The sequence below is a fragment of the Quercus suber genome, unplaced genomic scaffold (genome assembly GCF_002906115.3).
Source record: "Quercus suber isolate HL8 unplaced genomic scaffold, Cork oak 2.0 scaffold_58, whole genome shotgun sequence".
Lineage (NCBI taxonomy): Eukaryota > Viridiplantae > Streptophyta > Magnoliopsida > Fagales > Fagaceae > Quercus > Quercus suber.
The window spans coordinates 1,818,407-1,871,454 of NW_027069523.1; the positions used below are offsets into that span (position 1 = coordinate 1,818,407).

General features: G+C 37.2%; 2 protein-coding genes across 2 annotated transcripts; one reads left to right on the plus strand and one right to left on the minus strand.

Moving 5' to 3' along the window:
* Nucleotides 1-4,786: 4,786 nt before the first annotated feature.
* On the plus strand, nucleotides 4,787-17,249 carry LOC112001752 (aspartic proteinase 36). The gene is given in 11 exon segments (XM_065772416.1): nucleotides 4,787-5,586; nucleotides 8,806-8,935; nucleotides 9,084-9,331; nucleotides 9,590-9,711; nucleotides 9,714-9,813; nucleotides 10,832-10,994; nucleotides 11,096-11,172; nucleotides 14,308-14,398; nucleotides 15,580-15,655; nucleotides 16,248-16,319; nucleotides 16,819-17,249. Coding segments are annotated over 11 exon segments (1,440 nt in total). The 5' UTR covers nucleotides 4,787-5,374; the 3' UTR covers nucleotides 16,968-17,249.
* Nucleotides 17,250-17,515: 266 nt separating this feature from the next.
* LOC112001754 (uncharacterized) lies at nucleotides 17,516-24,734 on the minus strand. The gene is made up of 5 exons (XM_024033930.2): nucleotides 24,352-24,734; nucleotides 22,940-23,166; nucleotides 22,594-22,674; nucleotides 20,515-20,865; nucleotides 17,516-17,744 (listed from the first exon to the last, which is right to left on the minus strand). Exons 1-5 carry the CDS (start codon nucleotides 24,500-24,502, stop codon nucleotides 17,643-17,645), a joined length of 912 nt encoding a protein of 303 aa, XP_023889698.1. The 5' UTR covers nucleotides 24,503-24,734; the 3' UTR covers nucleotides 17,516-17,642.
* Nucleotides 24,735-53,048: the final 28,314 nt, after the last annotated feature.

Here is a 53,048-nt window from a genome sequence, read left to right on the forward strand (position 1 = left end):
TGCGAAGCTCGCAAGATCACGTCATGTCCGGTGCCCGGGTGTTGCCGTTTCCAACGGCCAACAAATGTGGGTCTAGGAGAGAATCAAGGAACATCATGGGGAGGGGTTGTTAGGTGCCTATGCATCTGCTCCTCTCTTCTCGCCGGCACCATCCGCACAGGCCCGAGGGTCGTTGACAGCCTTAAAACAAGCCTGCCTCAGCCCCCTTCCCCGAAGTTAGTTTTAGAACAGGCCCGTCTAGGCCTCTGTTTGTAGCCTTAGCTTTAAAACACGCTTGTTTGAGCCTCTGTTTGTATTTTGTATTTGCTTTTTGATTAATAAAATGTTATTGTGTTTGTTTTCTTCTTCGAATTTCTTACTTTCTTGCAACGATCATATCTTATGCAAAAGCATTATTGTTGGTTGTTACTTTTTTTTTTTTTTTTTTTTTTTTTAAATCGAGGTATCTTACGTAAGCCCCTAACAGAGGAAATCGCTAGCCATTGCGCCTGCTAACGCCTTAGTCCTCCCCATAAACGGCGCCAATTGTAGGGACTCAATTGGGAAAAAACCTTTTGAAATCAAAAGGAAAAACAGTTCAACAAGCCCAAACAATAAATTTTTTAGAGAGTGGGTTCAAGGGCTAGGCCCTAACAAACGGACAACGCCCCAAAGTAGGATCTTCCCCCGTTGAAGGTTAGCACACTAATATTATTCACCAAGGCTCCTCCTCGGCATTCATCCGAGGATCCTCCTTTATCCAGGAGGTCCCTTACTTTTCTGTTTGGTCCCCCTTATATAGCCCTCTTCTCACCATCTCTTTCTTCCACCTGTTGATCATCTGTGCGCTTTCCTCTTGACCATTTGTCCCATCAGCTATATTATCAGTATTCATGTGATTTATAGTAGTCAAGGTTACCCTGTCCAGGAGTCACATCTCCATTAGGGCGATCAGGAGATTAGGTGAGCGCATTTATTGTGGAGATGACAACCTGTATTGGGCTCGTTCCCCCACTTTGTATTATCCTCGGTTTGCCGAGGACAGGGTCATCCTCAGCGAGGCCCTTACAGCCCAGGCCTCAACATAATGTCATCGGGCAATTCTCCATCCTCGGCATGGGCCTTGGGCCGGGTGTGAAATGAGACGATGCTACCAGACTTTCAGACCCCACAACTTTATTGTTATGATTTTCTTTTAAAAAACTATATTAAATTCATTAATTTATAACATTTGGCTTAATAATAGAAATGAATAATAAATCTTTTTTTATTAATTACTATATATATATAATGGTAAATCCCGAAACGGTACCCAAAATCGGCCGATACCGAAATATTCTGTTCTAATAGACAAACCAAAACGGCCACCGAAATGGTATTCATAACATTGAATCAAAGTAGGGAAGAATAAATTGCTTAAGGGTTAAGAGAATTTGATTTATTTTAAAGATAAAACTAGACTTTATTTGGGGTGGGGTGGCGGGGGAAAAGCAAACATCATCTAAATTAAATTAGAATGGGATCAAATATATATATATATATATATAAAAGATAGAAATTCTACTCTAATTTAATTTAAGTGTATACGTGTGAAACTTTCTCTTGAAGACTTAAACCTCAGCCTTTGCCCTTCATAGCTCACAAGCACTTATATTTGTGGAGTGACCATCGCATTAAGGGTATGCGGTGGGGATCAAATATTTTAAACTAGTCATGAGTATAGTCTTTTGGAGTTTACTGAACATGCTAGCTAGCCTAGGCTTAAAATCATACTTGTTATTCACACTAAACATTATTATTAATTAACATCTATCTAACGAATAAGATTCTCAAAAAAAAAGATAAATAAATAGATAAATAAAATAAAAATCTAACGAATAAATATCACAAGCCTCGTCGACTCTCTTACCATTCATTTATTTTTTATTATATTGAAATCTATAATAAAATATTAGTAAATTCATTTTCACTAAAGAAACTCATGAACCATACTATGTAGAAATGAGAGTAGATAATTTAGATATCTATGGTATTCTTCTAAACAAAAAAGAAAAAAAATACATTGTGACTTGGTTATATTTATAATCTTTCTTTCAAGTTGTTTAGGTGTTTGAGTCAAATTCCTCCTGAGCCAAAGATAACATAAAATAAGGGTCTGACTCAAAGTCAATATGAATGTGCAATATTTTCAAATAATTATGTCAATATTTTCTAATATATATTTTATATATATATATATATATATAAGTAGCTCTCAGGCAGGCAGTGGCCGGCCCTCTATAGTTAGAATTAAAAGAAGATAAAATACATATAGTATATCCAAAATTAGTTTAACTCAAGAACGGAGTCAAGATTTGAAATTAGGAGGCAGTTTTGCTCCTGACGGCTTATTGTGGCTCTAGCCTTTGGATCTGTTGATTAGTCATAGGTTTTTTTTATTTTTATTTTTTTAATTTTTTTTTCAGTGTCTTTGATGAGTAAAGTTGGGTAACGGCAAAATTAGTTTGTTAATTTTTTTTTAAAGTAAAATTGGTTGATTGGGCCTTTTTTTTGTTATTGATAATTTTTATCGCTGGGCTAATTTTTAAGGGTTTATATATTTTGTCTTAAATTTTAGATCTATAAATTTTTTATAGCCTTTAAAAATAGGAAAATATTAGAGTTATAATTGTTTTTCTAAATTGTTGAAGTGGTTAGTGGTTATTGTTATGTAAAAAGTGATGTAACTAGTAAGTCTACATGCAAACCAGTAAAAATTTGCTACTTTAAGAGTTTGTAAAAATATTGTAAAAAAGTTAATGACTATAGCATTACTTTCAAAAGAATTAATAATATTATTAAAGGGGAAAAATGTAATTTTATAAAACAAAATTACTCAAATTGTTACTTATATATATACAAATAATTTTTTTTATATAAAAATTAGGGGGGCCATTGCTCCCCCGTCCAAGAGTAGCTCTGTCACTACTTTAACATATCAGAAAATTTTTATTTTGACAAATACAACCTTTAAAATTCTTGTGAAGAGGATTTAAGGAATTATGAACATTTTCAATTTTCTTTTTCGTTTGTTTTTTTTATTTATTTATTTTTTCACGGGATCAGTCAGAGAAGAACATGTCTACATGATTTGGTTTTCTGAGACGGCAACAATACAAGGAGATTAACCAATAACTGTAACTCTCAGTCCTGCGTATCCTCCTGAAGTCCACGCAACGCAACACACATTCTTCCTTGTTCCTCTACAAAAAAAAATAATCTATTCGTGAAGCTAATTCTCTTTGTGCGACATTTTTTTTCAATGGTTAAATTATGTTAGTTTTATCACTCAAAAAATTAGGATAGTTCGATTGGTTTTTGTTTTTGTTTTTTTATTTTTATTTTTTTTGAGAGTTTCATATCCTATGATTTTCACTCTTGATAATTTTTTTTATTATGAGATCAAGATATCAATCGATTTTTGGTATAGAGGGAGATTGAATTCCAGATATTTTATTATAGAGTATACTAGTCGCTAACTCATGTTATGCATGGAAACCTACCTATTTGTGAGATAGACTAAAATAATTTTATAAAATCTTAAATTGATTAAGAAACTACACCATTGCATAATTTGCTCTTGTATAACTTCAATTTGTGTTACAATTTGATGAAGAAGTCATTACTTAAACATGCAATGGCTTATAAAAAAATTTGTCAGAAAGTTTCAAATACTGCAAAAAAAAAAAAATAACTCAAAAATTTAGATATTAAAACATCTAAAAGATCAAAAAATATTAAAGAATCAGATGATTCACTGCTTAGAAATTATTGAAAAATATATATATATATATATAACTAAATAATAGAGAAATATAAGAGAAAGACGAGTTACACTCAAAACAATAATTTCAATTATTGCATACTTTTTTATCTTGTAAGAAATAGCTAAAGAGAGTTTGGTGGTTCATGTAGGAAAATTACTTTTTAAAAAATACATGAAAAACCGTAATTATATACATACATATATATATATATATATTAATAAAGTAGAGGAGAAGAAAATAATACACGAAGAGCTTATACCTCTACTCGGGTTAAAAAAATTAGAGTTTACATTACTTTTATAGTGTTCATGATTAACTTCGTAAATTTGGAAATAAATTATTAACGTTTGAGTTTGAGTTTAAGTTTAAATTAGATTTGTTAGAGAGATAGAGTTTCACTCATTGTTAAGTTTGGATTAAATAAAAATAATTTTGTTAAAAAAAATGATAATAATGAGTTTGAGTTTAAATTGGACTTGTTAAGAAAGTTTTCGTACCACTTTCATAAAAATATATATATAAAAAAAAAGCATAAAAAAAGTCGTTTTATTTTTTATTTTCCTATATAAGAAGTCTTTAAAACTATTTATTAAATTAATGACTTTAGGGTATTGATTAATTTTTTCCTATTAATATATAGTTATATTAAACTCATTTTCACAAAGTTGTTTGTAAACGCGTTATGTTTGAGCTTAACCTGTTTTTTAGTCATATTTAGGGCCCGTTTGGTTTGTGTTTTCAAATAACATTTTTTAGTTTTTAAATAGCATTTCACGCATTTCAACACACTTTTTCACCCACACGTATTTCAAAAAACTACAAACAACAATTTTCAAACTATTCTACCAAACGCCCCCCTTAAACTTATACTCTATTTTTTATTTTTTGAGAAAGAGTTTAAGCTTAGACTTGAGATTGGGTTGTTTGTTAAACAATGGTAACATAAACTAAATTTTTTCAGAAGCTAAACCTGAGCCTTTTATAAACCGTCTAGTTCATTTACGCTTTTGGTTGAAGCTACTAATAATTTTCCAGAAAACAAAAAACAGATTGATAAAAGGAGCCAACAAAAAAGAAATGAAAAGAAGGAAAAAAAATAAAAAAAAGACTTGGAAAGAGAGAGACGTGAAAGGTGAAAGAAACTAAAGAGAGAAATGGGAAGAAAGGGACTCATCCCCATCCAAATATATATATATATATATATATTATCTGTGTACAGAGTACAGAGAGAAAAACGAAAAGTCGAAAACCAGAAAAAACCAATTTAACACCAAAACAGAAAAACCAAAGAGCCAACACCAACAAAAACACTTGCAAACACCTAAAACAAAGCAAACGTTATTTCCTCCTATGTATTGTCTCTAACTCTATCACACACACAAATAAATAGACGTGTCAAATTCTGTTCTTTCTGTTACAATTTTCTTATATATATCTGTTACCAATTTCTGTTTCTTCTTTGCCTCCCTCACCGACCTTAACTTTCTTTCATTTTGGGTTATTAATTTTTCTGGGGAGGCCAAGTTTGTGTTTCATTCATTTCAATCTGAATTGGGTTTTGGTTAAATAGTGTAAAGGTGTGAAATTTAATGGATCTCAGTTGGTTGGTCTTGTTGTTGTTTTTGGGTGATTCTTTGCTTGTGAATGTGAGTGGCAACATAGTGTTCCCTGTGCAACACAAGTTCAAAGGCACAGAAAGAAACTTGAGTGCATTGAAAGCCCATGATGTACGCCGCCATCGAAGGTTTCTCTTTGATATCGATCTTGAATTGGGTGGTAATGGTCAACCTTCTGAAACTGGGTTAGTTTTTCTCTTTCTTTTCCATTTTTCAAGTCTTTTATTTATTTATTTATTTTTTCTTTCTATATGAATTCTGGGTTTACTTTGTTTCTTTCTGTTTTGTTCTGTGTTGGTAATTTAGCTGGGATTGGCGTTTCTTGGAGCTTTGTTGGTTTTTTTTTGGTTGTTTCATTTTTGATGATAGTGTTGGTTTAATTTGTATGCAGATCGGTTAATGTGTGAACAATTCAATTGCATATATACAAATTTGGGCTTTGTTTCTTCTTTTCTTTAATGCCAATTCCTGTTGTAATTGGCGTCTTGGTGGGGGTAATTATGTACTTTTTTCCTTTTTAATTAAGATGTTATAATGATAGATAAGGCTATTGGTTTTGAGATCCAATCTCTATCTCTCTCTTCTTAGTTATTTGTTTTCTGGTTAATTTTTGTTCTCTAGATTTATTGGTTTTCAACTGGAATTGGTATTTTCTTAAAGCATCAATTGTAAATTTTTATTGTTAGTTAAGAGTAAAGCTAGTTCTTTTTTTTTTTTTTTTTTTTTTGGAATCTTTGCCATTGGGGAAGTGGTGAAGCCAAAAGTGAACACAACTCCGTTGGTACCAAATCAGTAAGTGCAATATTTCATTTATTTATTTGTCTGATATTTATGTTCACTGTGATTCATAGGCTGTTGGTACTTTATGATTATTATTTTATTAGACTTAATCAGCATTTCTTTGTATGATAATGTCACTGAGTTTGGAGTTCAGGTTTGCCTTTTCTATTTTGAATTTTTGATTTCCCTCTTACCTTTTCTTTTGCCATACATTCAGGATATAGATCATTCTTCTTTTGCTATGATTTAATGCTAGTGCCAACAATGATGTGAATTAAAGTCTGCAAAAGGTTAGAGGTGTATTAGGCTTTGTATCTGAATGAAGTCAAGGTCCTTACAAGATTGTCCACCATGAGGTGTCTTCTTATATACAGTCTATTTTTATTTGTCTGATATTTAGTAGGTGGTTTCCTATTTTTATTCTTGCCCCTTACTTCTCCATTTTAGGGGTTCTGAAGGAATATATTATGGAAAACATTTTTTTCACCTCAGTATTATTCTAATATTGGACAACCTGAAACAACCGAATGATTATGGACAAATCTTGCACAGACTTACTCTAGGTAATTGGTTTTAAATTAGAAGGCATTTTGCTGTCTTTGTTACCCTTAGACTAGAAGGAATCCCTTTCCTTAAGGAAGTACTATCAATTGCATTTGGCTCCATAATGAACATTGTGGGACTTCATTTTCACAGTTGCTATTCATGCTAAAATTGTGTGCGGGTATGATGAGAGGTCATATAGATTGCATTTTGGTTGAGAGAACATTACAACAAAGCAATCTTTGTTTAAATTGTTTGTCTTTAGAAGCTGTGTGGTGAAAGGGCTATTTGGAAGTTTCCACGATGCATTGAGAAGAGAAATTGTAGTATTGAACTAGGTGGTTGTTTATTTGGAAAAACCAAGGAAAGTAGGGATTGGTGGCAGTTTCAGTGGAACATAAAGAGGGACATGAACTTACGGAAGTGGTTGGGCACTGCCTAGGAGCCTTTGGACCTCATCCTTTGTCAAGGCCATAGGAATCATGTACTGTAGGTAATTTTAACTTGATTCTGTTCTCCTGGCAATCTCTCGGATCTGGATGGCTAGGGTATGATTTCCAGGCTGAGGTGAATGTCCTTCTAGTCCTTGGGAAATTGTCTACCATGGGAGTATCTTAATAGCTGATTGAAGACGCTTTTTAACAATCATTAGATGTCTAGCTTGAGCAATCCAAAATAATGTGTGAGACTTAATTGGTGTGAGAAATATTCCATCTCAATTCTATGATGAGGGTTGGGAGTATTTGGGTAGGTTTTCACCTCACAATATTTAAGGGAGGATCCTTTTGTAAGTGCCCAAGTAGGTGTCAGACAGTGGACAGGGTATTTGGTTATCTCACACACAATAGTTGATAGGGAGAAGTGGCCTCCAAGCAATAAGGTTTTTCTGCAGTGGGTGTTAGAATCATTGTCAGTTTTTATGGATTTGATTTATTCCATTCCAGTTAGAGTGAATGGGGAAGATAAGATCTATTGGAAGCCGCGGCTAAAGGGAGGGGTTTTGAAGTGGGAGGGTATTATACTATTATAGTTTTTTGGTGTCTAATATAGATGTACCTTTTCCATGGAAAATTATTTGGAGATTGAAGGTTTCACCTAGAGTTGCACTTTTTTCATGGACTGTCGCTCTTGGGTAAGATTCTTACTATTGATAATTTGCGGAGAAGACATTATTGTGATAGAATGGTGTTATATGTGCAAATATTTTTGGGGAGTCTCTGGATCACCTTTTGCTTCATTGCCCTGTAGCTACAAAGTTGTGGAATATGGTTTTAAATTTTTTTGGTGTTTAGTAGGTTATGCTGCTATGAGTTTTAGATTTTATTGATCATCATAATTTACAAGTATGATTATGGTGGTCTCTAGTTTGCCCCCAGTCTATATATATGGGCAAAACTTAGGAATAGCACTCAGGTATAGTACTTAGGTGCTGTTCCTTCCCCCTTTTAAAATTCAGTCATGTGGCTATTTAACTAAAAATACTCTTCCATCTTCTGAGAAAAAAGCAACATGACTGAAATTTAAGAGAGAAACCTAAGGAATAGCATCTAAGATACTGCATCTAAGTTTTGTCATATATATATATATATATATAAAGGGATTTCTGCATTAATTGGGTTNTTACTTACGAAAGTTGGTAGCATCTGGTCCTTTGTCTATGCACTGGTTCTTTTATAATTTTTATTGTTTGAATGTAATAGTCAATACATTCTTTTTCTTTTTAGTACCATCTATAACTCAGTTTATTTTTTTCCTTTATCTCCTACCCAAATAATTTGAAAGAATGATTATAAAAGAAATCTTTTGTTTGCTGCTGTATTGGTGGTGCAGAGAGAAATAGACAATTTGGCATGGTTGATCTGTGTAGTTGCTTAAGGCCTAACTGACTGAAAATCTTTGGTTTCTAATATTAAAATACTAGACTCTCTTTTAAAATTGTAAAATGTAATTTCTGTGTGTTCTGTCACACTATTTTACTAGCACAATGCAGACATATAATATCACCTAGCAGGAAAAGAAAAAAAAGACATATTCATCATTTTGTCTTTTGGATTCTTATATGGTTTACTTGATTATTGTAGGCTGTACTTTGCCAAACTTGGGCTTGGATCCCCTCCAAAAGACTATTATGTGCAGGTTGACACAGGAAGTGACATTCTATGGGTGAATTGTGTTGGCTGCAAGAGCTGTCCAAAGAAAAGTGGTCTTGGTGTATGTGCTTCTAACTTTGCATTTAAATTGAATTTCTCTGTTTCTCAATTGGAACCATTATCATGGTACACTGTTATATCATGTTTCCCAAATTATGTTTTGACCATCTATTGAAGAAACATTATTATTACAATTATTCCTATTACAGTTAGACTTGACACTATATGATCCAAAGAGTTCCTCAACTTCAAGTTTGGTTGCTTGTAATCAAGCTTTTTGCACTTCCACATACAATGGTCAACTTACTGGTTGTAAGCCTGACGTGCTTTGCCAATATGAAGTTGTTTATGGAGATGGAAGCTCAACTTCTGGTTACTTTGTGAATGATAATGTACAATTTGATCGAGTGACTGGAAACCTTCAGACAGCACCAGGAAATGGGAGTATAATATTCGGGTGGGTTGTATTTCTTTGGCAATTTAAAGGTCATGCACCGATAAGTACCTTATAATTAATACCTTTTGATTTTTCACGTCTTTTTCCTTTTAACTTGTTTTTAGTTCTCTCATAAATATATTTACATGTTTATACAAGTTTCAATTCAAGAGTTCTACTGAGGAATTTTATTTTTGTCTAATATGATTTCTTAATTTAGCACTATCCAACTGTGCAGTGCTGTCTATAGATATTATAATCTTGCCTCTTGTGCAATAGGTGTGGAGCTAAACAATCAGGGGAGCTTGGCACATCTTCAGAAGCACTTGATGGCATACTTGGTTTTGGACAAGCGAATTCATCTATGCTTTCACAACTAGCTTCAGCAGGAAAGGTGAAAAAATATTTGCACATTGCTTGGATAATGTAAATGGAGGTGGAATCTTTGCCATTGGGGAAGTGGTGAAGCCAAAAGTGAACACAACTCCGTTGGTACCAAATCAGTAAGTGCAATATTTCATTTATTTATTTGTCTGATATTTATGTTCACTGTGATTCATAGGCTGTTGGTACTTTATGATTATTATTTTATTAGACTTAATCAGCATTTCTTTGTATGATAATGTCACTGAGTTTGGAGTTCAGGTTTGCCTTTTCTATTTTGAATTTTTGATTTCCCTCTTACCTTTTCTTTTGCCATACATTCAGGATATAGATCATTCTTCTTTTGCTATGATTTAATGCTAGTGCCAACAATGATGTGAATTAAAGTCTGCAAAAGGTTAGAGGTGTATTAGGCTTTGTATCTGAATGAAGTCAAGGTCCTTACAAGATTGTCCACCATGAGGTGTCTTCTTATATACAGTCTATTTTTATTTGTCTGATATTTAGTAGGTGGTTTCCTATTTTTATTCTTGCCCCTTACTTCTCCATTTTAGGGGTTCTGAAGGCAATTAAAGGGATTTCTGCATTAATTGGGTTTTTTTTTTTTTTTTTTGTGTGAAGCACTCCTGTTTTTATTAATCTTGGGGTGTTTAACACCTTATAAGTAAGGCACATATTGTATTTATGGATGTGTAGAAAGGTGATATCTATAACAATTTATAAGATTTCTAGCTAGAGATAAAGCTTGATCTTTCAGGAAGAGATATAACGAAATTAAGATTAGAAGCAATGATTCTAAGTGCAAGTCATGGACCAATTTTTATATGGAAGGGCAACAATTGTGCTTGATGTGTGAAGTAATCGAGAACATTTACTTAGAACTGTTCACTATATATTACAGTCAAATATAGTGTTTTACATCAATTTCTTAGTATAAGTGCGTAGGAACCTAAGAATTAGGGGCTTAGTAAGATTTTTGAATTATTTATAGAATGTGTTGGATGTTTATTGTGTTTCTTTTTGGAATTTCATGCTTTCTTTAAATTCTTATTTAAGGCTTTTAGTCTTCTTTCCTTATCCAGTTCAGGTGTTTGTTTTTGAATTTTGTCATAATTGTACTTTTATCTATGACCTTAGGGCACATTACAATGTTGTATTGAAGGAAATTGAGGTGGGCGGTGATAATCTATCACTTCCTTCAGATGTATTTGACAATGGATTTCGGAAAGGAACCATAATTGACAGTGGTACAACATTGGCTTATCTTCCACAGGTCGTTTACGGAGAACTAATGTCTAAGGTAAATGATAGTCCCTAACTCGCAATAATTTGAGGGTTTCTTTTAGGTACTTACATATTTATTCTTACCTTTTATTTTCATTTTTTTTTTTTTGGATTTAGATCCTGGCTCAGCAGCCTGGCCTGAAATTGCGTACTGTTGAACAGCAGTTTTCTTGTTTCCAGTACAACAGTGGAAAGTAAGGCATCAACTGAATACTCCCCTGTAGTTTCTATTTTCAGAATGACAGATTGATCTTTTTCTCCCCTTCTGGTAGTATAGGGTTTGAAAGTACTGATTTCCTTATTAAATGTCATGCAATAATAAATTTATTGGATTATAATTGATCAGGCTGCACTGCATTTACACTGTATAGATGTGATTAATCTGACATAATAGACCTCATAATATAAATCCAGACAAAACATGTACTCAAAATAATAATATGCAGTAAAAATATAAATGATATATGTCTCAATTTGTAGTAACATTTTCTGATCTTTAATACCACTACTACTAGGATGGTGCACTTGAGCATGGAAGCAATTTTGTGAAGGAAAATTCTGTAAACTCAGAAGTCATTATTATTTAGATCACCATCCTTCTATCCAATTCATTGAAAATAGTAGAAAAAAGAGATAGTATTGCATCAACATTTATTTAATTTTATTATAATAAAGGATTTGCAAAAACTGGCACAGTTAACAAAGAATTCACAGAAGTTAGTATGTGTTGATATCACACTCACTGAAAATTTGAGATGATTTTCCTTGCAATCAGAATTGGAGGACAAGTTTGTAAGGACTATTTAATAATTATAAACTATAAAAGATTGGAGAAAGCTGTGATAGCATTGTGTGCAGTGGTAAGGGGGATCTATAGGGCTTGATATGGGGTCTGGGCTCTGCCAAAGTTGTAGACAGAAGGATAATTCTCTGACTCTTTTTATTTTTTTATATTACTTTTTAACTAGTACTTATGGCATGTTTAAAATGTCAAGCTATTATTTTCCTGACTTCTCCCGAATCTCCTCATTGGTTAATAACAATTGATTTCTAAACTTTGATAATGGCATTAATCATTCATTCTTTTTTCTTTAACTGTTTTTTGTTGTTGCATCTGTATGAAGTATCTATCTACTATAAAAGAAAAAGCAGCAGTTTATGAATCATCTTTCATGTAACGTTATGATTGATCTTGGTAGTTCATGCAGATTTCAAGCTAAAAGAATTTTATTATTGAACAGAGGATTTGTTTAATCAACTCCACAAATGTCTTTCTAGTTTGATTCACCGAGGCATTTTGATGTCGCGGAAGCCTGAAGAGAAGCACACACGATGCTCTCTTTGATGGACAGAAACTAAACTGTTAGTTTCTGGGTAGTAAACCTCGAATCCACGAAGGGTTCCTTGAATCCACAAGGTGATAGGTCTGGAATCCACTAGAGAACACAAAAGACACAAGTCTGAATTTTTATTGATAATAAACTATTACTGACTTGCCTTTGGAGGCTACAATGTGTTTAAATAGTAAAAACAAAACCTAGGGTAATTAGAAACCCTAAGGCGGCTATGAAAGCATATAAAACCCTAATTTGACTAAACAACATTAAAAACACCTAAAAACAAGGAAGTAAAGCCCTAAACCTAAAATAACGAAAATTACATAAAAATACCAAATATAAAAGATTACAGAAATTAATTAGAATATTTTGTCCTACATCAGACCCCTCCACTTGAAATAAACTCGTCCTCGAGTTCATTCTTGAAATCTGAAATCTTCCACTCCAAATAAACAAATACTTTGAATGTTTTAATAACTTGATCTGGTTCCGAAACTTGAATCTGTCATAAAGTGTAGTATAAAATTTCTTCTCATCTATCTTCAATTTATTTGCAACATCAATCAATAAAGGGTTGATAGTAAAATTAAAATTTTCTACTCCAAGAAAATCAACATATTGTGTAGTCGTCTTCAATAAATCAACCGGAATCTGGGTGTTGAGGGTGATGGACTCGTCCTTACCTTTGACCCCAAGTGGATCTTCCACAATATTCTCAATAATCATTATCTCTTGATTTCTGTGATCTTCCACAATCAACTCAATCTTCTTTTCAAGTTTCAATTCAACAACTTGTTGCAAGTCTTGACCTTTATTAACCACTTCAAAAGTTTCTCCAGAAATAGGCTGCTTCTTCTCAGCCCTCAAACTCTTTTCTTTACTTGATACATGGACTTGGCTGTGATAATTTTGGTTTTCACCTTTCATGTTGTGAACATATTGATTTTCATATGAATATACAAATTTATAATCAACACTTGTATAATCTAGTATATCATAATAGTCATTAGGAAACCATAAATCAATTGATACCTTCTTCATTCTTTGCCAAGAGCAGATTGGATGCTTACCTCGCCGCTTTCTATCGATTTGAATGTCTTCCCACCATTCCTCTGCTTCATTGTCTAATTTATTAGATGCAAGCCGCACCTTTTCTTCATCACAAATCTTCCAAAAATTAAAATACTCTTCTACATCAAGAAGCCAGTCAATAAAATCCATCTTACACATATCTCCATCAAAGAATGAAATTTTCTTGTAGCTAGGAGTGCGTCTTTGAATATATCGAACATTGTTGTTGCAAGATGATTTCCTAGCAAGAAGAGTAGCAATTTTTTGCTGGATTTCGCCTATAATTTTCTGACTCTTTTCACAAAATTGGTGATTCTCATCACGAAAATTAAGGAACTCAGCCCTAGTGAGGACTGGGTTGTTGACGTCGTCACCGCCGTCTTTGTTGTGGTGGTCACCGTCTCGTCGGTTAGCCATCAGACTAGGGTAAGTCAAGGCTCTGATACCAACTGATGTCGCGGAAGCCTGAAGAGAAGCACACACGATGCTCTCTTTGATGGACAGAAACTAAACTGTTAGTTTCTGGGTAGTAAACCTCGAATCCACGAGGGGTTCCTTGAATCCATAAGGTGATAGGTCTGGAATCCACCAGAGAACACAAAAGACACAAGTCTGAATTTTTATTGATAATAAACTATAACTGACTTGCCTTTAGAGGCTACAATGTGTTTAAATAGTAAAACAAAACCTAGGGTAATTAGAAACCCTAAGGCGGCTATGAAAGCATATAAAACCCTAATTTGACTAAACAACATTAAAAACACCTAAAAACAAGGAAGTAAATGCCCTAAACCTAAAATAACGAAAATTACATAAAAATACCAAATATAAAAGATTACAGAAATTAATTAGAATATTTTGTCCTACATCACATTTGAAAAGACCTATTTTATTTTCTAATATCATGTATTTCTCCTGCAGTGTTGATGATGGATTTCCAACTGTCAAGTTTTATTTTGAGGGTTCCCTTTCTTTAACAGTTTATCCTCATGAGTATCTGTTCCAGATTTCAGTAAGTAATAATGTGAGTTCCAGAATTTTATTTAAAATCCTTACATGTCAGGTCTCATTTCATAATCTGGTGACAGTTTTTTTTCACAGTTTTTGTTCTTCAATATTCCTCCAGATATTGAAATCATGCTCGCATTCCATTTCCCATCAACACTTTATCATATATGATCATGTTTATCCTTGATATTATTGAAATTAATGCTTGTATTCAATGTCTTTCAAATGGTATTTCATATATATGATCATTAATCTTGTGTGCAGATTGTGTGGCCTGAACTTTGTGATTCTATCATGTAGATATTTCATCTTAATTTCATTATCTATTACTCACTATGTTCATTGGTAAATCTAGTGATTTTACATCTTTATTAAGCTCAAAAGTTGCTGATGATTAAACAGATGTTGTAATCATTGCCCAAAATGTACTTTTACATAAATTCCAAGATCAGTCCCAAATAAAAAAATTTGAATTGTTATTTTGTAATCATTTAGTGGAAGAGAATTTTGTAACTCACTCCAATATTTTTGTTGCTTGGTTGAATAATTAAGACCTATAAAATCCAATCCTGATATGCTATTTGCAGTCAACTTTCAAGGTTTTCAAAATCAAAGTATTTTTTTGGCTATATATATTTATAACAAATCTCTATCTGTACACCATTTTAGCATGCACTTAGCTTTAAATTGATCAAATAAAGATCAGTGTGACTTGCTATGTTGTGTAATCATTTGAAGGATCCTGTGTACATCTCTCCTTGTACTTTGTCCTGTGTTTTTCTCAATAAATTTCCTGTTATGAAGAAAGGAGTTGCTATTTTGTTCTAAGACATTTTAGTTGCTCTTGGTAATCTTCTTCATTGTGATAATCTGATATTACTTTCATGGATAGTCAATGCTGTAACTGGAGTTATTTTTCCTTTTGATAGCTGCCAGTTTGGAGTAGATAGATGAAGTTATATCAAATTAAAAAAATAAAAAATAAAAAAAATTAATCTGGAGCACTGCTACCAATTATGCATATGGTTAAAGTGGGAATTTTCTCTCTTATATTTATTATTATTAATTTTTTCACTGAAAACACTATTGACATATTATTGGTCTAATTCTTCTCCAAGGCTCTTTACTATTTTATTTTATTTTATTTTTTAATTTTTTTAATTTTTATCTATGAAATTTTTGCAGGATAATGTGTGGTGCTTTGGTTGGCAGAATGGTGGGGATCAAACAAAAGATGGGAAGGACATAACTCTTCTAGGAGGTGCTGTCTATAATTCCATTTAAATATGAATTCAACTTTTGTTGCTGACACTAGAATATGCAACATGTCAAGTCAATCTCAGATTACGTTTTATGCATTTGTAGGTCTTTTTGGGCATGTCTATTCCTATTGAATTTGTGTTGATGCCAAGATAACATAAGATGTGCACTATGATGCTTTAGATCTCTGCATGAGTTATATATATAAAAATCTGCTTCTATAAAATAACTGAAGAACCAAAATGTCTTTGAAACTTCATTATATATAATAATTATGAGATAAGCTCCACAGCAGATGAGAATCTTTTCTGATTCCACTATATTTTATCAACTCAACAAATGCTTCTCTTAGTTTGGAATCAGCTGTGGTTCTGCACAAACCTCAATATCCACTCTTTAAAAACACTTAAATTTATTCTATAGAGTGTCATGGATAGATTACCTGATTAATGTTGTTTTTCATTTAATTAATCATAAAATGGAAAGTTTGTTGGTTTTACTAAAAAAGAAAATCATAAAATGGAAATTAAAATGACATATGCTGGGTTGTTAATTTTTTAGCCATTGACTTCTCCAGTTTTTTCCAATTGCAGATTTGGTGCTTTCAAATAAGCTAGTTTTGTATGATCTTGAACAACAGACGATTGGATGGACTGAATACAATTGTGAGTACTCTGTAGTGACTTATTCGAATTTTTGTGTTTTGATTTTGTTTGAGTTTCTCCCAAATTCTTTTGTGTTATATTATTTTCCTGCACAAATGTTTCACCCTATTTTTTTTATTTTTATTTTTTATGCTGAATCCTCGAAATGTCACTGATTGTTTAAGTAGAATATATTTATTAGGGAAGTATTTTAGACAAAATAAATAAGTGTCTCGCTCAGACTAGTCGATGAGAATCCATAAAAATGAAATCCAATTTAATTGGAATTTAAGCATAATAATGGATTCCCCAATTATCACATTAATTACCTTGAATTTCTCTCCTAATTGAGTAATAACAATTTAAAATATAATAATCTGTCACTAATTTCATCATAAAAATGGAAATACCCGTTGGTTCATACACATCATTGAATGTGTCATGGCATGTGCACTTGGCGGTTTGATTCTATAGCAAGAAATATATGGCCCTTCTCATGTATGGTTGTTTTAACTTTTAGGCTCTTCAAGCATTAAGGTGAAGGATAGCTCTGGAGTGGCGTATTCCGTTGGCGCCCACAATCTTTCATCAGCTTCCACTCTGATTATTGGGAGAAAATTAACATTTTTGTTGTTAGTGATTGCTACGCTGCTCAGCTTTATCAATTAAATAGTTGCTGCAAGAGGCATAGGGTTCATTAATTTTCTTGTACTATAATTTATTGAATGAAAATGCGTGCTTCAAATTAGTCATGTTTTATTGAACACCCTCCCCCCAAACTGTAGAATAAACAATAGTCCAATTAACTTCACCTTACTCATGAGGGGTCAAACCCATAACTTCTCTAGAAGATTTTTTTTTTTTCCCCTCATTTTGTGATTGTTGGGGGGTGGGGTGGTGACTACATTCTTTGCAACTGAGATAATAAAAAGAATATGGTGTTTACTTGAATGGTATGGGATGTCTGTGGTTTTGAATGCATGATTTGACTCTGGAAATGGAAATGAATAAAGTTAGAAAACCATTTTTTGGTATCAGTTGGTTTAGCGGATAAAAAAGTCTCTTGCTTGATTTTAAGTTTTAAGTTTTAACTATGCTCGGGCTAACTCTATTTTTAATAACTTCCATGTAAATACTCTCTTTCTTCCTCCGATGTGCAAATTTTCTCAGACATCTTTATGACTGCTATAGAATAGCTAAATGAAGTACAATGTAGCTGGGAGAATCAAGTTCATTCCCAAAACTGTGATTTATGATACTAGATTAATTTATACAACAATATACTGTTCAAATAATTATACTTATAGCCACAATTACAAAAGTAGATTGTAGCCGAAGTAGGTATTACAAGGTGGTCCTCAAAAACTGTACAACAAAATAGAAGACTGCTAGAAGTAGTGCAATTTGGTATGCATCTCTTTGGAAGCTGTCGTCCCTTTGAAAGAACTGAAGCAAAGCAAATTAAAAAAAAAAAAAAAAAAATCAGTCTTTTTGTTTTGTTTTTTTCTTTTTTCTAAATAATGGAATAAGTCAATTGATGATGAAAGAAAACAACCATTTTCATATTTGCTGCAATCCCCATTGAACTATTTTAGCTAATACTAAAAATTCAAAAATTAATGCAAAATTTTCCTCATACTTTCTGGATTTTAAACATGTAATGTAACTTTAAAAAGTGAAGAAGTAAAGCAAACACAATCATGGTACATGTTATACGTAAAGCATCGCAGAACAAGCACAATTAGCTATCATTATGCATCAATTTGCAAAAATGCCTATGGCCCTATAGACATTTGCCTCAGGGTATGATTATATCCGGTGTCTGTATCAAACTTGAACTGAATCTATATAAGAAGGGGTATGAGATACTTTTTCTGGGACTTGTGAACAAAATACCATCATATAAGATACCATCATCTCTTGAATGCGAATACACTATAAATGTCCCCTTAATGTACATGATCAATCCACGCCGATCTTTGCCGTGATCAGAGTTGCCATTGCCACCAAAACCCAACAAACCATCACCGATTTGTTTTCCATTTCACTCACTAGAGATATCTCACGATCCACGCCGATTTAGGCTCCATGCCGATCTGAGAGTGAGGACTATTTGGTTCTCCAAAAAAACAAAACTAAGTTCCGATTTGAGAATGAGGAAGGATAGAGAGACTGAGACATAGAGGGTGGGAAGAGAGTGAGGGTAGGAGGCTGAGATGAGATGACAAGGAAGTAAGTCAGAGAGAGGGAAAGAGAGAAAGAGTTAGATGCTTTTGCTTTGAGTGAATAAAAAATAATATTTATTTTTGCAAGTCAGTTACAATACCATCATAAATTTCCGATGATACTGTAATATAATTGTAAATTTTTTTACAATTACAAAACTGGGTAACAGGGTATTTTTGTACTTTGATGCTAAAATATAGCATATTATCCCATATACAATACCAGATACTAATGCTCTACACAAGCTTGTAGCACAAAGCCCCATAAAGCACCTAGGGTAATGGTAAGGGGAATACTTTCAAGCAACCCATATATGGGGCTTCATTGACTGCAAAGTTTTGGGAAAACAGTGAAAGAAACTAAAAAAACCAAAAAATAGAACCCTATATCCTGTATGTTGCGGAAGCAATATTAGTAATATATCCTATCCATGAACATCAATCGGAGAACCGGATACACGCATGAAAAAAAGTTTCCCTTAGAATTTTCTTTTTGACAATTGCATATGGAAAGGGTTTTCTGGGAGATGAATGTTTCTCTAATAAGAGAGTTTCTGAGTTTCAAGTCATTCAAAAATTATTTTCTTTATAAGAGTCAACATTGAAACCTCCTACTTGTATTAACTTGAGCCTCCATAAGTTTGATTAGTCTGGACTCTTAAGAGTACTATTTGGATCTTCTTTTTAAAGATATAAATATATCTTTTATAATAAACCATTGTAAGTATTGCTGACTAAATATATCTTTTAGTGTCATATCAATTAGTTACAATAAATGAAGTCTTGAAATATTTAGAAGATGCTAATTTCATAATCCAGATCCTTAGTAACTTACATCCCATATCCATGTAGAAACCATGAAATCAATTGAATATACCATGACAATTGAATATATATACCATTCAGTTTATCTAAATGACAGTGTGATGTGAACATAAACCAGCTTCCAAAATTGAAACTCTAATCCTTTCCTAATAACATAAAATGACACATGTTGGAAGATTCAGAACAAGGTTACCAATTTTTGAGAGAACTGAGATACAGGAAACAAAAAGCTGTTCCATTAATAAATGTTTCATCTGTCCCATCCCTAAGTAAATAATAGGTTTGAGTATTTGAAACAATGGGGATATTGGTCTTTGGTCCTTATTTTGCAGCGATATGTCCTTATTTTGAAACTATTTAGATCCATGTTTCCATTTTAGAAACTCAATTTTAGCAAAATCAGGTTCGGTGTAAAACTCGATATCTTCAAAATCGAGTTATATGTAAATTTTTAATTGAAACTCGACTTTAGCAAAGTCGAGTTTCACTTGAAATTTTTTTTAAAACTAAGTGACAAAATATGCATAGAATTCGATATTGCTAATATCGAGTTCTACTTATAACTCGATTTTTTTAAAATCGAGAGATATTGTGCTAGATTTTTTTACAAAATAAGGGCAAAAACCCAATACCCCTTGAAACAATTAATCTGACTTATTGCAAATGGACTAAAATGATTTCTTGTGTAACATTGAAAATTAAGAAGTATCGCAGGGAGCAGGTTTCCCCAGTAGGGAAAAAGTTTGTAAAAGTAAAACCATGTTTATTGCATTCATTTAAATCAAACCCCTTAACTTCTTTAGATATGGGCAGATTGAACAATTAGAGATTCATTATCTTTTTGAATAAAGTTTCCAGGGGTGATAAGCAGTATTTGTTGCAGCTCAACTATCAAATCCAGTTGATAATTTTCATTAATTTGTTGGGATATATAAGCATGTCAATTCTAGAAATTCCTACGGTTTGGAATGATATTCTTCAGTTGCTTTGTAGTTTTTCCCAAAAGAACCTGAGCTGAGCGCAGCCCATAATTTTTCTGAACTTTCTCATGCTGCTAAACAAATTACTGCATGCATATTAAGCAGAGTTCCTAACATTCATATAGTTGCATGAATTTCTATAAATTAATTATACATATTGGTGAGCAAGATACTAAAAGAACTCACCTTTGTTGGATCGCCTGAGGGGTCTGGATATATCTCCAAGTTTTCTTTCTCAGTTGAGAAACGGCTTGTTAAGTGCTTAACAACGTCAGCCAAATCTTTTCCAACCTCATTTGTAGCAAAAAGACGTCTTGATGTCCAGAAGAATGCTTGAGCAATAGCAGATGAAGATGATAAATCCCAGAACTCCTCATGCTCAATCACTTGGCCACTAATTTGGTTGAGAGTGAATTGAGAATTAACTCTAAGTATCAAATCTCCTCCTATACCAGCAAGAAAAGATTTAGGCTTCCCTTTAATTGTCCACTTGATGCTCAGGACACTGGTTGATAGCATCCCCATTTCCTGCACAGACTGTAACAACAAAATAGAAAGATAAATTAAAGGTCAAACTAACCAAAATATGCCACAGCTAAAAGGTTAAGATCCTACACTGCATAATTTCTTCTAGGCAAGCTATTGAAAGTAAAATGCAAGTCAGATTGAATGAACTAGTTTCAAATAAACCAAACCAAAGTGGTCAAAATTACAAACAAAGAGATTAGACTGCTGCCTTGAGAGCTCGCTACAACTTCATCTCTCGCACACTTTCACATCATTCATCTATTCCATTTTATAGGATGAAGTTACAAGAGCTGTCATTATAGTCATGACTTTTTATTTCATAAAAGAAAATTCTAGAATGTGGAAGACTTAAAAACACAAATGTTATAGAATGACAATAGAGACAAATAGTTATGAAAAAACAAAAGACACAAACAGTTATGAAAAACAAAAGACACAAATTGTTATGAAATATCAAGAGGCTTTTGGTTTACCACTTCCAACATATGGGAATGCACAATTGAGAGAGAGAGAGAGAGAGAGAGAGAGAGAGAGAGAGAGAGAGAGAGAGAGAGAGAGAGAGAGAGAGAGAGACTCTCTCTCTCTCTCTCTCTCTCTCTCTCTCTCTCTCTCTCTCTCTCTATAAGTTCACACTGCATACCACAAGATATCAACTATGAAACATGAAAAGTCAAACTAATTCTTAATGAAATGTGAGAATGTTGGCTCATAGGGATTCAGTTTCATATAATGAAAGTGTTAGGGACATTTTTCATATGTTGGCATATTCTTTGACAAAACACACTTTACTTGTAGTTGGATAGTTTTAAGTGGTTTCTAGAATATCATGAAGTATGTCTTAAGACTTAGACATGTGGTATTATTGAAGACATGAAGACTGCACCAAGAAACAAGTGAAGAAAAGCTGAAAAAGTGAATCACGACACTAGTCTCGACACTATCTCGACAGTAGTATCTATTGAGATTAAGTGAAGGACCTCGACATTAGCTTGACACTCTTGATCTATCATACTAAGTAGATCTAGAATTCTCAGATCAGATTTTCAACCCATGATGACTTGGATTGCTAGGGTTTCATTCACTAAACTCCTAGAGAAGCTTTATTTTAAAGTCATCAAAGATACAGAGACTCAAATTAGAGAACTCATACACTTTTGGAGAAGTTACTGCGTTTTTATGTGCCTTAAGGTTTTGTAACTAAGTGCTTTTAGATCTTCAACGTGTATTAAAGTGAAGAACTATGTATTCAACAACAAACATCAGTTGCTAGAAAGTTAGTCACGTATTGTGATCTATGCAAAGGAAGGAGTCTTTAAAAAATCAAGTCCAATTGGGGATTGGTATAAAAATTCAACTGTATGTTGGTATTTTAGGATAGTCTAAGGTAGTAGTAAGATTCCTTATACTTATAACTATTTGATTCTTGATTAGTAATTCTTGGGAGTGGTAAACTGAAAATCACCCAGTGGAGGGTTTTTGCCTTGTAAGAGATTTTCTCAATTAGTCATCAAATCACCGTGTCAAATTTAATTTTCGCTGCATTTTAATTTATTTAGCGATTTATGTGTGCTTCGACGATTTGCATGTAATTTGACATAATTAATTAACTTAAGTAATTGAATTAATTAACCAGAGTTAATCTATAACCCAACAAAAGGAAAATGGAGTTAAATAAGAGAGAATATTTATTGTTTAATGAACAAAAATATATAGACATAATTAAAATAAAAGTCCTACCACAGTGGGGTTGTCTAGTGCTCTGGTTGCCCATAGTGGTCTCTTGTATTTCTCACGACCAGCAAAACTTCTAACTGGATCCTGCAACAAGTATCATAACATAATGTGTTAAAATACCCAATTGTGAAAATAGTAATCTCACTCCACTGCAACCAAATTAATAAAAGAAACACCAATAAAAGTATTTAGACACATAAGGTTTCATGTCCCCCACTGCCACAAATCTAAAAAGTAATTAGGGAATCACTTATGAGAAGCAATCGCAATAAAAAGAATGAGACAATAGTACAGTGACAAACATGAACATAGGATTTCATAAAACAGAAAGCCAAAAGCTCATCAATACCCTGTATCTGACAGAAACTGCGTACGTTCCAAGGGCACGATTGCCTTCCCGAAGCTCTAGGATATCGCGAACAAGTTGTCTTGCTGTAGATTCCACTAGGGGGCTACTAATGCACTCAAACTCATTACAGAGCTCACCGAAGTCCATACCATCAACAATCTTATCAGCATCTGATTTTTCAATGGTAGGCTCAGGAGACAATTCTGTGCTTCTAGAATCATTTGAAACTGCAAGAAATATAGTCCAGTTTATATCTCAGTCTAGTTGCTAGCAAAACAGGTTGACCAGAAGGAATTGAAAGATTAAGAGTAGATGCTAGGAAAGCTAATTTTTGAATTCATTTATCATAAACGTCTTCATCTGTTCTCTCTCCTGACCTTGATTAAAGAATCTTTCTATTGCATCTTCACATAAAACTAAATACTAATACTAAAAGAGGCTTCGAGGCAACTATAATTTTTTAATGATGGCATAACATCAAATACTATACTCTAAAAGAATAAAACTAAGAAATTGATTATGGATGACCTCCACTTTTTATTTTCATTTTACAAAGTTAAGTTTTTGAATTTGTGCAAGAAGTTAACTTATCAAACTCAAAATTTTTTAACTAAGAGCATTTTAAAGCTAAGATGAGGAAGAAAGGCAAACTATCATTGTTGCTACATTTATATTCCTAAATTTTGTACTAAAATGAAACCGTGAGGTTTCCATTTAAAAGAGGCATTAATTCACACATGTCAAGCTTGTGTGCAACATGGGTTAACTTCTCTTAACTATATGCTATAGTATTTTCCAAATACCCTTGTTCCACAATTGAATTTTTATGAGGAGAGTTTGAGCATATGAATTTTTTTCAGAAGACCATTTGCTCAACAATACTTTAACTTTCTCTATGTTTAGACCTATTATGTGGTAAACTACTAAATTATCACTTTTCCTGTAAGTTTAAATTGATGAGGGAAAAAAATTTATTGAACCATTATTCTAATACAAACCTCAGTTTATTTCATCATTAAGGAATCAAAATTTTGAATTAGATTGGTAAAGAATGTTCCGCTAATATCCTTATATATACTGAATGTGCGTGCATGAATACGTACAAATAACATAGCATTTCCAATCATGAATATTCAACCACAATGAATATAGTGATTAATAAGAATGTCTTTTTAGCTAGTAAAGTTATTAAAGAAACCAAGATATATTAATTAGTCATCTAAATAAAAATGAACTCTAATATTATCAAATTTACTTCAGCAGATATATGATTAACATTTCGATCTTTATATTTCATTTTACAGCTTCCACAGCAACTGAACTGAACAACAGTAACTGGTCATCATATAAAGTTTGTAGTAATAGAAAAAGAAGAAGGAGATAATTAATTAGAGGAAGTGAAAAGTAGAAACCTCGAAGTGAAAAAGGTTGGTGGTAATGAAAGGACGCAGTAAAAGGCTTGCAAGTGAAAATGCATTTACTGCGGTGGTGGAGACCAGAAGCAAAGGCGGCAGTGGTGGCAATGGTAGCAGTGGTGAGAGCCGAAGAAGCTGTAGCACTCATCTTTCTCCATTCTAATGCATGTTGACCACGTTCTTGGATTAGAATTAGAGCTTCTTTTTCTTCTCTGATTTTTTTTTTTTGCTTCTCCACCTGTGGATAAGGTGTGGGCTATGTGTTGCTAAGTGCAACCACTAGTTCGTTTTGTGCAGTGGGATTTTATGCGAGGCCAAACTCCAATATTATTATTATTATTATTATTTCTGTAATGAATAAAATAGGGTAAGAGGACAAGTTGTCACAATTGTAACTAGTGTTATTTGATTTAAAACAGACTTATTTCATAATTTAAATTAAATTTTATAAATTTAAAGACGAGATTTTATTAGAAAATAAAATTTTGACCTTAAAATTGACAGAATGGAGATGACTTAAAATGTAAAAGATTGCATCTGTTTTTTTATCTGGTGAGAAACCAATGTGTGAGAATATTCATTTGACATCCCATTTTGAAACTACACTTTTTCAAAGTAAAGTTCATTTAAACCTCTTGTTTATTATTTTTTTTAGGCTCAATTTATTTTTATTATTATTATTTTTTTTTTAAAAGCTATTTTTCAAAAAATCTGAAAAAAGAAACTGTGCCAAACGGAGACTACAAAGACCGTAAACGTTTGCTAAAATCAAATGGATTGAGCCATGGCTTAACTTTTACTGTTCACGGACCCACAAATTTCACTTTTCAGCAACTTTTTCATTAAAAATGAATCCCACGATACTATTCACACATTTAAAAATGATTTTGCTACAGTTTTTTTCAGTTTTCAGTTTTCAGCTGTATCCAAATGAACCCTAAGTTAGGTCGCTCCCAAAACTATTATGGCCCAAATGTATGAAAAATACTCCAAAGCTAGTTCTATTAACTTATTTACCTTGGGCTTGGGCTTATCTTTACTCATTGGAGAGCTTGAAAATGCAACCACCCATGCTCCCATTTTAAACCAGGATGACTTTGAATACTAGGGAACAATATATATAGGGAAGACCACCTAAGTGCAAGAAATAAACAAACTTTGTGGTGCTTCTACATTGTCAAACAAGATTGAGGCCTCTCATGAGGTTGTTGAAAACATTATCTAGAAATTAATTCTTCAACAATCTACTACCATGAGAAGCATCCCATATGCATACAAGCCTTCCTAGAATGACAATTGAAGAGGAAAAAATACAGGCTGACGGGACTCCATGAAATAGGCCTGACAGTTTCTCATTCGTTTGCCGATGAAGGACAAATTCGTCACGTGCAAGACCTGTTATGGACGGGTCCTTCATGGACGGACGCAACATAAATGGATCAAGTATCCATGTGGTAGCCAGAGACCCTAAATGGGAAATACTTGTGACGCACACTTATTCACTATAGAATCCCAAGGCAAAGAGGATTCCAAAAGTTGCGCATGTTAATGAAGATCTTCTCTATAAGAAAAAGACTTATCCATCACGTTTAGGACTATTTAAAAGGATTTCTATAAGGAAAGGACTTCGACTCCAAGGAAAAGACGTTAATCTTCGACTACTATAAAAGCCCCAATACCCTCACAAATCAAGGTACGCATAATTAACCCATCTCTAGCATTCTAGAGTTGTGAGAAATTCTAACTTGACCTTCTGAGGGTATTTGGCCAACACCACACCGGTGCTTTCTGTGAGGTCTTCTCTTTTTGTTGCGCAGGTGTTATTTCGAGTGTGCAAGTATCGTGTGACTCACTGGTGACTTTCCCAGCATCATCAGTTGGCACCGTTTGTGGGAATTGGTAATTCAAGCTGTAAAGCCATGTATTATCACTCCCCGAACAAAGAGTTGCATGGTGCTCACTCACTCGATGGCAACTACCAACAACATCCAAGAGAAAGAACTGCCCATAACTGCCCTTGAGAGACAGTTCCAAACTCTCGCTGTGGCTATAGAACAACTCACCAAACAAAACCGCGACCTAGAAGAGCAGCTGTGACAGAAGAACGTAGCACCAACTAATCAAAGGAAGGCCCAAGAAGGTACCAGTGCCGTGCAAAGAGATCGAAAGGGGCCCGAAGGAAGCAATGCCCTGAGTAGACCTAAACGACAAAATGTGAGCCTCCCGTCCTTCATGGATACGGCTCCACCTCCTATTGTTCCAGAGATGCAAGTGATGAAGGAACAGATGGAGGTCATGATGAACACCCTCAAAGGACGAGTGTCCAGCGATTTTGATGACCTAGTCAACCGAACCGACTCTCCGTTCACTGCCCCTGTCAATTCCTTTCCCCTACCACATAAGTTTTGCATGCCACAGATAGAAAGTTTTGACAGAGTCAAGGACCCTCTAGATCACCTAGAGACCATGTGTAGGGTCTTCCCTACAACACTGAAGGGCCCCGCAAGGATATGGTTCAGTCGACCAACGCCGAACTCTATCAGCACTTTCAAGGAACTAAGCGCTCAGTTTACTGCACATTTTATTGGGAGACATAGGTACAAGAAGTCCACGGCATGCTTGATGAGCATCAGACAGCGAGAGGACGAGACACTGAGATCCTACATAACCCGCTTCCATAAGGAAGCACTTTTGATCGATGAAGCCGATGGCAAGATACTAGTAGCAGCTTTCACAAATGGTTTGCAGAAAGGAAAGTTCTTGTTCTCTTTATACAAAAACGACCCAAAGACCATGTCGGAAGTACTTTACAGGGCTACCAAGTACATGAATGCTGAGGACGCACTATTAGCCCGAGAGGAAAAACCTAGGAAAAGGGAACGATAGGAAGATGTACGGTAGGACCAAGGGCAAAATATGCCAAGAACAAGAGACCGACGGGATGAAAGACGCCCTAAGCCCCCGGGAAGAAGATTTACGAGTTTCACCCCATTAACTGCCCCGATAGACCAAAACCTAATGCAAATCAAGGACGAGGGGACTCTAACCTTTCCCCGAAAGCTGAAGGGAGACCCTAACAAGCGACCTAAAGACAAGTATTGCTGCTTCCACCGTGACCACAGTCATGACACGATCGATTGTTACGATTTGAAACAACAGATTGAGGCCCTTATCAGACAAAGGAAACTGCAGAAGTTCGTTAGTAAGGAGAAAGCGGATTCACCTCCTCAAGAGCAGCCAACTCGATGGGATAATGAGCATCCTAGACCCCCAATCGGAGACATAAGAATGATTGTAGGGAGGACAACGACCACTGGGTCGTCCAAAAAGGCCCAAAAGACTTACCTTAAGATGGTCCAGAACATCCAACTAACGGGCTCCGTACCAAAGATAGCACGGAAAGAGTGCCCCATCATTGAGTTCTTGGAGGAAGATGCATGACATCTTCACCACCCGCATGACGATGCACTTGTTGTCAGCATACGAGTGGGCGACTACAATGTTCACTAGGTGTTGGTCGACAATGGCAGCACGACGGATATCCTATACTACCCAGCGTTCCAGCAAATAGGGATTGACAGAGCACAGTTGACACCAACGAACACTCCGCTGGTCAGTTTTGGAGGAACAAGGATATTCCCATTAGGCGCGGTCACGGTCTCGATAACGGTGGGCGATTATCCTTAGTGGATCATGAAGGATGTGACATTCCTTGTGGTTGACTGCTCGTCCGCTTATAATGTTTTCTTCGGACGACCCACACTTAACTCATAGAAAGCAGCAACATCAACATACCACCTAATGATTAAGTTCCCTACAAATTATGGGATCAGTGAGTTGCGAGGAGACCAAGTGGCGCCACACGCGAATGCTACGTTGCCATGTTAGAGATGGAAATTCACTAGCAGACTATGTGTATAGAAGAGCAACGAACCATAGCGGAGCTGGTTGAAGAATTGGAAGAGGTAACCCTTGATGAGTCAAGGCCTGAATAAATGAGTAGGATGGGGACGTTGGCCAACCAGCCGATACGTCAAGCCCTCACAGCTTTCCTTAGGATGAATCAAGACATGTTTGCATGGAGCCATGAGGACATACCAGGGATTGATTCCTCTATTATAGTTCACAGGTTGAATGTGAACCCTGCATCCTCACCCGTCCGGCAAAAAAAGCGAGTGTTCGCTTAGGAGCGAGACAAAGTGATAGCGGAAGAAGTCAAGAAGCTCCTAGAAGTAAGTTTCATTCAAGAAGTATACTACCCTAACTGGTTGGCAAACGTAGTCATGGTCAAGAAGGCTAATGGGAAGTGATGAATGTGTGTTGATTTCACGAACCTTAATAGGGTGTGCCCGAAGGACAGCTACCCACTCCCTTGGATAGATACATTAGTAGACTCGACGACAAGACATCAGCTCTTGAGCTTCATGGATGCCTTTTCGGGCTATAATCAAATCAAGATGGAAGAGGCTGATCAAGAGAAAACCTCCTTTTCACCAGCCAAGGGCTCTTTTGCTACAAGGTGATGCCATTTGGGCTCAAGAACGCAGAGGCAACGTACTAGAGACTGATGAACAAAATGTTCGCACACCAAATCGGGAGGAACGTACAAGTTTATTTTGATGACATGTTAGTGAAGAGCCTGTGTGAGGATGATCACCTAGGTAAACTCCGGGAGACATTCGATACCCTCTGGACATATAACATGAAGCTAAATCCAAACAAGTGCGCATTCGGAGTGACGGCGAGAAAATTTTTGGGCTTTATGGTATCCCAAAGGGGTATAAAGGCTAACCCGGAGAAGATACAGGCTATAATGGAGTTAGAACCACCAAAGACGGTTAAGGAGGTGTAAAGCTTGAATGGCAAAATTGCAGCCCTAAACAAGTTCATCTCGAAAGCAACGGAAAAATGTCTACCTTTCTTCCACACTATGAGAAAGTCATTTGAGTGGACGAACGAGTGCCAGAAGGCATTTGAAGATTTGAAGAAATACCTTTCATCCCCACCATTGCTCAGCCCGTTTAAACCAGGAGAAGAACTCTACCTCTACTTAGCAGCAGTAAGCACGACCTTAGTAAGAGAGGAAGGTGGATCGCAAAGACCTATGTACTTTATAAACCGGGCGTTCTGAGGAGCAAAAGAGAGGTACCCCCAAATGGAGAAATTGGTCTTCACGCTAGTAAACTACGGCATGAAAGCTCAAGCCATACTTCCAAGCGTATACCATTATAGTCTTAACAGATCGACCCCTAAGAAAAGCGATAAGTAGCCCTAAAGCTGCCAGACGGATGGCTTTATGGGGAGTAGAGCTGAGTGAGTTTGATATATAATACCGCCCACGAACCATAATAAACGGGCAAGCTGTGATAGATTTCACCGCCGAATTTACTCAAGTGGAAGGTAAGGGGGTAGAGATCGTCGGGCAGTGGAGTATCCACACGAATGGATCTTCCAATAAACAAGCAGGAGGGGCTGGTATGGTAATCAAAACCCCGGAGGGGGATAAGATCGAGTGCATAATTCGACTAAACTTCCCTACAACCAACAATGAGGTCGAGTATGAAGCATTGGTGGTAGGGCTAGACCTCGCAAAAGCAGAAGGTGCTGAAAACGTGGTCATACATTGTGACTCCCAAGTGGTAACAAGTCAGATTAATGGCGACTACGAGTGCAAGAATGAAAGGATGAAGAGGTACTTAGAAGAGGTGAAGAATCGAATTAGCAGCCTTGAAGTCAGATTCATTCAAATCCCAAGGGAAGAAAATGAATGTGCCGACCGTCTAGCAAAGGCTGTCTTAGTAGAATTTGTGCTTGTTCCCAAACAGGTATTGTTGTTTGTTCAAATCTCCTCACTTATTGATGACGGAGCAAATGTGTAGGAAGTAGATTTTGAGAAAAATTGGACTACGCCATTAATAGTATACCCAAGATCTGGCACATTGCCAGATGGGAAAGATGCCACTAGGAAGCTGAAAGTCCAAACCTCACGATTTGTGCTGATTAAAGATGTCTTATACAAAAAAGGAATCTCTCAACCGTACCTGAGGTGTTTATGCCACGAGGAAACAAACTACGTGATGAGAGAAGTCCACGAGGGTATCTGTGGAAAGCACTCAGGGGCACGGTCATTAGCGCATAAGTTGATTTGAGCAGGGTATTATTGGCCTACAATATTAAACGATGCACAAGCTTATGTTAAGACTTGAGACAAGTGCCAAAAGATCAGTAATTTCATCAGGCAACCGTCCAAAGAGCTGACCCCCATGATGGCCCCTTGGCCATTCACTCAATGGGGACTAGATATTATGGGCCCTTTCCTGACAGTGGTAAGGCAACTGAAATTTCTGGTAGTTGGTATCGACTACTTCACTAAGTGGGTGGAAGCAGAAGCCCTAGCCACTATCACGGAGAAGAAAATTCGAAGCTTTGTGTAGAGGAATATCATTTGCAGGTACGGGATACCAAGAGTGCTCGTCTCCGACAATGGAAAGCAATTCGACAACAACGCATTTAGGGACTTCTGTTCAGAGATGGGTATCAAAAATCACTACTCATTGCCCGCACACCCACAGGCCAATGGGCAAGTTGAAGTCACGAACCGGTCCTTGCTTAAGATCATCAAGACCCGGCTCAAGAAGGCAAAGGTTATCTGGCCTGGCGAGCTACCAAGCGTTTTATGGGTATATCGTACTACAGCAAGAACACCCACTAAAGAAACGCCGTTTCGGGTAGCAGACGGAAGTGATGCTGTCATCCCAGCAGAAATAGGGCTCACAAGCTCTCAAGTGAAGACTTACAACGAGGATAAGAACGAAGAGGCCATGCGCCTTTAGCTCGACCTAGTGGACGAAGTTCAGGCGACATCAGAGCAAAGGTTGGGGCAATATCAAAATCTCATGGCAAAACACTACAACTCCAATGTCAAGCATAGGGACTTTTAGATTGGAGATCTTGTACTGCGGAAGGTGATGGACATAGCTAGAGATCCTTCACAAGGAAAGCTCAGCCCCAACTGGGAAAGACCCTACAAGATCGCATCATGGCAGAGGAAGGGCACCTACCACCTCGAGATTCTCGATGGACGAAAGCTGGAGCACCCATGGAACACGGAGCACCTTCAAAAATATTACCAGTAGAGACGATATGAAGAGCATCGATGTTCCCCAATTTCCCAGTTTATTTAGTTTTACTATAGTTATTAGTTTTTACTTTAAACAGTTCTTTCTGCAAGTATCTTTTTAAGCCCAAAGGGGCAGGTACTTTTCTACAAATGCATGTTTTCTTTTTTTAATTAATAAGAGGAATATCTAGACACGAGTATGTTTTTTCTACTTAAATTCCTATAGTCCAAAAAGTGGACAAACTAACTCCACAAGATGGATGGATCATCCCAAGTGAATGAAATTACAAGTCCAAAAAAGTGGACGGGCTAAAGTCCACATACTAGACGGATCATCCCTAGGATGAAAATATTACAAAGTACACAAAGTGGACGGTTCATCCCAAAAAGATGAAAACTTTTACATAGTCCCCAAGGTGGACGGATCATCCTAAAAGGATGGAAACCTACAAAGTCCAAAAAAGTGGACAGGGTGAAGTCCACATACTGGACGGACCATCCCTAAGATGAAAATATTACAAAGTCCACAAAGTAGATGGTTCATCCCAAAAGGATGAAAACTTTTAGATAGTCCACAAGGTGGATGGATCATCCCAAGAGGATGAAAATCTACAAAGTCCATAAAAGTGGACGGATTGAAGTCCACATACTGGACAGATCATTCCTAGAGATATTACAAAGTCCACAAAGTGAACAAATCGTCCCAAATTAACAAGAAAATATTTCAATGGCAAACGGGTATAAATAATATATTCATTGAGATAGACGTCCAAAGGATGGACCTAATTAAAAGCCCATTAAAAATAAGTGAACATTCCACGAATAAAATATCAAACAAATTGTCATAGACGGATTAACCCAAAATAGCAGTAAAGTTAAATAGAGAAATAATAAAAGCCCTTAAAAGGAGATGTCTACAAAATTCCAAAAAATATATGACAGAGGAATCATAAATTGTTCTCCAAATATTCTTAAAAACAATGATAAAAATAAATAATTTTAGTCTATAGCAGGGGTTTCTTTCTCCTCAGCATGACTAGCCTGACCAGCTTTGAGTTCGCTTTCAACTACAGTCTGGTCAACAGGGGCATTATTGATGGGGGCATCATTTCCAAAAAGCTCATTCGTATCCTCTGATTGAGTAGGTTGGACGGACGTTTGCTCTGGGACATTAATGGTGACGGTTGGCACATCTAGCTCTAGATACAAGGTCTTCACCTGACGGAGGGCATCGTCAAAACCGTCATTATATGAAACTCCAAGCTCTGACAAAAGGGCATCGGAGTCACGATACTCTAGCACCGCGACTTCCTTAGCCTAACGGATCTCCTTGTCCTTGTCCTCCAGAGCTTTCTTTAGATCCTCCGTCAGCCCCCTGGCCTCTTCTGTCAGTTTGAGTTTCTGCTCCACCGTCACCTTCCAGTTCTTTAGTTCGATAAGCTCATCCTCCGACAATTTGGCCTTACCGCGTACGCAGCCTAACATCGTCTCGTGATTGAGACACCGTCCCATCAACCCTTTCATCATGACCATGGCCTGAAAAAGGGAATAAATTAATTTCAAACAAAAAACAAGGATAGGCGAGAAGATGACGGATAAGTTACCCAGGCGATGCTAAAGAGTTCTGTTTCCCCCATAGCCTCCGTCGAATGGTTACCCAAGTCCTCATAATCTTCAGCAGTTATGATGGATGAGAACCTCTCCAAGGCATGTTTGGAGTCTTCACGGAGTAGGACAGGTGGCTTCTTTTGGCTACCAGACAGACCAATCATTAAGCCTTTGCCGACCCCATGCTTTGTTGGGGTGACTGTCTTTACACCCTCAGCCATTAACCCTACGACGGGCTCCAAAGGAACCTTGGGTTTTTTGGGTGCACGATCCCCTCTGGACGGCTGCTTCCTTTTGATTGACTGTTTGCTTAAGCTCACCCCCATGGGATCCGCACCAGCCTTCTTATTCTTACCAGCCTATAATCTTATCGCTGCCCTCCTCTTGGCGTCTTCCATCTTTGTAAAGGTAGAAGGGTGAAGTTGAATACTAAGATAATATTCGCAACCATTTAAACAAAATGAGAGCGACGAGCTTACGCTAGAGAATTCGGGCGTCATATTTGATGGCTGCTGGTGTTGGTTTAGGACCGTCATAATACTAATGGATGATATTAAGGTTGACTAGCTTGACCCAAGTCCTCTCCTCCGGCTTAGACTTGGCAAAAATTTTCTCAAGAAAGTTAAACTCCTCAAGGTCAACCTGTGGACGACGTCAAACTCTAAAAAAGAAGACGATCATTAAAAGCACTGAAAAGTTTTAAATAAAATGAACGGTCATTAAAAAACTTTCACGTATTATATGACGGGTATATACCAAACGGATGTAATATGCCCCAAGTCGTGTCGACGGGTATGTGCTCTGTCTCCCCTGGATGACGCATCCAACCGTTGCCCTTTAAGAAGAAATAACGACTCTTCTAGTCCATTTGGAGTCTAGGGTTTCATAAATAACCTTCAACAAGGGGCTCCTATGTACAAGACTATACATCCCCCTTAATCTGTCTATTTCATCTAGATGGTAGCAATGAAGGAATTCCTGCACCGTCAGCCTTTTGGTACCTTTTGACATGGCATCGTACAGGACCTCTATTGCTATAAAGACCCTTCAGGCGTTTGGGGATACTTGGCTAATGGATAAGCCTAGATATTTGAGGAGTTCATGGTGGAGGGATTTTAGTGGAAACCTAAGGCCTACCTTGAGCATCTGTTCGTACACTTCGACACCGTCTACCCCTTCATAGTAACACTTTTCTAACTTATAGGGTAGACGTACGGGGATGTAGTTTGGGATTTGGTAATTGGCCCTAAGAGTGTTGAAGTGTGGCTCCTTGATAGTGGACATAAAAGCGTTCACAATCCACTCTGGTAGCATGATGAACTCCTTAAGTCCATTAACACTCACGATGGACTTTACTGTTTGTTCTTCGCTATCATCAGAACCCTCATCTGGGTCAGCCATCTCCATATCCTCATTTGTTGAGGACGGGGAAGAGGCACACGAACTCCTCTCCTCTCTTAGGTTGTCTTGGTCTTTGTGACCTGATGGGTATACTTCTTCGTAATCCGCCCTATCACGGACCACCGACTGGATACTTGATGCACTAGACATCTCTTACACGTGATGACAAAACCTAAGACTCTGACGAGTCTAAAGTGGGTGATGGGTGAATAAAGTCTAGAAAATTAAAAAGATTACATTTAACGGTACAAGAAACTTAAAGTAGAAAGTACTTACCAAGTTAATAAGTAACGGAGGAAGAGCATTGATGACGGATTCAAAAACTAAAGGGAGTGATCTCTGACAAGGTTGATCGATGCGCTCTGACAATGCGTTTTAGCGGAGAATAAAGAAATGAGAGGAGAAAAGTGAGATATTTATAGGAGTGCACGAAACACGAAGCGACGATTCGATCTGAGACAACACACAGTAGAAAGGCAACACATGTCATGTGCCATAAATGACTCTCAAACATCTTGTCAGGGTTTGGGTACAGTTCACGAAGTTCGTATTGAAACCGTCGACCCACAGGACTCTAAACTGTCATCCCTGCCTTAAACTGTCACCCCATGGGTCCTTTTGTTCAAAGATGACGAACCCATGGGGTGAGGGGGCAACTAAAGAGGAAAAAATATAGGCTAACAGGACTCCATGAAATGGGCCTGATGGTTCCTCATTCGTGGGCCAATGAAGGACAGATCTGTTACGTGCAAGACCTGTTATGGACGGGTCCTTCATGGACGGACACAACATAAATGGATCAAGTATCCATGTGGCAGCCAGAGACCCTAAATGGGAAATACTTGTGACACACACTTATTCACTATAGAATCCCAAGGCAAAGAGGATTCCAGAAGTTGCGCACGTTAATAAAGATCTTCTCTATAAGGAAAAGACTTGTCCATCACGTTTAGGACTATTTAAGAGGATTCCTGTAAGGAAAGGACTTCGACTCCAAGGAAAAGACGTCAGTCTTCAACTACAATAAAAGCCCAGTACCCTTACAAATCAAGGCACACATAATTAACCCATCTTTAGCATTCTAGAGTTATGAAAAATTCTAACTTGACCTTCGGAGGGTATTTGGCTGACACTACACCAGTGCTCTCTGTGAGGTCTTCTCTTTTTGTTGCGCAGGTGTTATTTCGAGTGTGCAAGTATCGTGTGACTTACTAATGACTTTCCTAGCATCATCAGCAATGAATATGGCTTCATTATGATTATTCTAGATTAAGAAAATCGTCCTCTTCTAAAACTGTATTTCCATGAAAGTCACTTCCTCAAGCAATCAATGTACAATTAGTTAACTATGTAAACAAAGAAACTCTCCTGTGCTTTGGTTGGTGCATACAAATAACATTTGTTCTTTATTTTATCCATATATATAACAAGATTTTTCTTTTTGAATTGGACTTTTATATAGTTCAAAAAAATCTTCATTAATAAATAGTAACTTCTCTTAGAAAAAAGATCATAAATGTCAAATACCAAATTTAAAACACACGTTCCTACTATATCTACAACTACTATCATTTTGAATTCAAAAAGAAAACTCCTAAAATTTAGAGTTTTTTTTTTTTTTTTTTGGTCATCCAAATAAAAAACCTCTAGTAGTTAAAAAAAGAAAAAAAGAAACACCTCTTACCTTGCTTATCTCAAATGTCCTAAAATTTAGAATTTTATTTTTCATTTTTTCATCCAACTTGGAGACAATCTCGTAAAAATACATCTCTAACTCTATACAAAGCACTGTTTACAACCACTCTCCCATTGACCCACGTTTACCCCTCCCCCCCCCCCCCCCACCCCCCCCCAATTTTTTTCTCCTTTTTTCGTTTTCTCTTTATTTTATTGATTACCTAGGTTTATCCCTTAACCACAAAAAATGTGCACAATTAAATATCACTAAGTTAGCTCTACTACACATTCTCAACTTTTATTTTATTAAATTTTTTTTTTTTTCTTTTTATCTATTTGAATTCAAATACTTCATATATATACTGTTAGTTATTTATTTTTTATTTTTTATTTTTTATTTTTATAGGATATGCCCTAAGTCAACCCTAGATCACTTAGAATCTTTCAAGACCCTAATGCACATTAAAGGGTCCTATGAGGATTTGGTTCAGTAGGTTGGCGCCTAACTCCATCAACACTTTCAAGGAGTTAAGCCCAGTTCACTTCACACTTCATCAGGGGGCACAGGTACAAGAAGTCTACTGCATGCCTGATCAGCATCAAGCAACGAGAGGATGAGACACTGCAGTCTTATATAACCCGCTTCAACAAAGAAGCACTTTCAATCAATGAAGCTAACGACAAGATACTCGTAGCCACTTTCACAAATGGGCTACAAAAGGGTAAGTTCCTATTTTCACTATATAAGAATGACCCAAAGATTATGCCAGATGTGCTTTACAGGGCAACCAAATACATGAACGCCGAAGACGCGCTTCTGGCCTGAGAAGAGAAACCCAAGAAGAAAGAAAGGCAGCAAGATACACGACAAGACAGAGGGCAGAAGATGGCAAGAACTGGAGAATGAAGGGATGACAAGCACTCTAAGCCCTCTGCAAGGAGATTCACAAGCTTCACTCTACTGACTAACCTAATCGACCAAGTCCTAATGCAAATCAAAGACAAGGGAGCCTTGACCTTTCTTGAAAAGCTGAAGGGAGATCCCAACAAACAGTCTAGAGACAAAATACTATCATTTCCACTGTGATCATGATCATGACATAGCTGACTGCTACGACTTGAAACAGTAGATCGAAGCCCTCATCAAGCAAAGGAAGTTACAGAAGTTCGTCAATAAGGAGAAAGCAGATCTGCCTCTTCAAGAGCAGGCTCCCTGACAGGAAAACGAGCATCCCAGACCACCCTTAGGGAATATAAGGATGATTACAGGAGGTACGGCAACCACTGACTCGTTTAAAAAGGCTCGAAATACTTACCTCAAAATGGTTCAAAACGTTCAGCTAACAGGCATCGTCCCGAAGATACCGTGAGTCGACAACCCCATTATTGGTTTCTTGGAAGAAGATGCCCGACATCTTCACCACCCGCATGATGATGCGCTCGTCGTTAGCATCCAAGTAGGAGACTATAACACATACCAAGTCTTGGTTGACAATGGAAGCTCAGCAGACATCTTCTACTACCCAGCATTTTAGCAAATGTGGATCAACAGAGAACGTCTAGTTCCAACCAACGCTCCACTCGTTGGGTTTGGAGGAACAAAAGTATACCCCATCGGCGCAGTTACATTGCCTATCACAGTTGGAGATTATCCTTAGCAAATCACTAGGGATGTTACATTCCTTGTTGTTGATTGCTCCTCTGCCTACAATGCCATCATAGGACAACCTACCTTTAACTCATAGAAGGCCGTAACTTTAACCTACCAACTGATGATCAAATTCCCCATTGAGTACGGAGTAAAGGAATTGCGAGGGGATTAAATAGCTGCAAGCAAATGCTATATTGCAATGCTAGAGATGGATGATCATTTATAGACCATGAGCATAGAAGAACAGCGGACGGGGCTGGAACTCGTGGAGAGGCTCGAAGAGATACCCCTCGATAGCTCCAGATTAGATAGAACCACGAGGATCGGCACTCTCGCCAGCCATGCGGTTTGCTTAGCACTCATAGCTTTCCTCAAGGAAAACCAAGACGTGTTTGCTTGAAGTCATGAAGACATGCCAGAAATTAACCCTTCAGTCATGGTACATAGGTTGAATGTGTCGCCTTCTTTTCCACCCGTTTGACAGAAGAAGCAAGTATTTGCCCAAGAATGAGACCAGGTGATAGTAGAAGAAGTCGGCTAGTTACAAAAGGCGGGTTTCATTAGAGAAGTATATTACCCTAATTGGCTAGCAAATGTAGTAATGGTCAAGAAAGCCAACGGGAAATGGAGGATGTGCATAGACTTTACAGACCTGAACAAAACATGCCCTAACGATAGCTACCCTCTTCCTCGAGTCGACGTACTGGTAGACTCTACAACTCAGCACTAATAACTAAGCTTCATGGCCGGCTTTTTAGGTTATAATCAGATCCGGATGGATGAAGTGGACTAGGAGAAAACTTCATTTGTTACTAGCCAAGGTCTTTTTTGTTACATAGTGATGTTGTTTGGCCTTAAGAACGCGGTTGCAACATACCAAAGGCTCATGAGCAAGATGTTTTGCAAACCAAATTGGAAGAAATGTTTAGGCCTACGTCGACGATATGTTGGTAAAAAGCCAAAGAGAGGAGGACCATTTGAAGGATCTCAAGGAAACTTTCGGCACCCTTCAATTCCTACAACATGAAGCTTAATCCAAGCAAGTGTGCATTTGGAGTGACAACGGGAAAATTATTTGGTTTTATGGTGTCTTAATGAGGTATCGAGACTAATCCAGACAAGATTAGAGCCATAGTAGTGATGCCCCCCCCCTCAAAGAACGTGAAAGATGTGTAGAGTCTAAATGGAAAAATAGCCGCCCTACACAGGTACATATCAAGGGTGACGAATAAGTGTTTACCCTTCTTTCACATGCTGAAGAAGTCTTTCGAGTGAACTGTTGAGTGTCAGCAAGTGTTCGAGGATCTGAAGGCTTACCTCTCTTCCCCACCGCTGCTAAGTCCTTCGCAACTAGGGGAAGAGCTCTTCCTCTATTTGGCTATCTCCTCGGTAGCCGACAGCATGGCTTTGGTCAAAGAAGAAGACAAGATTCAAAAGCCTGTATACTACACCAGCTGGGCATTTCGTGGTGCAGAGGAAAGGTATCCACCCATTGAAAAGTTCACCTTCGCTTTAGTTACGGTAGCTCGCAAATTCAAACCGTATTTTCAAGCCCACATGGTGATCGTCCTAATCAACAAGCCCTTACGACGGGCAATGAGCAACCTTGAAGTTGCTGGTCGATTGGTACTATAGGCAATAGAGTTAAGTGAGTTTGACATCCAGTACCGCCATTAAAGGATAGGTCGTCACTGACTTCATAGCAGAATTCACCAATGGGGAAGACAAAGGGGCAGATGAATGCCCTCAATGGAGTATACATATAGACGGGTCGTCCAACAGGCAGGCCAAGGGAGTAGGTGCTCTTTTCTCCTAAAAGAGACAAGATTGAATGTATGGTCCACCTCAACTTCCCTACCATAAACAATGAAGCAGAGTATGAAGCTTTAGTGGCAAGACTTGATCTCGCCAAAGCGGCAGGAGCCGCAACGTGGTTCTTTACTATGACTCTCAGGTCGTCACCAACCAAGTGAATGGGGATTATGAGCGCAAGGGCGAAAGAATGAAGAAATACTTGGAGCAAGTAAAGAGAAGGGTAGATGAGCTAAAGACAAAGATCATGCAAATCCCTAGAGGAGAGAACGAGCAAGTCGACCGCCTTGCCAAAGTCGCTTCAGCAGAATACATAACCGCACTTGATAATGTACTCTCTTTTGTTCAGCTTTCTCCACTAATAGATTCCGTCGATGTGCAGGAGATAGGCACTGAAAGCAACTGGACCACACCGTTAGTCTCTTACTTAAAAAATGGCATCTTACCAGGCGGTAGGGAGGCTGCAAGAAAGCTAAATGTCCAAGCAGCATGATTCATCTTAATGAAGGACATCTCATACAAGAGGGGCTTCTCCTGCCCATACCTAAGGTGTTTAAGTCCTAAAGAAGTTGACTACGTCATGAGAGAAGTACATGAAAGGATCTGCAGAAACCATTCAGAGTCATGGTCATTGGTACACAAACTCGTCTGAGCGGGGTATTATGTCAGAGTCATGGCCCACCATGCAGAAGGATGCTCAGACTTATGTCAAGTCCTGCAACAAGTGTCAAAGGTTCAGCAATGTCATCAAACAACCGTCCGAAGAATTTACCCTAATGACAGCCCTATGGCCATTCACTTAATGGGGATTAGACATCATGGAGCCGTTTTAAATAGTGGTGCAACAACTAAAGTTCCTGATAGTGGGCTGTGGACGACTAAATTTCTCGGTTCGAAATAAGTCAAACAAGTAAAATAGTTTCACAAGTGCGAATTTGTATTGATGATTGTGTGGTACAATTCTCTGTGATTACAAAAGTGTGATCCTCTGATTCGATCTCCTTAAAAGATTTGTTAATTTGGAATTGTTGTAATGTGATTTTGATTCGAACACCAAAGTATCCTTCAATTTGGTTGAGGGACGAATCGAAGATTGTTGAAATGGAATTACAATGAATCTTTGGCTATGAGCTTGTTAGAAATCCTTTGTTCTTCATGTTCTTCGTATGTTCTTCGTGTTCTTGGTGCGTTCTTCGTCTTCCAAGGTTTGTGGTGGAAGTTCTTCGGTGCTTTAGAGGCTTGAATCCGTAGAGCTTCACTGATTTGTAGTTTGTGAGGTTTCTGAAGGCTTTTAAGCTTGATTCCAGTGAACTTTGAGATATAGGAATATGATTTGGATGATTCCTATTTGAATGTTCTTCGTATTTGAAGGTTTGTGGTGGAAGTTTTTCGGGGCTTTAAAGGCTTGAATTCGTAGAGTTTCACTGGTTTGTGATTTGTTGATGTTTTTGGACACTTTAGGCTTGATTCCCGCAAACTTTTGGATCTAGACGGATGATTTGGATGATTTTCCTTCGAATGCTCTTCGTATTCGAAGTTGAAGTTCTTGAAGTTCTTGGAGGCTTTAAAGCTTGGTTCCGGCAGAGCTTCTGGACTTCTGAGTGCTTCAAATGGCTTGGTGTCCTCCTTATGGATCTCTAGATCTCCTTAAATGCCTTAGGAATGCTTCTATTTATAAGAGTTTAGGGGTAGGTAAGCGACACATGGCGGAGTCTGATTGGTGACATGTGGCAGAGCTTGATTGGTCCGCTTATGTCATCGCTTACACGTGCTGGACTGATTGTGTCATCGCTTACACGTGCGAGACTGCTTATGTCATCGCTTACATGTGCACTGATGTGTGATTGGTTTTTGCATGACATTTGGCAAATTTCTATTGGTTTCTGAGTAGTGATAGCAAAACCTAGCTGCAGTATGTGGCACTTTGTAATTGGCTATATTTTGTGGACTTGGTAGTGTGATGTGTCAGCTTGTGATAGGTCGGGAATTTTTTCTCTCTACAAATGCCCCCTCGAGACTCGTTCACGCACACAATTTTAGAGTGTGATGTGGGAATGAGTTTCAAAAACAGATTTTTGTACTTGGTTCTTCAAATGAAGTAATTGAAGGTGGCGGAGCTTTCAGCAGGATAAGATAATTTCCGAGGAGTAGACCCACCCATATGAAAGGTTTTGATGAGGCCGAAAAGAGGTCTTGAGTATTTGAATGTACTTGCATGACCGAGCTTTCTCAGCAGAGGTTAAGTTGAAGTAACTTCAGAAGAGTGTTTTTGGATCGTTGGCGGCGATCACATGGTGTAGAAGATGGGGAAGATGCGAGGATGGTAGCTGGGTATAGCATACAGAGTCATGGGGCTAGCCTCGTGCTTTTAAGAACATCTGGTGAAGTCATCTCAGAAGAGTGTACTTCGGATTACGGCGAGGCCATGTGGGAAAGTGGTTGAGTACGCATGTGTCATCATTTTACTCAGGTTAAGTTGAGGTAATTTCAAAAGCTTATGGATTCTGGAGATGATGATGTTGGTGGTGAAAAAGACGGGAATGAAGCAAAACGAATAGGTGAAACATACGCCACCATGATACTGGTCCTGTATGTCGAGGACTCTCTGGTGTAGGTGTTTTTGGGAGATACACCTTTGAAAATGGGATGACTGTATGTTTGTATGGGGTCTGACAGTAAGTCATTGAATGTGCGTGTGTAATGGGACCATATTGACAGACGTTAAGTTGAAGTAATTTCATAAAAGTTCATTCTGAAATACTTCAAGCTGAATTTAAGTTGGAGTAATTTCAGAAAATGTGTTTTGAGGCACCAGCAACGATGACCTTTGGATCCCACGCCGATGGAAACATGGAATATGGCTTTGGCAACCATTTACCAGCTCCAAAGGCTGAACTCTGATGAGCTAGTGCCCTGGAGGTCGTTTCAAGTGTTGGATGAAAGACAATTTGTAGGATACCCCAACACTTTTTACCATCTTCACTTACTGCTACTTATTGGAAAGGCACAGAAAAATGAAAGATGGAGCTAACTTGTGATTCTGGTCCTAAAAACCAACTAAGTTGCTGTTTGTTCTGAACCGTTGCTTCTGTTGGAAGGCCAAACAATTGGAAAGAGACTATAGGAGACCTGAGATTAGGAACCGGTGTCTCTGCTGGACTTGGATTTCCTGGCCAACCAAATCCACAGAAGCATGGAAGGTCGATGCAGGCCTTGTTATGAATAACTTTATGGACAAAGGTGGTTGTTAGGTGGAGAAATAAAATTTGTTTGTATCTCAAAACTACAATGATGTTGTGAAAAGGGTTTCTACTAAACCATGAGAGGGTTGATTTCAAACTGATTATGAAGCAATATTGGTTGCTAAGTGTTGAGAATGATGAGGCCATAGTGAAAAATGGCTGTGAGAATGAGGACTTGAAAATTTGAAAGAAGCAAATCTTCATTTCATGACTCAGTGTGTTTTTCTTGTTGAGTTCTTGATGAATCCGGCCCTTCTATTTATAGCGAAGAGATGAAGAATTGTAGATGGAGTAGCCAAGAATGGCGGATGGAATTTTGGTGAAAATGGTAGATTCCCGACTGGTAGGTGTTGAATGGTAGGTGGGAATGTTTGGTACCGAAAGGAGAATGGTAGGCGGAAGACTGCTAGGCACCGAATAGGAATGGTAGGTCGGACGAGTGACCTGATGTAATTTCAAATTCAAGACACACTTGTGAGAGTTCATTTGTACTTTGAAAGGGAAGCCTTGATGAAATCTAAAGAGTAACCCTGAGAGGATCCAAACTAAATGGATGAATCTCAAATTTTGATATTGGGAGCTTTAGTTTTGGACATTGTGAGTACTTCGGAGATGTGAGTTAGATTGGTGATTTCCAAGTCATGAAAAACTATGCAAGACAAGTCTGGATCGAAAATTTTGACTTTGGGTTAATTTCAACACAAAAGACAACTATCTTGGAATTGATTTATTTGTGCAATTTTCGAGTCTCAAATGATGGAACGGACTCCAAAATTGGAATGCACACGAAAAATTGAGCAAGATAGGTCCATCTTAAAAATTTTGACTTTTGATCAACATTTATGCAAAAATCAACTTTTTGAAAATTGGACATTTGCACAATTTCCGAGCTTCAAATGAAGAAACGGATCGCAAAATCGGAATGTACTCGAAAAATTGAGTGGGACAGGCCCCTTTTGAAAATTTTGACTTTTTGGTCAGGTCAAAGTTCAGCTTGGTCAAACCTTTTTCTTTCTCTTTTTTTTTTTTTTTTTTGGTAGGCGGTTCAAACCGGTTCAGATTTTCAAACCAGGTCAGATAACGTCATCCATGATGTCATGCAACTGAGGCGCATGCCAGGGGAGAAGCGCGTGACAGCGCGTGGGAGAGAAACCCCGGCGCGTGTGAGCGCGTGAGGACTGAGGGAGGCGCGTGGGAGCGCGTGAAACAGGGGCTATTACCGACGGATATTCTGGCGGCGCGTGGAGGCGCGTGTCAACTCTTTTGATCACGAAATTTTTGGGTTTTGTAGAACGGAGGCCGTAGAATCTCCTGGTATGGTTTGTTTTCTGAATTGGTGGCCCGATTTGCACAGATTTCAAGGATTAAACCGTTGGTCATCGCGAGTTTGTGGCGGCGCGTGGTGGTGCGTGGTGGCTCTGTTGTTGATGACCTTTCTAGGTTTTTTAGATCGAGGGCCGTTTGAGATTTCTATAGGGTCAGTTTTGTGAAATGATGTCTGGATTTTCACAATTATGAATGAGAAAGCCACGGGTCTTTGTTGGACTTATGGCCTTTTTTCCTCTAATTTTGCGGTGGCTGCCCTGACAGGATGGTGCCAGGATTCAGATTTGTGAGGTTGGTAATGAACCAATATCTTTTGACTCCATGGCTGAATATCCTCCGTCATTTCAAAATTCGGTGCAGACTTCCCTGACTTTTAGTGCATTTGAGTTTGCAAAATTTGACTTTGGATTTCAATTGTTTTCACATTTCTGAAATGTGAATGTAGTTCTTTCCACTGGCTGGTTGGTGGAACCATTTAATGGTTTGCTAACTTTCTTCATTTTTCTTGCCTACTATCTTAGAAGTTTTCTATATAAAGGCATGTTATTTGCCTTCCTTCATCACTGAGGCACATGCTCGACCTTCAGCTTTCTTCTATTTTTTTTTTTTTTTTTTTTTTTTAATATGTGCTATGGACCTTTTCTCTAACAATTTTTTTGTTGCTTGCTTTTGTTTTGCAGCCTTGATCTTTAAGCTTCGACATCAAACTTTACATTGACGTTCTCATAGAAGTGTTTGCATTCATTTAGTGGCTTTATATTTCATTGATAGCAACGTTCTTGCAGTGATGTATGCCTTCATGTTGTTACATTATTTTCCTGCAACAACAATCTTTTAGTGATATTCGTCTTTGCAATGACGTTTCAATAAGGATATTCAGTCAGGCAACAATGCTATCACCAGTATTTGTCTTTGAAGTCGTATCACCTTTGGCGTTGGCAATAAAGCAATACTAGTACTGGTTGTTAATGAAACTATGCTAGCACTTTTTTGCATGAGCGTGTTCCACACTTGTCTTTGCAATGTAGCCACACCAATTGTTCTTATCATGAAACCGTGCAAAGTTTGCATTTGTATTGAGGCTGCATCCATATCTTTCTTTGTGTCGAAGTCGCGTCTCCACTTATCTTTGTCATGAAACTACGCCAACTCTTGCATTTGTATTTGAAGCATCACAACTACTTTGTCTATTGAAGCAATATTTGTACTTGTCTTTTTTAATGAAGTTTTTTCAACATGAAGCCATGTCAACACTTCATTTGCATTGAAGCCACGCTGACATTCATTTTTGCCATGAAGCCACATCAACACTTTATTCGCAATTGTCATGATGCAATTGTCATTACCTTACTCATCGTAAATTACACAACTAGGAGGGTGTTGGTGGATAATGGGAGCTCAACAATATATTATATTACCCCGCCTTCCAGCAAATGAGGCTTGGACGAGATCAACTTTGTTTAGTATGTTCATTACTGATAGGATTTGGAGGAATGAAAGTGTAGCCGTGGGCACTATTACTTTGCTTGTAGTGGTGGGATCATACCTACAATAAATAACTAAGGAAGTGAATTTCCTTGTGGCGGATTGTTCATCCTCATACAATGCCATCATTAGAAGGCCAACCTTAAACAGTTGAAAGGCAGTAACATCTACCTACTATCTATCAGTCAAATTCCCTATGAAGTACAAGATAGGACAGGCATAAGGAGATCAGTTGGCAGCCAAAGAATGTTATCTAGCCATGTTGACTCTGGACGAGCAGGTGCAAACTATGAGTATAGAAGAGAGAAGAGTTGTTGCGGAACCTATTGAAGTATTGGAAGATGTTTTATTACAAGAAAGTGATCCTAAGAAGTTCACTAGAATTGGAACAAGTATGAAGGAGAATGTGAAAAAAGACCTCGTCCAATTTCTGAGGAAGAGTATCGTTGTTTTTGCACGAAGTCATGACGACATGCCAGGTATTGATCCAAGTGTAATTACTCATCAATTAAATGTGTTCCCCTCTTCTAAGCCTATTCGTCAAAAGAAGAGGGTGTTCGCTCCTGAATGAGATAAGACTATCAAGGAAGAGGTTCAGAAATTGACTACAGCATAGTTTATTCGGGAAGTCTATTACCTGGATTAGTTAGCAAATGTAATGATGGTGAAAAAGGCAAATGGCAAGTGAAGGATGTGCGTAGACTTCATTGACTTGAACAAGGCTGGCCCTAAGGATAGTTATCATTTGCCACGCATTGATTAATTGGTTGATTCTACAGCTGGCCATCAGCTGCTGAGCTTCATGGATGCCTTCTCAGGATATAATCAAATAAAGATAGACGAGGCTAACCAAGAAAAGACCTCCTTTATTACCAGTCAAGATTTGTTCTGTTATAAGGTGATGCCCTTCGATCTGAAGAACGCAGGGGCAACTTATCAAAGGTTGGTGAATCACATGTTCTTTCCACAGATAGGGTGGAATGTGGAGGTGTACATTGACAACATGCTTGTGAAGAGCTTAGATGAGAGAAGCCATTTGAACGATCTTCACGATATAAGATGAAACTAAACCCAAGTAAATGTGCATTTGGAGTATCGTCAGGAAATTTTCTAGGATTCATGGTTTCACAGAGAGGAATTGAAGCAAATCCAGACAAAATCCAAGCCATATTGAACATGGAACCACTGAAGAACATCAAGGAAGTCCAATCGCTCACTAGACAAGTTGCAGCTCTGAACAGATTTGTTTCAAAAGCCACAGATAAGTGTTTACTTTTCTTCAAATTTCTTAGGAAGGCATTCAAATGGACGGACGAGTGTCAAAAGGCCTTCCAAGATTTAAAGGATTATCTTACCACGGTTCCATTGTTAAGTCCATCTGTGCTAAGAGAAGAACTGTATCTATACTTAGCAGTGTCCTCACATGCCATGAGTTCAGCATTGATCAGAAAGGAAGGGAAGGTGCAAAAGCCTGTATATTACACTAGTCGAGCACTCAGAGGAGCAGAAGGAAGGTACCCACTAATAGAGAAGCTAGCTTTCGCACTAATCATAGCTTCTAGGAAGTTAAGACATTACTTCCAAGTTCATGTCATCAATGTCATGACTGACCATCTGCTCAAGAAGGCAATAAACAAGTTGGAAGCTACAGGACGACTGATTCAATGGACAATCAAGCTTAGTGAATTTGACATTCGGTACCGACCGGGAAATTCAATAAAAGCTCAAGCCCTAGCAAATTTCATTGCAGAGTTCACTCCAAACTATGAGGACTTAGGCGAAAGAGAGGACAATAAAAAATGGGTTGTCCATATAGATGGATCATCTACACTGCATGCAGGAGGCATAGGAGTAGTTTTGCAGTCACCAGAAGGAGATAAATTGAAGCATAAGGTTTGCTTACAGTACCAAACAACCAACAATGAAGTGGAGTATGTAGCCCCTCTTAAAGGGCTGGAGTTGGCTAAATCTGTAGAAACGGACTCAATACTCGTCTTAGGAGACTCTCAGTTAGTCATAGGCTAAGTAAATGGGACATGCGAAGCTAAGGAAGACAGAATGAAGAGATACTTAAAGAAGGTGGTACGCCTTGTGAAGAAATTCAAAGAAGTCGATTTCGTTCAAATCCCAAGGGAAAAGAACATAGAAGCAGATACTCTGGCAAAGGAAGCCTCTGCGAATGAAGCAATGGATGGGTTTGATGAAATACAATACATGCCATGCATAGACCTTCCAGAAATGTTGCAGATAGAAGGTGAGGAAAATTGGATGACCCCTATAGTATCATACCTGAAGGACGAAAGGCTTCTAGAGGGGAAGGACGAGGCCAGAAAGCTCAGGGTAAAATCAATCAGGTACATCCTTATGGATAAAGTCTTATACAAAAGAGGTTGTTCCCAACCTTACCTAAGGTGTTTAGCTCCAAACGAAGCAAATTATGTATTGAGAGAAGTTCATGAAAGAGCATGTGGTAACCACTCAGGAGCCAGATCGCTCGTCCACAAGGTCATCCGTGCAAGATACTACTGGTCAACTATCCAAGCTGATGCTAAGGCATATGTTAAGGTATGTGATCAATGTCAACGCTTTAGTAATATTCCTAGACAGTCGTCGGAGTATCCTACCCCAATGATGGCCCCTTGGCCTTTTGCACAATGGGGTTTGGATATATTAGGCCCCTTTCCAACTGGAACCAGACAGATGAAGTTTTTAGTAGTGGGAATAGGTTATTTCACTAAGTGGGTGAAAGCTGAACCCTTAGCAAAAATTATACAATAGAATATCAAAAACTTCATCTAGAAAAGCATTGTGTGAAGATTTGGAGTACCAAAAGTACTAGTATCTAACAATGGACGATAGTTCGACAACACACACTTCAGGGAATTTTATGAACAACTGGGAATCAAGAATCATTATTCCTCACCCTCCCACCCACAGGCCAACGGACAAGCAGAAGTAACAAACCAATCCTTGTTGAAAATCATCAAAACTCGACTTGAAAGGGCAAAGGGAGTATGGCCGGATGAATTACCAGGTGTTTTATGGGCTTACAGAACAACAGTGAGGACCCCCACCGAGGAAACTCCTTTTAAACTAGCTTATACCTACAGAAGTGCACATGGCCAGCCATAGGGTGATGAAGTATCAAGATGAAGAAAACATGGAACAGATTTGTCTTAACCTTGATCTTATAGACGAGATAAGGATGGACGCAAAGCAGAGAATAGCAAGGTACAAAAATCTCATGGCAAAGCAACATGATGCCATGGTGAAATCCAGGCGCTTCAACACTGGGGATCATGTCCTAAAAAGGGTTTCTTTGGCTACCAAAAACCCAGCCCACGGGAAGCTGTGGCCGAATTGGTAAGGACCTTACAGGGTTATCAACTGCAAGAGGTAAGGATCCTATTACTTGGAAGCCCTGGATGGACAGAAGTTGGAACACCCTTGGAATATTGAACACCTAAGAAGATACTATCAATAAAAGGTGACCATGGACGAACTAGGCCACAGGACGAACCCCATGGATGTTTGAAGTAATTTATTGCTTGAAGTGTTATTTTCTTATGTTTGCTTATTATTACTACTATGTGTTTTAGATGTATAAGTATTTTGTGTTACTTATGGACAAATCTGTATTGTATAAGTATTTTTAATTCCCTAAAGGCACTAGCTTTTAAGCATGTGTCATGCTTGAGGAAGAATGTTTACATAATGTGGATTTCCAAATATATATATGATGTATCTTCAAGTATATGTATGATTGTATAGGAACCCTCCATTTTTTGTGATTTCATTCAAAATAATCCATAGAAGGCAAACAGCTAAGGACGAATAAAATCCTTAGATGCAAGGATGTACCATCTATAAGCTTTCATCAAAAGGATAAAGCAAGAAAAATAAACCTAAGGTATATCCATCTAAGCTTAAAGACGAGATAAAAACCGAAGGCCTAATCATCTAAACCATGGACGAACAATGTGCATGTGAAAACACCACAAGCCCATAGACGAATCTAACAAGCCAAAAGGTCCAGCACATGGATGAAAATTTGCTGGGCACAATTTTTCTAAGGACGAGTAAATAATCGTCCTAAGTTTGAAAAACAAATAAAGTTAGCAAAAAGACACGTCATTCATGGAAGAGCTGTACTTAATGGCGAACATGAAGGATTCATTTTACTCTATTTTGGCAATATAGAAGAAATTCGTCCATATGCTCAAGACGAGACAAAATGTTTTCCTAAATGGACGAATCACACAACCATGGAAATGACATGGACGATATTAATAAAGTACGTCCATAAATCCTTAAACGTATTCAAACATGATGAAATGAGAAAATGGAAAACATTCATTCATTCATTCAAAGAATTCAGAGGGTGGACGACCAACATCCAAAAACCCTTAAAAGTTATGTAAATAGTATAACTGATTGTATGTAAAGCTCGTCCGTAAACTTGGACAAGATAATTGTACTTGGATAAATTTAAAATAAAAAGAGAAAAAGAGCAAAGCCCAAAAAAACGGGCACCTTAATAAAAATTAAACTAATAAATTCAAGAGGATAAACCACTAGGGGCATTGCCCCCAAACTTGGGATCGTCCTAGGTAACTTCATCGCCCTAGATGAGCTAAAGTTGTGTTACTTTCTATTGCTTGCATTTACCTGTGTTTGTTATTAGTATTATATGTTGTGTTTTAACTCCCTAAAGGTGCATCAGTTTCTAAACTGTGCACTATCTATGGACGAAGTCATGAACTGCTGTTTGATCGTCTTTAATTCCATAAAGGCATCAACTTCTAAGCATGTGCCAGAACTTGTGGACAGTGTTTTGTAAATATGGTTTGGATTTCCAATATATGAAAGGTTGTGTGAATTTCCAATTATCATGTTGTTGAAATTCTCATCAAAACTAATCCACAAGAAAGGCTAAAAGTCCAAGACAAATAAAATCTCTGGAAGCAGGGATGTAACGTCTATATACTTTCCTTGAAATAAGGATAAAGCAGAGAAATAAGCTTAAGGTATATTCACCTATCCCTTAAACATCTTTGTCCAACCACTGGACAAGAAAATGCATATACGAAAGACAATTCAAAATCCATGGATAAAAATAACCAGCTAAAACAATCCAATCTTTGGACAAGTAAAAGCTAGAAACACTTTGCATAAAGTTAAGTCCTATGGACAAAAAATAGAACTAGCCTTTAGATCTCTAGACAATTAAAGCTAGTAAAACCCACGTCATTCATAAGACGAGTTATACTTGCCAAATTTGAAGAATGGTGAAAATGTTAAACATGAGGAAATTATCTTAACATGGACGAGCTAAATGCCTTCATAAGTGGACGGACCACACTTAAAACCCAATATAATATGGATGATGTAAATAAAGAAAAATTCTTCCATACAATAACATGTTCAATAATAAATAAAAAAGTGATGGAAATAAACATTCATTCATAAAATTTTAGAAAAGGGTAGACAACTACCATCCAAAAACCCTTACAAAGTAAAGCCTAAAAGGCAACTATTTGGAAGCTCGTCCTAAAGATTATAGACGAGTAAAATGTACTTGGATCAATTTTAATGGTCAAAAATAACGGACTTCAACCAAAAAAAAAAAAAAGGAAGAAATTTGAAGGAAAACCTAAAAACGAGGATGAAGAGAATACTTGGCTCTAGATGAAGGAAGACTAAAGATGTGGAAATACTCCTAGATGAGGCACTGGATGATGAATGTCAAAGAAGAGAATTTAGGAAATGTGGAGAATAGGAGAGGAATTCTACTATTTATAGGCAATGAAATTTGGCATCTGAAACGACGCGACCAACTTGAGAATGCCACGTGGCATATTCCTCAAAAAGTTAAATCGATGCAACCAGTCACCAGTGAGATCATGACACATGGCACACACACCACTGACGTAAAGGCACACATCCAAAGAATAGTGGTAAATTCTACAATACTCTAGAAGACCCTAGGACAAGGGGGCAACTGATGGTGAACTGAAAATTGAATCTACTCCAATTCGTCCATAAGAGTCGTTTAGATCAAAAAGGTTATCTTAACATAGGAAGGTCGTCCCTAGTAGGACGATCGTCCATGGGCATGAGGGTCGTACATCAAGAAAGCGTCTGGACCACCCTCAGCACTTAGGAAATTTCTAGAAAGGTTTATCTACAAAAGCTTGTGAATCGAACCACATGTTGCTATTTTGAAATATGGGCAAGATCCTTGTTCATCGCTACAACTTACTTCTAAATACTTAACTTCCAGTAGTAGTTGTAGAAGATAAGATTTAACATTCTAACTTCTATAACAGTTGTGGAGGTTAAGTCTGAACCTTCTAACTTCCACAAATGTTGGGGAAGTTACGAAACAAGTAACCACTCCAAAACTCACTATATAAAGACTCATTCACATCAAATGGAAGTAAGTTCTCACTACTCCTAAAAATTAGAATTCTAAAGTTACAAAAAAATTAACTTAAACATCGAAATGTTTTTGGCCAGTTCATCCCGGTCACCTTTGATTATATCTTTTTCTTTTCAGGCTTTCCAAGCAATCACTAGCCTATTAAAGTCCGGAGCATTCAATCTACTAATTTTCTTTGCATTATTAGATTTAATAATAAGAAAAATTAAGGATATAAAAAGTAATTTTAAATTCTTCTATCTAAATTTTTTTTTAATCCAATTCCATAAAAATTTGGACAATAAAACAAGTTAAGGATATATATATATATATAATTACAAATTTAAAATTCAAGTTAAAATTTCATAAAGTTACGACACACATTTTATAATTAAGTTAAAACTACTTACAGTCATGACATAAAAGTATATTTTAATTAGAAAAATACGAGTCTCTAAACATGCTCATAGCACGTACAATTTATACAAAATGAAATTAAATGGTTATTTTTATTAAAAATTTATATAAAAATAATAACTTATTTGGAATACTTATTACTATCCAAAACAATTAATGAATTTAGAACATAACATTCTTATTTATATGCTTTGCCAAAAATTGAAATCATTGAGGGTATTGCTATAAATTTTACCACTTGGCCTACAGTGCACTGCTATAGATGGCACTGCACTGTAGCTCAAAGGTATAAAAAAATATTATTATTTTATTAGCTCCTCAATTAAATAATGTTTTCCTTCTCTTTTTCAGTTTCATCCCTCTTGTTCCATTCACCCTCCCTTTTATTTTTCTTTTATCTCTTCTTCCACTGTCATCTCCCCTGCCCAGCCACCGTTTCTCTTGTTCCACTCACTCTCTCTTCATTCTCTCTCTCTTCATTCTTTCTCTCTTCTTTTTTTTTTTTTTTTTTTTTTTTTTTTTTCTTTTTTGCTT

Excerpts from the sequence above, each read along its gene's own strand:
- LOC112001754 (XM_024033930.2), bottom strand. The coding sequence starts at position 24,502 with ATGAGTGCTACAGCTTCTTCGGCTCTCACCACTGCTACCATTGCCACC. Across the intron at positions 23,167-24,351 it reads CCAACCTTTTTCACTTCGAG|TTTCAAATGATTCTAGAAGC; the intron begins GTTTCTACTTTT and ends TATTTCTTGCAG. Across the intron at positions 20,866-22,593 it reads CACTAGACAACCCCACTGTG|TCTGTGCAGGAAATGGGGAT; the intron begins GTAGGACTTTTA and ends TTGTTGTTACAG.